General features: G+C 48.9%; 1 protein-coding gene across 3 annotated transcripts; it reads left to right on the top strand.

Moving 5' to 3' along the window:
* The first annotated feature begins 14,402 nt into the window (after positions 1-14,402).
* On the top strand, positions 14,403-63,463 carry XKR7 (XK related 7). Of its 3 annotated transcripts, none has more exons than XM_081917193.1 (3): positions 14,403-14,494; positions 57,391-57,590; positions 60,979-63,463. In XM_081917193.1, the coding sequence occupies exons 2-3, from the start codon at positions 57,467-57,469 to the stop codon at positions 61,938-61,940; spliced, it is 1,086 nt and encodes a 361-aa protein (XP_081773319.1). In that variant the 5' UTR covers positions 14,403-14,494; positions 57,391-57,466; the 3' UTR covers positions 61,941-63,463. The 3 variants fall into 3 exon arrangements, with proteins under 3 accessions (XP_081773319.1, XP_081773320.1, XP_081773321.1); XM_081917194.1 differs by lacking the exon at positions 14,403-14,494 and adding an exon at positions 16,570-16,711; XM_081917195.1 differs by lacking the exon at positions 14,403-14,494 and adding an exon at positions 56,632-56,652.
* Positions 63,464-71,314: the final 7,851 nt, after the last annotated feature.

Below are 71,314 nucleotides of genomic sequence, written 5' to 3'. Positions count from 1 at the left end.
TTTGGGGGAAGGCACGGGTTAGGGGGCGAAAATCCATTGGTTAGGGGGCGCAAATTATTTGCCTTGCCCCGGGTGCTGATAACCCACGCTACGCCACTGCGCCATGCTCCCAGGCGGTCTGCTAAAGCTCCCAGCCCTTCCCTGATAACTTGCAACTTCATTGTTTCTTATCTGGGCCTTTTACTGATGAGGGTGAGTCAGCTTCCTCGTATGGGGTTACTGTGTTATTGGTGGTTTAAATATTTCAGCAGATGCATTGGGAAGTCATGAATAGGAAATGAGGGTCCTTATTCAAAACCAGCTCGGTGCTGCCACAGTTCAATGGCGGCTGCAGGTCCAGAGGCCAAAGGAAATGCAACGCACCCTCCCCACTCCGCAAGAATCCCTCACAGCATTGCAGGAGATGTTGGGTGGGTAGAGGCTGCAGCTGTCAGATCGCATGCAAGCAGGGGATGATGGGAGTTGTAGTCCAAAGCATCTGGAGGGCACCAGATTGGGGAAGGCTGGCGTGGCCACTGCTTCTCTTCTGCAAAACAGCCATGGGAAGGTGCTTCTGGAAAACCTTGAATCTATTCCTACTTCACATGCTCCAAGATTAAGCCAAGTCGTGGGAAACATAGACAGTGGCTCAGCCTTGCTGCAGATTAAGCCTTGAACCCATCACCAAAGACAAACCATTATCTCTCCATTGGTGTCCCGCCCATTTCATGTGGGGACCTACCTCACAGGGCTGTTGCATGGATTGTTGAGATATTGTACATAAATCACTTTGCAAATGGCACCATATATATTCTAAGGATTATTATAGAATTGTAGTTGAAAGGGACCCATGGGTTATCTACCCCCTGCAATTGAGGAATCTCATCTAAAGCATCCCTGACAGATCACCTTCCAACCTCTGCTTAAAAACCTCCAAGGAATGAGAGTCCACAACCTCCCGAGGGAGACCGTTCCACAGTCAAACAGTTCTTGCCATCAGAAAGTTTTTCCATATGTTTAGTCGGAATCTTCTTTCTTGTAACTTGAAGCCATTGGTTCGAGTTCTACCCTGCAGAGAAGGAGAAAACAAGCTTGCCCCATCTCCCATGTGTCAGCCCTTGAGATATTTGAAGAGGGCTATAATATCCCCTCTCAGGCTCCTCTTATCCAGGCTAAATATGCCCAGCTTCTTCAACCGTTCCTTTTAAGGCTTGGTTTTGTTGTAGACAAAAATCTTCCCTTGTTCCCTTATGGGGTATCCAAGAGCCCATACAGAGTCCATACGTAGGTTCCTTATTGGTAGGAGAAAATAATAGAGGCCAACCAGAGAATATTGAGAAGCAAAGCAGCTAGTAAGCCTGATCTTTATTGATCTGTTGCAACAGGGTGCTCCCCTCACACGCAGGAAAGGAGGAGGAACCTAAAACCCAGGTGTGTCTGCCCTTATATAGACATTTTAAATTGCCCGCCCTGCAGTTTAAGACCACCCCCATAAACATCATACATATATCACAGAAGGGGTGTAGCTCAAGACCACCCCCCAGACACATCATACCTACATTACAGAAAGGGCGGTCTACAGCAGAAATCTGAGTGCGTTGTTTATCTCGTCTGACAGGTTACCTGTTAATGCTCCCTTGATTGGATACCCTGGGGAGCCTGGCCAGTCTTTTGTAATGATAAATACATAGTTCCTGAGCCAGGTCACAGGCTCACCCTATTCAAACACAGACAGACATACCCTTAAGACAGGATTTGTGAAGGAAAAGACAACGGGGAGGCTTTTCCATTTACCTTTGACCTTGCAGAGAAAACATTTGGTCAGTTGGGGAATAAAAAATGGTTTCAGGTTGGTCTTCCTGTGCTGATCTATGTACGTGCTCGGTTGGTACACTTATGAACATTTATTATATATCTAAGACTTTAAAATTCTTATCACAGTTTCCAGCCCCTTGATCATCTTGGTCACCCTCCTTTGTACACCTTCCAGCTTCTCAACATCCTTCTTAAATTGTGGTGCCCAAAATTGGACATGGTATTCCAGATGTGGTCTGACACTGCACGCACACCTAATACACACTACCTAATACACAACAACTCATGAAAATTGGAGACTGCTTGTGGTTGTGGAGGAAGAAGTGGCACTCTTCTCATGCTTAGTGGCACTCTTACCTTTATATTATCAGGTAACCCTTCTTAGCAAGCCCTGCAACCACCTAGCAAGCAAGCAAGGAATACCCACCTCTCTAGCTGGTTTGAGAAGGAAATTGCTTGCCAAATGATGGATGTGGAGCAGGATGTATGCTAGAGAGGCCTCAGAGGACTTCAAATGAAGGTTGTCAACTCCATTCCTTTAACAAGTTTTATCCAGCCTCCAGGAATCCTCAGAAAACAGCCGTAACTCAGTGGCAGAGCATCTTCTTTGCATCTGAAGGTCCCAGGTTCAGAGAGACCTCTGCCTGAAACCAATGGCTTAACTCAATAGGCGGCTCCTTATAATACCTGGGTCCAGGTGGTCCTAGTCAAAGGACTTTTTGGCCTTGTCTCTACCTGGATGAATCACAGACTTACAGGGAGGGTTTTTGCATCCTGCAGAGTGCTTGCCATGGACTTCCACTGCTATCAAACTCATCTTCTTCCTTCAATCTTTCTCTGCTTCGAAACTTCTGCCTCTCCATAGGTTTCCAAGGAACTCCGCTGAGCTGACTGGCCAAATGTATTTGAAGGGTGAACTTGAAAGCACCCATTAATCAGTGGCTGTGCCTTCTTGCCAAGACCCACTGAGATAATTGAGTATTAATTGGTGGCAAGGCTTTGCCCAGGAAGCTTCTCACTAAGAGCCTGGGGCCTTCAGCACACAAGATGCAGTTTCCACTGCTGAGCTGAGAGACCTCCACTTTGGGCAGCAAAGCGACTTGTGTCAGCTCTGCTTACCATTCCTTCTCATACCCTACGTCTGTTTTGTTCTTTAAATGGATTGTGTGGCAGGTTAATCATGGGGGAAGCTCTTACACAGAGACGGCTGCCTTCTCATCCCTTCAGGCCTTGGAGTCAGTGTGGGAAAAAACACCCATCACTCTGTAAGATGCCATGGTTGCTTCTAGGATGAGCTGTTTACCGAATATTCCAGCTGATTTGTTTGCAAGGAGGTGATAGAGGTGGCTGTTTATTGGATGTTAGTTCTGACTTGTTAGTGGGGAGAATAATAATAATAATAATAATAATAATAAATAAATAAATAAATAAATAAAAATTATTTATATCCCACCCTCCCCAGCCGAAGCCGGGCTCAGGGTGGCTAACAACAATAAAATAGTACAACATTCTAAAATCATTTCATTATAAAATTAATTCAACTCAAATTGATGGCAACCATTAGGCTAAAGTTCTGTGAAGATTGCCAAGGCCTGGTGGAACAGCTCTATCTTGCAGGCCCTGCGGAAATATGTCAAATCCCGCAGGGCCCTAGTGTCTTGTGACAGAGCGTTTCACCAGGTTGGAGCCACAGCCGAAAAAGCCCTGGCTCTAGTTGAGGCCAGCCTAATGTCTCTGTGGCCTGGGACCTTCAGGATGTTTTTATTTGAAGACTGTAAGTTTCTCTGTGGGACATACCAGGAGAGGCGATCCCGTAGGTACGAGGGTCCTAGGCCATATAGGGCTTTGCAGGTGTTGTGCCAAGCAATTGTCAGCCCACACTTCCCAATCCGTTTCCCCCCTCACTTTCCTTCTTGCAAGACGTCTGATTTTTCTTTCCTTACTTTGTATCTTTATATCTTTATATATAAAGTATATACTTTATATACTTTATACTTAATATTAAGGCAATTGCTGAGCAGTTTACAAAATAACAAATATCACAGAGAGAGAGAGAGAGAGAGAGAGAGAGAGAGAGAGAGAGAGAGAGAGAGAGAGAGAGAGAGGCAGCATATAAAACAATAAAACAATAAAATCCTCCCACCTGCACAACAAAGCAAAAATACAGCAGCTCAATTTTGAAGTGAGTTCATTTCCCCTGAGTGCCAATACCACTTTAACTGCCCGATCTGAATGTGCTGGTATGCAACTGAATCTCACCTGTGAAACCGTGACAGTCTGAAAGTGGCCAAGCGCAGCCTTCGCCAACTTGCATGTTTCAGGCTGCCATTCCCATCAGCCCCAAAGCCGGCATGCTTGGCTGGTAAAGGCTGTCCAAGAGCATTTGCAACCTGAGGAACCTGCTTTCTGCCCACTTGGGAAGAAAGGGAACAGAATTGCCACACTTTGTACAGAAAGAGCAGCCAAGACACACAAGGCTCCTTACACTGAGTCAAACCAGGGTTTCATATCCCCTGGCAGTGCCTACTCCGACTAGTGGCAGTTCCCAAAGGGCCTCTATTATTATTATTATTATTATTATTATTATTATTATTACACTTATTAAATTTGTAGATCACAGTGCAGTTCACAGCATTAAAATACAAAACGAGGACACAAAAGACATGACAAAAAACAAACCTGTAACCTTCTCCAACAAACTATTATTATTAGTAGTAGTAGTAGTAGTAATAATAATAAATTATTTATATCCCGCCCTCCCCAGCCAAAGCTGGGCTCAGCATTCTAAAATCAATTCATTATAAAATCAGTTCAATAGTATTATTATTATTATTATTATTATTATTATTATTATTATTATTATTATTATTATTTCCCAAGCCTCTCTGCTGCTCCCTGAAATTCTTGAACTAAAATGACTGCAGATGAAATCTGGGTCCTTCTAGATAATGTACAAAGCATGCGCTCCAAAGCAAAAGTCTTCTGCACACCTCCTCCTGTGACATTCCATGTGCTCTTTTAGCACATAGGTGTTCAGAATCAGGGGTGGGGAATCTTTGTATAGCTGCAGCTCATCTCTTCTCCCTTTTCTTATGGCGGCAGCTAGCTCTTTCTTCTCCCATAAGTCTCTTTGCTCCCTGATCCTCTACCAGCTCCTGGCACCAGCTCCCAAGCTTGGCACTGCTGCCCGGGCTGAACGTTGGCCAAGAGAGCAACTCATCATGAGTCAGACAAGCGCGCCTGCCTGCGAGCGCCTGATCTGACCGTTTCTGACAAAGTGCACCACCGGCGTCAGTGAAGCATTTCCATGAAAGGAAAACAACAAACAGGCAGGCAGGCAGGCAAACCCCAAAGTGCTAAATATAGACTTTGAAGCTGGCTCTTGACCTGTCTGTCCCCTCACCTATGACTCCCACTGTGCACTGAGCAAATCAGAGAACTGTAGAGTTGGAAGGGACACCCCAGGGTCATCTAGTCCAACCCCCTGCAATGCAGGAATCTCAGCTAAAGCATCCATGACAGATGGCCATCCAAACTCTGCTCGAAAACCTCCAAGGAAGGCGGTTCCACTGTCGAACGGCTCTTACTGTCAGAAAGTTTTCCCTGGTGTTTAGTTGGAATCTCCTGTCTCGTAACTTGAAGTCATGGGTTCGAGTCCTACCTTCCGTGGGGTCTAGGAGGAACAGAGGGGCCATGTGCCACGGGCAGCAAGTGCAGGGGGCGCAACAAGCAAAAGAGCTTTGGAGGTGGAAGAACTGTGTGAGAAGGAGAGAGAACCAAGAGAGGCAAAGAAGACAAAGAGGCAGTGGCGTAGCGTGGGTTGTCAGCACCCGGGGCAAGGCAAGTACCGTAATTTGCACTCCCTAACCCGTGGATTTGCACCCCCTAACCCAACCCCCATATGTTGCGCCCGGTGCAGCCGGCCCCCCCTGCACCCCCCACGCTACGCCACTGCAAAGAGGTATAGGGCAGAGAGGGTTCTCTCTCTCTCTCTCTCTCTCTCTCTCTCTCTCTCTCTCTCTGTGCGTGCGTGCCTGCATGCCTGCAATTCACACACTGATCACCAGTAAGCATTCATAATACAGTGGTACCTTGGATTAAGAACTTAATTCCTTCCAGAGGTCTTTTCTTAACCTGAAACTGTTCTTAACCTGAAGCACCACTTTAGCTAATGGGGCCTCCCACTGCCGCCGCACCGCCAGAGCACGATTTCTGTTCACATCCTGAAGCAAAGTTCTTAACCCGAGGTACTATTTCTGGGTTAGCGGAGTCTGTAACTTGAATCGTCTGTAACCTGAAGCATATGTAACCTGAGGTACCACTGTATTTCTGGGTTAGCAGAGTCTGTAACTTGAATCGTCTGTAACCTGAAGCATATGTAACCCAAGGTACCACTGAATTTCTGGGTTAGCAGAGTCTGTAACCTGAAGTGTCTGTAACCTGAAGCATCTGTAACCCGAGGTACCACTGTATTTCTGGGTTAGCAGAGTCCGTAACTTGAATCGTCTGTAATCTGAAGCATATGTAACCCAAGGTACCACTGTATTTCTGCGTTAGCAGAGTCTGTAACCTGAAGCATCTGTAACCCGAGGTACCACTGTATTTCTGGGTTAGCAGAGTCTGTAACCTGAAGTGTCTGTAACCTGAAGCATCTGTAACCCGAGGTACCACTGTATTTCTGGGTTAGCAGAGTCTGTAACCTGAAGTGTCTGTAACCTGAAGCGTCTGTAAGCCGAGGTACCACAGTACTGGATTGCAGCTCTCAAATTCTTCATCACTTCTTAGTTCAAACTGTTCCACTCCCCTTTTCTGAGGTTTCAGTGCCAGCGCTGGTCAATAAGCAACCAATCTTGTGGAATATGGAATGAACATTTCGGACTGTAGCCCTGGGGCAGATGACACAGTAAGGGACCAGTTAAAAAGCAGATTGCACGGTGGGTGTTTAACTACGCTTATTAGGCATGTGGGGGTGGGGCTATTATTGTGATCACATTATTTATTTTGTGTTTTTATGCTGTAAACAGTCCTATTATCTTTGGCTGAAGGGCAGTATATAAATGTCATACAACAACTATAATGGCGGTACCATTTAATGTGCGCTTAGGTCTCTGAGCCACGAGAGATTTCAGGGGTTCCTGCAGATACCTTTTGAATGAAGTCACAGAAGACTTAAAGCATTCTGTGATATATTTATTTAGACATATCCATTGGTTGCGCATAGGTGGAAATTCGCGGCATTAATGGCACATCAGATTTCTAAGAGGGCCCTTGGGTAGCAGTGTACACAACCTAGCACCACAATCCATAGCTATCCAGTCATTCATTTATTTTTAGAAAAAGCTGGCTTTTGGTGTGCTTCCCAAAAAACTAGCATTGATCCAAACTGAGGGAAAGAATGACCTAGCTGCGTTTTAAGCCTCAGTGCAGATCCACCCTCCAAAGTCCTGGGAACTGTAGTTCCCACCTCACAGTACTATAATTCCCAACCGCCTTAACAAGATACAGCTGCTGGGATTCTCTGGGAGAGGTTATTGAGGAGATTTCACCCCTCCCATACCCAAGATGATGATCTCCTGATGGTCTCTGCTGACTCTCCAGAGAGGAGGAGGCGTGTTCTGCTATCTACTTATTCTGCCCCAGCACCACATCTGTGTGTGAGTGAGAGAGTCAGTCAGTCAGTGTATCGGAGAGAGAGAGAGCGTTAGAGATCGTGTCTAGAGATAAGGTTGCTGCTAAGAGCAGCTGCAGACTCTCAGTGTAGCATTGATTTATGCTTAGAATATTCAGCTCTGTATATAGTTTTGTATCATAGTTGTAGTTACAGAATAAAGGGAAGATATCCTACAGAGCTGCACTCCGAGTGGTTTATACTCTGCAAGACTCTGCAAAACTCTGCTGCGCAACGACTGTATTATTGAGACAGTGAATCCGGTGCTCTCAGCTCTAAGCTGTGAGTCCACAGCACTGTGACCTGTTCCTGTGAGAAAGGAGGTCTCTGGCAGTGCTACCCAGCTCGCCTAGCCCAGTCGGGGTTGAGGTGCATGAGTCCAGTTGGTGCACTGGCTCAAGGGCGATGCTGACATCTATGTCCTTTAAATGTGTGTTGGGTGTGCCTTAAATGTCTGGGGTCAATCTGCTGCCATTCTGCACATTGCACAGAAGGTCGCCCCCCTTCCCCAAAGGCCCTGGCCAGGGACTGACCACAGGGGGCTCCAGTCTTCAGTCTTCTCTGGCCTCATCGAGGCTGAATGTAAACAGGGTCTGGCTGGAAATGTTCGCCTCAGTTGCTACCAGGACAGGGATGGGAGCATCCGCCCCTCCCTTATCACTGTATAAACTGTCAAACAAACAGTGAACAATATACAGAGCAGCTGGAAGCATGGGAGGAAGGCTAAACTAAGTATTTAGGAATTTGGGAGAGAAGTCAGGCAGAGGCTGTGTGTGGAGGAGGGAGGGAGAAAGTACACTTAAGAGAACATCAACGAGGTGGAAAAACATTATTTGGAACATGTGTTCCTTGGGTTGAGTCTGGGACAAAAAGAAATAGAACTTTTAGTGTCATTGGCCTGCTCCTGTGGAACTCTCTGTCACTAGGGAAACAGCTCAGGACTGCAGTATCCCCAAGGACCACCTCTCTCCATATGAACCTACCTGGACCATCATCTGAGGCCATGTGCCTCCTCCACGTGAGGTCCAGAGGGAGCAACATGAGAATGGGCCTTTTCTGGAATGGCTCCCCATTTGTGCGATGCTCCCCCCACGGAGGGTCACCTGTCACCTTGGTTATACACTTTTGGGCACCAGGTGAAAATATTCCTCTTCTGCCAGGCTTTTGGCTGATAAACACCCAATACACTTTAAAAAGTGGCGTGGGTGGGGGGTTATTAGTTTGTTTTTTCTTCCTGTTTTCATTACGTATTTTGTGTTCTTACCTGTGCATCTCCTCCTTGCTGCCAGACCACCACCCCTTTTGGTAGCCCCAGATAGACCTGACCCGGCCCAAAGTGACCAGGGGCTGCCTCAGCTTGACCCAGCCACATCCCAGGCAGACCCGAATTGATCCAGATGGATTCTGGTACACAACGTTACTGCAAACCTTGATGTTTCCCTCTCATCTGCTGCCCCCCACTTTATGCTCTGGGGTGCCAATTTGGCTTCACAAACATCAGCAGTCACACCTGAACATCGGCTATAGAGTGGACGTTGCAAGCTAGCAGGTCGAAAAAATAAGTCCAGTTGTGTACGACTCTGGGGTTGCAGCACTCATCTCGCATTACTGGCCGAGGGAGCCAACTTTTGTCTGCAGACAGTTTTTCTGGGTCATGTGGCAAGCATGACTGAGCCTCTTCTGGTGAAACCAGAGGAGCACATGGTAACGCCGTTTATCTTCCCACTGGAGCGGTACCTATTTATCTACTTGCACTTTGACGTGCTTTCGAACTGCTAGAAGAAGAAGAAGAGGAGGAGGAGGAGGAGTTTGGATTTGATATCCCGCCTTTCACTCCCTTTAAGGAGTCTCAAAGCGGCTAACATTCTCCTTTCCCTTCCTCCCCCACAACAAACACTCTGTGAGGCGAGTGAGGCTGAGAGACTTCAGAGAAGTGTGACTAGCACAAGGTCACCCAGCAGCTGCATGTGGAGGAGTGGAGACGCGAACCCGGTTCACCAGATTACGAGACTACCGCTCTTAACCACTACACCACACTGGTCGGAGCTGGGACCGAACAACAGGAGCTCACCCCATTGCTGGGATTTGAACCGCTGACCTTCCAGTCAGGAAGCCCTAGGCTCAGTGGTTTAGACCACAGCGTACAAGTAATGAATTATTATTATTAGGAAGTTAGAAGTCTGTGGGGTGGGGGTGTGGAACGGAGATGTCTTCTCCAGCCTACTCTCTTTGTACCCATAACAGATCTTGGCAGGCAGGAATGAGCAGGGGATGGTGTGTTGTTGTTTTTTGCAGCATGGAATAAAAGCATGATCACCAGCAAATGCCTGCACATTGGACGTAAGTGTTCATCGAGGGACCATAACTCCATGGCAGAGCACATGCTCTGAATACAGAAGCGCAGTCCCTGGCAGCAGGTGGAGTGCATAGCCACCACCAGTGACAACAGACAATAGTGGCCTGGCTGGACCAATAGTCTGACCCGATGTAAAGCACCACTGCAATGCCCAGTGGGAAGCCCTCCTACTTCCCGACCCATCCCTTCAAAGGTTTTTAGCATGTTCAGCTCTGCATTACTTTATAAAGGTAAAGGCACCCCTGACCATTAGGTCCAGTTGTGGCGAACTCGGGGGTTGCGGTGCTCATCTCGCTTTACTGGCCGAGGGAGCTGGCGTACAGCTTCCAGGTCATGTGGCCAGCATGACTAAGCTGCTTCTGGCAAACCAGAGCAATGCATGGAAATGACGTTTACTTTCCCACGGGAGCGGTACCTATTTATCTACTTGCACTTTGACATGCTTTCCAACTTCTAGGTTGGCAGGAGCAGGGACCGAGCAACGGAAGCTCACCCCGTCATGGGGATTCGAACCACCGACCTTCTGATCGGCAAGCCCTAGGCTCTGTGGTTTAACCCACAGTGCCACCTGCGTCCCACATTACTCTGTAGTCTCATATGATAATATAAGAACATGCAAAGAGGCTGCTGGGTCAGGCCAGCAGCCCATCTAGTCCACCAGATGCCTGTGCAAAGCCCACAAGCAGGATCTGAGTGCAAGAGCAGCTCTCCCCTCCTGGGGTTTCCAACAACAGGTATTCAGAAGCATTGCTGCTTCCAATTGCGGAGGCAGACTCACAGGGGTGCCTGTTTGAATAAAATATTGGGGGGGGGAATAAGCCCCACCCCACATAATTGATCCCACGACACCATTTGAATGGCAATGCCCATCAACTTTGGACCCACTGTCCCCCTCAAATATTTTATTGGGGAGGGTGAAGGGGCCTCGGCCCCTTGGAGTTAGCTCCTATGAGGCAGGGCCTAGCCATCATGGCTGGAAGCTATCATCAGCCCTCCCAAGCATGAATTTGTCCAATTTTAAGCCATCTCGGTCTGTGGCTGCTTCTGCCTCTTGTGGGAGTGAGTGGACATAGTTTAGCTATATGTCCGCTTTTCGAAATATACAGAATTGAGGGTGAGGTTGAAAAACACGTCCTCCCTGCTCCATTGACTTGCTCTGCTGTAAGCGCAACACAAAGGCTAGCTGGGTGGAAAGGGTCCTTGATAAGCGATGCCCCATGGCTGTCAGGGGCTAATTAACCACGATGGGCACAGTCCATGCTCTTGCGCAACACCTGTTCCTTTCAGTGGGGCTTGAAGGGCCATAGCATGCAGAATGTCCCAGGTTCAGTCCCTGAAGGCATCTCCAGGTACAGCTGGGACAGACTCCAGAAAGCCTCTGCCAGTCTGTGTAGACAGTACTGAGGCAGACGGACCGATGATCTGACTCGCTATCAGGCAGCTTCTGACCTTCCTTGTGTAGGAGAACCCCACCCCATCAGGGATGGTGTCCTGAGAATTGCCCAGGGCCCTAGAACACCTGGTTAAGCTAGAAGAGCCTCTTTTCCTTGGCCTTAGCAATGTGCTGATCCAGGCCAAATATTTGTGAGCATTCACAACACCTGCGGCGCCATTCATGCGCTGCAGCTGTGACACAATCTCGAAACCGCGAGTTGCTGGTGCCATTCCATAGCCCGCTCTCCCATCCTGCTGAAGAAGACACGACATCCTGCAGATCCAGTTTTTGCTTGAGAGCGAGAATGACAGACAGTTAATCAAATGCCCAATCTCATTCAAGCTGCTTCCCTTTAGCCCTTATCTCTCCTGTTCGGAGGCTTCAAGGCTTGCCCTTTTGCTAGGTTTTCTTCCTCTGGTTAGCAGAGAAAAAGCGTCTTTTTCTCCCTGCTTACGCTTAATTTCTTTTACATCCTGCAGGAAACTTGTAGAACCTATTGCCTACTGCATCCTTTCAGTTTCAGCTCAGGGGATCTGGGCAGCCTCTGGAGAGGACTAAAGATTACTGGGAAATTATTTTCCCATCATTTCTGCAAGTCCCCTGGAGAATCCCCTTTGAAACCTTCACTTCACGGTCCCTGAGAAGCAGAAGTGACATGACGAGGGAGGCCCCATTTGGGTTAGGGGGTCACACAGGCCTGCAATGATGACAAAGAAGAAAACAAAGGCAGATGAGGAAAGTAAAAGGAGGCAATATTCTGTTCTCCTTTTATTTGATTTCTTGCTCTGCACTTTCCTAAGGCTCCGAGTAGGTTACAAAACGGCAGCATAACAAAGGCTGAAAATGCATCTTGTGTGTGTTTTAAAACACATCATCTTTATTAAGACACTGGGAGGACTGATCATCTGTCTCCTTGGTGTGCCAGAATTATTAAGGCTGCAATCCCATGCACATTTAACCTGGGAGTAAATTCTATTGAATACAATGGGATTTATTTCTGTACAGAGAACACCCTGTAAGGGGCATATGTATGAGTTTGAAATCTGGCATTTGGTGGGCACATAAGGCAAGGCAGTCTAATTGCTGGTATTATTTTTTTCAAAGGACATTTATGTATCTGTCGCTTGAAAAAGAAGGGGCATGAAATGTTCCCACAAATGTTTAAAGACCTTTCACACTAGCTAGGCAGCTGAAACACTGGGGGATTGGGAGGGATGGGATTCAAGCATAAGAACCTAAGAGGAGCTCTGCGGGATCAAATCAATGGCCCATCTACACCAGTATCCTGATCTCACAGTGGCCAACTAGATGTCTCTTTTGGGAAACCCACAAGCAGGACTGGAGCACCAGAGCATTCTCCCCTCCTGCGATTGGGCACTCAGTAGCCTTAGAGCACATCCATCATGAACTGTTGCCAACGATAGCCCTATCATCCCTGGACGGGTCCAATTCTCTTTTAAGGCAACATGGAGGCAGGGTGGAAGTGGCTTGAGAAGATCGGTAGTCACCAATCAACAGAAATACCTGACATTAGCCAGGACAGGGAGGTCTCCTCAGAAAGAGTCATCGTGCAAGTCACAGGAACCCTAGACTGGAGGAAGTCCAATCTCCCAACTCCAAGCATTCTCTGTAACATTGGCAAGAACCTACCTACCTACCTACCCTCCCTGTGTGTTGCAGCGCAATCATTGGGGTTGGCGGTGATGACTCCAGACACCCTGCTGGCTCCCCAGTTTAAATGGCTAAATCCCCAGTAACCTTCTTACCTCCAAGGAAAAACTGGTGTGATTTGCACAGCGCCGAGCACATGTGTGGCCAGGGCTACAGCAATCTGAACTGAACGGACAAGGCAGCGGCAGGAGCCCCACCCAGGAGACTCTTAGCCTTTGTCAAGCCCCCCACCCTCCACACCTGCACGGGGAGATAGACCCCCCCCCATGAAAGAAGAGTCTCCGAACCGGCATGAGGTGGGAGGGGCAGCCAGCAGCATTCTTCCCAACATCATGCATGCTCTAGATTGGGGCGGTGGGGGGAGATCCGTGGCCCGTTGCCTCCCACCTTTGAAGAGGGGAGCAGGGAGTCTCCGGCAGGATTAGGCGAGGGGAGCAGGGAGGCGTGGCAGGCCGGCGGTGGGGAAGAGGAGGGAGAGCAGGGGCCGGTCTGGGACCCCTGCAAGGCGGCGAGGGAGAGGGTGGAGAGGGCGCCGCCCGAAGCAGCTCCGGAGGGAGCGCGTGAATGAGCCGTTAGAGGAATGAATGGGGGGCGGAGGGAGGCGGCTCTCGTGCTCCTCCAGACGCCCCCTTCTCCTGATCTAGGGAGGTGATCGAGAGAGGAGGGAGAAAGAGGGCGCTGCCTGCCTGCCTGCCTCCCTCCTTCCCTCCCCCACCTCCTCTCCTCCATCACCTCCTCCCCTTCCTCCCCCCCACCCCAATCTGGCCACTCTCCTCCCTCTTTCCTCCCTCCCTCTCTCTCTCTCTCTCTCTCTCTCTCCATCCCTCTCTCCCTCCATCCGGAAGTCTCCGTCTCTCCCTCCTTTCTCCCTCCGCCTCTCCTCCAACATGGCCGCGAAGTCGGATGGAGGAGCGGCAGGCGCCGCCGCCGCCGCCTCCGCCTCGTCGTCGCTCGTGCGCCGGGAGGGATCCGGCGGCGGCGGCGGTGGCGGTGGAGGGAGCGGCGGCGGCGGAGGCAGCGGCGGCGGCGGGAGCTGCAGCTCGAGCTTGGCCCGGGGGTCCCGTCGAGGAGGGCCGCCGCCCCCTCCGCTGCCCAACCCGGGCAGCCCCGCCGCCTCGGGCTCGGCCGCCGCCCCGTCGTCGCTGCTGCTGCCGGGCCGCGAGTACAGCCTGCTGGACTGCTGCTGGGTGCTGGGCGCCCTGCTCGTCTTCTTCTCGGACGGCGCCAGCGACCTGTGGCTGGCCGCGCACTACTACCTGCGCGGCGAGTACTCCTTCTTCGGGCTCACGCTGCTCTTCGTGCTGCTGCCCTCGCTGGTCGTGCAGCTGCTCAGCTTCAGGTGGTTCGTCTACGACTTCTCCGCGCCCAGCCGAGCCTCGCCGGGGCCGCCCGCCGCCGCCTTCAGCACCAAGGACAGCGCCAGCACCAAGGACAGCGCCCGAGCCGGCCTCCAGACGCAGCCGCCGCCGCCTCCTTCTCCGCGGGCTTCCTCCGGCGGTGGCTGCTGCCGCCTCTGCGTCTGGATCCTCCAGTCGCTCATCCACCTCCTGCAACTCGGCCAGGTCTGGAGGTGAGCAAGGCGAGCCCGGGGGGCTGCGAGGGGCTGGAGGAGGGGGCTGCGAGCACAAAAGGCAGGCCGAGCGGTGGGCTCCCTCCATGTGCGCACCGGGGGAGCGGGGCGGGGGGCGGAGGCAGATCGGGCTGGGGTGGGTGGGTGGGAAGCCCTCCGGCTTATTCCCCCGGGCGCTGCTCCCCATCAGGGGAAGTTTTAGGGTGGTGGGGGTCCGCGCCTCGTGAACCTCGGGGAGCAGAGGAGACGCGGCCGGCCTGGAGGGGGGCGGGGGCTCCGAGCCAGAGGGAGGGGGGAACCGTCCCCATGGCAGGAGGGAAAGAGAGCAGCCATGCAGCCCCCTGGCACGCCGGCAGTTCCTGGGCAAGCCGGCCGCCGCCTCCCTGCCTCTTTTCCCTTGCCCTGCCCAGCAGCACCCCCACCTCCTTCCCTTCTCCCCCAAAGGGCCTGATTCAGGCCAGGGAACCTCGGTGCTCCGTCTGCCCATTCTCTTGTTCAAACCAGGTAGTAGCAAATGAGCCTGTGCTTTCTTTAAGCTACACTCCCTAAAAGGTGGGCTAGAAATCTAATGCATAATTCACTTTATTCTGCCAGGCCTCCCAGCTCTAATTTGTAGCCTGAGGCTTTAAGGGCTCCTGGACATAGAGAGACTTATCAGCCCTTTAGCCCTGCAAGGCAACAAATCTGAGGCATTTGCTGAACCATCTGGCTCCGAGCAGGGGCGGGGAGGTTAGCAGCACCTGGCTGGTCCCTATTATGTGTCTGAGGGACAAATCCCACTTCCAAGACCAGCTTCAAGGATGCTTAAAGGGGACTTGGCACCCTCTTTCTCTTCAGGGCCAAGTCTTGGCTTGGTATCGGAGAGCAGCATCGATTTTGTTAAACGAATTCTCACCAATGGGGAAAGGAAGGCGACAGTGGAGTCACTCTGATTTGGTGCTCTGTGTGGAGATGTTTTAAGTGCTGTACTAAATATGATTTATCTAAGGTACTGCAATGTGTGGTGGGGGGGGGGAGGGGAGAGAGAAGGAGAGGAGAGAGAAGGATTGCCATGACATAACTGGGTGTCTCTGCTGTTAAACTGTATCCGTGCATCTCATTGACCAGAGGGAACGGGACCCATGAAATGAAAGGTTAGAGGGCAAGGCAATCACGGGTTCTTTCAAGGGGAGAAGGTGTCAGAAATAGAATTAGATTCTTCACCCCCAGGAGACACGCGCGGGAGGGGGTGAGGAGAAGGTTAGAAGGTGCATCCCAGTCATATTTCACCGTCAATGACAGCCCTGTTAGGCAGGCATGGCAGAGAGAGGGAGGGGGCCAATGCAGCGTCCACCGTCCCATTCTGCTCCCCAGAGAAACCCGAGAAGCGCTGCCTCCTCCTTTACTCCAGCCTCCGACTTTCTAAGAATCCACCAGAGTGTGCTGAGCTGTCCTGTTCATAACATCGTCCCCAACCCCGTCGGCTGCAGCCCTGGACGTTTGGAGGGCACCAGGCTGAGGAAGGCTGATCCGAGACGTTGTTTGCTTCCTTTTGCTGGCACTGGTGGTGGGGGGGAGTGGCATGCCTAACCCGCCCCCCCCCCAACAACTGAGGCTAGCAGATCATTGCTACATGGGAGCTGCTCGCAGACAACCGCTGCCTGGTTTGTCACAGTGCCTGTGATTCCATTGAAATGAAAGGCCCTCTCCAGTTGGAGACGAGGGCAGAAGCTGTGCGCGTGTTTCCCAGCCAGAGCTCTCCTCTTCACCCCGTCCCGCCCTCCTCTTCTTCCCTGCCTTTTATCCACAGCCCCACTCCCCGAGACCACCTTCAAAGGATCTGAGACCGGGGAGGAGCCAAGTAGGCCCCTGGGAGCCGGCTTGAGAGGGAGAGCGCAGATGGAGTAGGTGCGCTGAATGCCTCTCTAGCAACCACCTCCACTCCAGGGCTCTTAGATGATCATTTCCTGGCAGGTCTATTTCCTCAGGCCAGACTATTGAGCTGACCTTTCGCTCCCCCCACCCTCCCGCCCACTCCAGACAGCTCTCCTTTTCCTGAGCCTCACAGCTCCCTCCCTCCACACGGCCCAACCGGTCTGTAATGGATCTTCCTGCAAGGGAAGTTGGAGCTGAGCTGGAGACAATGGTGAATTTCTGAAAGAGCCTGCTTAGCTATTCATCGATCGCTGCAAATTGGAGCTGCAGAAGGGAGTTCTCGCCCTTACGCTCCAGTGTAAGGTGAGGTCTCGTCTGGCTCCCAGGGATGCCATGTGGTGGGTGTTTTCCCCGCTCCTGCTGCCCGTGGCCTTGCTCAGGAGAAGGGAGGAACGCAGAGCGCACATCCTTCATACGGTACAGAGCTCTGCCTCCTTGGCCGCTCCTCTCCCCATTCAAAAGAAGGCGAGCCACGTCCCCTCCCATTCATGATTCCAGCCCATTCTCATCGCAGCTGTTGACACGGGGAATTGACAAGGGAAAGCGGCAGAATGTGCTCTTCATGGAGAAATGCAGCCTCAGTGGATTTCATCGGTTTGCAACATCGCGCCAGTCTGAATTTTCCCTGACACTGGGGATTGCCACGTGTGGAGCTTGCAAAAGGCTCTGGCAGATTTCCTTTTGTGCAGCTCACCATTGAAAGCTTTTTGTGGTTTTGCTCTGTGCTGCTTGGACGTTGAGGAGCCCCCCCACCCCCACCCCCTCACCATTATTCAGCTGCTCTAAGGACGGGCTCAAGTTGTTGCAGATTCATGAAGTACAGCTTGTCGGTTATGAATGGAGGAAATTGCTGATTGCTAGCTGAAGAAAATTACTGGGGGAAGGGGAGCATGATGATTCAGTTTGGGCATGGAGATGTAGCTGGGCCTTGACTTGAGCTGCAGGTCTTAACCCTGAGACCCCAAAGCATTTGTGACGCATTTGAGTGAGTTGCAATGAAGGTTGCTACAAGTGGTTTCAGCACAGAGTACCAGATATTTATTGGGAGGGGGCTGGAGAAGGGAAGGGAAACACCCAGGGGCTGAAATCTCCTGAATTTCTTCTCTTGTGACTTAGTGGGTTCAGTCTGCATACAATGTACTGGGTTCAGATAATCGTGTTGGTGCCCTTAGTCCCAGCTACTTCACACAGCCTGCCCTGGCCCCCCTAATCTGTTTTACTGCCACACCTGTGGTGCAGGATGCGACCCCCCTCCAAAGTATCAATGGCAGCCCAGTTGGCTTCCATACATGGAATAGCGAGTGGGAGGAATCTGGTCCTTTGCTCCAAGCAACAAAATGCCTTGGGCTGGTCCTGTGTGTGCCCTGGTGCAGGATCCACTCAGACCACTGCTTTGGCATGGGAGCGCTGGTCAGAAAATAAACAGAACAGTGTGTACCCTGACCATCTGCAGGGCACAGCATGTGATATTGGACACTGGATTCAGCTTCCTATCTCCACTGTATGTCCAAAATATCTTAGTGGCCGCAGAGCTATGCTAGAAAGTGGGCGAGCAATACCCACCGAAACCTCAAAAGCCAAAGGAGTGGCTGGATGAGACTCCCGTTTGCCGGGGGGCAGAGCTTCAGTGCCTTTCTACAGCCCTTGGCCCTTCCTACAAACTATCAAAGCTGGTTTGAATCAGGCCAAAGAAAACAAACTGGACAAATCTACTCACTATGTGCAGGTTGCATAATTCAGCTTGTCTTGTATTGCCCAGGCACAGGGCAATGTATTGTTTGTGTGGGTGACACTCAGCCCAGTCATGAATTGGTTTTAAGCCACTTGGGTTGATTATGTGGCATATTTACAATGCAGTCAAAGCAAGAATGCATGCTTGCTAGACAGGCACATGGTAGGAGCTGAAGCTCAGGGACCTGTAAATTTCTGAGAGACTCCCACTGTGCCCTGTTAGGGGGAAGGCATAGCCATACATCTACTGTAATCTCGTCACCTGGCCAGGCTGCTTCCTCTTTGCTCTTTGACCCCATTCCAGCAATCTGCATGTGCTCAGACACCATCTTAAGCTAGACTAAAGTATGTCTTTGTAACTGGGTTACCATTTTAAGCCTGCCTGAACAAAGCTGCTGTTCTCTGTTACTCTTCAACAAGTATTTTGAGAGAGTAAATGTTATTTTTACCTGTCTGTGTGATTATTGTTTTAAAGGGGGGGGGTGGAAATACCAGGAGAATCCCTTCTGCTTTATTGCATCCTGGATTACTTAAACTAAAAGGCTAAAATTAGCCTATCAAAGCTTTCCTTTTAAACTGCAAAGGGATGAGACTCAGCTGAACTCAGGGTGAGGAAGGAAGGATAATATCAAATAAATATATCCTCTCCTAGCATCTATACACATCTCTGCAAATAAACCCGCTGAACTGCTGGATTATAAACAGGCATGGCAATTGGTACAGAAGTTCCCCTATTCTATTCTTCAGCCTGGCCCTCTCCCCTCCCTGATCTGCTCCACCAGGCAGGGCATTAAGCCAATTAAAGCTGTCCCTCTCAGAGAGGCCCTCCTGGCCACTGATGCTCTTGAGCTGTGTATCAGTCTCTTCCTAATCTTGGGATTTGTGGCACTTGCTCCACTGACCAGTTAAATGCGGTTTGCTAAACCCATTAGCAAGGCTGGATTTGGTGCAGGAAGTAGACAGTTGTTTCTAAGAAGTGATGAATTATTGCTAGATGAACTGTGCCCGGGAAGAGGCGAATGGGAGCCTGGACTTCCTCCCGACCGCCTCCCCCTCCCCTTGCATCTCATAAGCTCCTTTATAAAATGGTTCTGGAGACGGCGCCTGTTGTGCGCAGCAGATATTAGGGCTGGTGCCACAGTTCTGTGACGAAAGGCATCCCTTGCACACCAGAGGTCCCGGGTTCAATATCTGGCATCTGATCATAGGAACTTTGGCTTGCAAGGCTGTTGCCTGCTAGCATGTACCGTGCTTGGCTAGATGGACTCGTGCTTTGACTTGGTAGGAGGTGGCTTTGCTCAAACTCTCCCCAATTTCATCTCTGCAATTGCATGTGTGCGTGTGTACCTATGTGCACCTGTGTGCAAGGCCTGGCATCTTGCCCCTGAGCATAATTTTGCACCAAAACATTTTTCCTTCTTCAAAAAAAATCGCATAATCTGTTTCCATGCAAAACCAGCTATAGTGCTTGTGGTTTACCTGGTTGCTGAGAGGCTGCATTTGTGAGGAGCCTGCAATTCTGAAATGAATTTTCTTAGAGGCTAATGTTGAGCCTCCCTGGGCCAAGTCACGCCTTGCACAATTCCTCCATGCAGTCATTGTAGACCAGTAGTTCCCAAAGTGGTCAATGTTGCCCCCTGGTGGGAAGTGGAATTACCTAGTGGGGTGCTAAGAGAGAAAGGGGTTCTGGAGGTGCAAAGGACTATCAGAGTTTGAGAAGCTGGTATCACTGGATCAAGTTCATAAATTACTTTGAATTAGCTAAACTAGTTTCAATTGGGTTTTGAATAAATGTGCAATTAATTGTCACGCTTTTGAATATTATTGTGTTGCTATTTTCCTTAGTGGGTCATGAAAACTGATGTTCTGAGTAATGCTTTTTATAGGGTAGGCGACCAAGGGGGCAGTTGCCCCTTTACACTGGTGTAAAGACGATACTGAGCTAGATGGGCTGACTCACTTCAAGGCAGTTCCCTATGTTCCTATATAGCTTGGTTCATGTGGGACCTTCTGTGCAGACTGATCACGGAACAGGCAGGTTTTCTGTCCATGGTACCGCCTTGGAATAAAAAGTGATGTTGAGCCATTGTCACATGCAATGATCCTCATAGAAGCTGCATGGAAATTCCTACAGGAAAGTGCCTTTCATGAAAGGAGGTGGTCTGCCTGCCTTGCCTTGCGTTCAGAAGCCTCTGTAGCACCAACGGGATGTGCTTGTGAAGATATAATTAACCACCTTAACATGATGAGCCCGTCAGCATCTGTCTGGGGCTGATAAGATTTCCAAGGTGGGGAGATCCCCTGTGCCTTGTTACAAGAGGTCAAAGCCCTGTTCTCATCATGTACATTGTAGAACTGTCAAGAGGGAAACAAAGATCCTCCAGGCATAGTCGGATGTTGGGGGACAATTTTTGCACAGGTTTTCAGGTGCTTTTCACCTGTCACGTATCCCCAGTACACACACACCCCTCCGACAATACTCAGTTGCTCAGGGAACTAGCCAGTTTGTAATCCAACTTCTGTGAGGGAAGCAAACATTGTCATCCTAGCTGGAATTAGATCTCACACTGGGCTTGGCCAAGGGGTGGGAATAGGTTAATGTTACAGAAGCCCCCCCCCCCCAGAGAGAGAGAGAGAGAGAGAGAGAGAGAGAGAGCGCAATTTGAATTAGAAACAGGGTCCCATTTAGAGGAACAGGAGCTTTCTTTGTAAGCCAAATTGCTGTGCAAGGGTGATTTGAAGGGGAAACGTCAGCATGCAAGGAGCATTATCCTTCTCTAGGTGTCACCAGCCCCCAAACTGCACGCTCCTGCAGCAATTAGGCTGGAGGGGGGAAGCTCACACTTGCATGAATGGGAGCTAAGCCTAATTGCTGTGTGTGAGCAGGGCTAAAGAGGGGAGGCCCCGCCAGAACTAGACACATCATGGTCCCTTCATTGCCACTCCAAATTTAAATAGATGGGGGGAGAAAATTTCCCCAGGGGGAACTTTCTTGGCAACATAAAATAAAGCAGAGAGCTATAATTTTGGGTATCTTATTAAACAGTGAAGGTGCCTGCGTTATGTCAATAGGCAGGGAGTTCCAGAGTATAGGTGCTGCCCCACTAAAAGATCCAGTTTTTTTACAAATGCAGAATAGCTGTTATGTGGCAGTATTGACTCTGGATTCGGATGAGTGCTATTGCTCTGATATTTTGTGGGTTTGTATGTATTGACCTTTTTGATTGTGACCGCGAGTTTAGATTGCATATGTATCATTTTAGAACGACACCTATCTTGTAAGGGCATTGCCAGGAAGCAGAGCGTACCTTGAAATAATACAGAAAGGAGAGTAGATCCAGGTTGCAGCCGTACGGTAGTCTCTATCCAGTTCAAGAGCTCTTGAAACTTTGCGGGCCCAGCTGGAACAAATGGGCCATGAGCAAGAATCCACCGTGGGCCATTCGAAGCAACTACAGAGGTCCCCTGGGCAGATCTGCAGCCCTGAGCAAATCGGAAGGGTTGGTCAATCTGCGTGCAGTTGCACAGATCAAGCGCTTCTGAACTGTTTCCCCCAGACATGCATTTCATGGTGGGAACAAGCACTCCCTGTCCACATACACGAGAGATCCGTGTGAGAGTTCATAAGGGTTGCTTTGAGCTGTAGCCCTTGGTTGTCAAAGACTTGGAAACTTAATGGGGGCTTGCAGGCTGCAGTCCTGTGCACACTTCCTAGGGGGTGAGGCCCAATGAGATCAGTCAACCTGCCTAGGACTGGGCTGTAGGAAGAGCTTCCACAAAATAAATAAATGAGTATTTTGCACAGCTTGCTACCTTTTCCTTCCAGTCCTTATCTGCTTTTTCATGCTATCCTTTGCACACAAACACACACACACCCCTCCCTCTCCTTCCTTCCTTCCTTCCTTCCTTCCTTCCTTCCTTCCTTCCTTCCTTCCTTCCTTCCTTCCTTCTTTCCTTCCTTCCTAGTTTACATTTCTGCAAAACCCAAACAGTACACTCTAAGCACATCTTGCAAATAATGATGCACATTTATGCAGCAAAGGATGGCTGCACAGCTAATTGTGACTTCACGTGGCTACTAAGAGTGTATTAACTTATGGTCTCTGTGTGTGGTTTGGGAGCTGCACGGTCAGGGAAAAAACAATACTGTCCAGGGTAAAGACGGCGGGGAGAATAATTGGGTGCACTCTTCCCACCTTGGATCAAATCTATGCTTCCAGGTGCCATAAGAAAGCTGCAGAGATAGTGCAGGATAGTGCGCACCCTGGAAATGATCTCTTTCAGCTTCTGCCTTCTGGAAGAAGGTCCAGGGTTATTAAGACTAGGACTACCCACCTGAGAAACAGTTTCTACCCAAATGCGATTTTGGTTTTAAACGCTTTGTAAGGAGTCTGTATGGGAGTATATTGTATTTAAAAATGGGGCATCAGAGTTTTTAGGGGGCTAACCAGGTTGGGATAGCTGGGATAGCAGGCTTGTTGGGTTTTGAATGTCTTATGTAGATTTTTTCAATTCCGTTGTTCTGTATGGGACAATGACAATAAAGATTATCGTATTGTAAGATAAAATCATGGAATTGTACAGTTGGAAGGGACCCTGAGGATCAAACCTGCAACCTTGGCGTCATCAGCACCACACTCTAGCCAACTGAGCTATCCAGGCCGATAGCCACAATGGCTACCATCTCCCTCCACAGCTGGAGGCAATATACCACTGAATACCAATTGCAAGGGAGGCTGCTGCTGCAGTGCCCAGATCTTGCTTGTGGGATCCCCACTGGGGCCTCAGGGTGGTCCTTGTGAGAATAAGACGCTGGACTAGATAGGTCCTTGGTGTGATCCGGTAGGATCTTCTTCCTCTCTTCTGTCCATAAGGTGCCAAGATGCAAAAGAGGACAGGACTCCCCACGGTTGTTCTGTACAGAAGAGGAAATTTCATTTTGTGTGGCTTACAATGCAAGTTGCACCTGCTGAGAGTCCCTCTTCTGCTCAGCTGTTAAAGGTCCAGACGTCCTGTTGTCTTCTGCATGTGTGGCAACTCTTTGGTGTTCAGGGTCTGATTGTAGTGGTGCAGGAGCTAAACTCCTGCCAGTGTGAGAGCCAGTGTGGTGTAGTGGTTAAGAGCGGTGGACTCGTAATCTGGGGAACCGGGTTCGCGTCTCCGCTCCTCCACATGCAGCTGCTGGGTGACCTTGGGCCAGTCACACTTCTCTGAAGTCTCTCAGCCCCACTCGCCTCACAGAGAGTTTGTTGTGGGGGAGGAAGGGAAAGGAGAATGTTAGCCACTTTGAGACTCCTGAAGGGGAGTGAAAGGCAGGATATCAAATCCAAACTCTTCTTCTTCTTCTTCAGTGCTTTGACCACCTGCTGTGCCTCTGCCTCTCACCTGGGTAGGGCAAGAGTAGAACTGAGCAGAACTCGTCCTATATAGCAGGTGGGAGTGAGCAGAACAGTTGTGGAATGAGGCAGCAGCTGAATATGTACACTACTATCTGGGATTATTTTAAAAGGCAACAAGGAACTCCAGGTGAGGATCTGGCAAACCTAAGCACTTTTACTTTCCAACGACTTTGTATACCCAAGGCAGCCAATTTTGTGCACCACAAAGGGCAGCAAATTGTGAGTTATTTAAAGTATAATAATAATAATAATAATAATAATAATAATAATAATAATAATAATTTATTTGTGGGATGCGGGTGGCGCTGTGGGTAAAACCTTAGTGCCTAGGACTTGCCGATCGCATGGTCGGCAGTTCGAATCCCCGTGGTGGGGTGAGCTCCCGTCTTTCGGTCCCAGCTCCTGCACACCTAGCAGTTCGAAAGCACCCTTAAGTGCAAGTAGATAAATAGGTACCGCTTTATAGCGGGAAGGTAAACGGCGTTTCCGTGTGCTGCTTTGGTGCCGGTTCGCTAGAGCAGCTTCGTCACGCTGGCCATGTGACCCGGAAGTGTCTCCGGACAGCACTGGCTCCCGGCCTCTAGAGTGAGATGAGTGCACAACCCTAGAGTCGGACACGACTGGCCCGTACGGGCAGGGGTACCTTTACCTTTACCTTTAATTTATTTGTACCCTGCCCATCTGGCTGAGTTCCCCAGCCACTCTGGGCGGTTTCCAACAAAGATTAAAAATACAGTGGTACCTCTGGATGTGAACGGGATCCGTTCCAGAGCCCCGTTCGCATCCTGAGTAGAACATAACACATGACTGTGCATCTGTGCATGGGCAGGTCGTGTTTTGCTGCTTCCACGCATGCGTGTGACGTCATTTTGAGCATCTGCGCATGCGCAAGTGGCAAAACCCAGAAGTAACGTGTTCTGTTACTTCCGGGTCGCCGCGGAGTGTAACCTGAAAACGCTCAACCTGAAGCATATTTAACCCGAGGTATGACTGTACATTAAAATGTCACACATTGTGTTATTGTTGGGTGAGGACAATTTGGGTTTTCTATCTCATCTCCCAAGGGGGCCATATGCAAATCGTCCAAATTTCTATCTCCTACTCCAGGCTTCCTCAGCCTCGGCCCTCCAGATGTTTTTGGCCTACAACTCCCATGATCCCTAGCTAGCAGGACCAGTGGTCAGGGATGATGGGAATTGATGTCTCAAAACATCTGGAGGGCCAAGACTGAGGAAGCCTGTCCCACTCAGTTCACAATTTCTCAAGTGAGAGGTGTCGGGACTTAGACCTGTTCGCGGATCAGACCTTGCGTTTCCACAGGCCCCGTGCCTTTAAGAAGCTGTGCAGCAGGCAGAAATTTAACAGGTGCAGTCTAGCTTCCCGCAGCCCCTCCAAATTGGGAAAGGCTCAACCTGTTGTATTTCTGCCTGATGTGCAGTTGTTAAAGGCAGGACAGGAAACCTGCTAGATGGGGAAATGGTGGCAACCTCAGTCATGCCATGGAAGCATTTATCTCTAACCCCTTGACATTTGGCAGACTGGTTGTGATCACAGGGTGGTAAGGGAAAAGCTCTCTGCGCATGCACTGATGACGCCCTATGCCTGCTCCTTTACACTGCAAAAAAGAGGGCAAATTGCGGGGCACGTGTGAAAGAGGACAAAGCTCTTGCATCCTTAACAGCTGTGCAGAAGAGGGCATTTCAGAAGGCATGGGTTGGCAAACAAGCCTTTTGGCAGACAGGTGGCATAGAAATAAACTACATAATCATAAGCATCCTGGTGATATCCTGGCTCAGATTAAGCTCTGCCACTGCTGCCATCTGAAAGAAAGTGCCACTTTCTTGCTTTTGCAAGGAAATTGTACTGCTAGCCTGTTATTATGCTTGCCCTGAGTTTCCCACAAGGTGAGAAGTTGGAGGCTGCCCAGACGCAGCGCTTGTGTGGGTTTGTTTTCTTTTCCCAGATCCCTGGAAGCTCATGGTGTTTTGTAATGTTTTATTAGCAAGCGTTACATGCAGGCAAAAGGTGAAGTTGCAGCTTAATTCGCCAACAGATAGCTGACTTCATTGTTGCACATCAGATCTCCAGAGCGAGACACAACCCTATATCTCCCGATCCTCTCTTTCTCCCCCAAACTACAGCTGCCTGTCTCCTTTTCCCCCCTTTCAGCTGTATCACAGACTGAGGTCACTTCCGAACGAACTGTTTATTGAACATTCATCCTGACTTGTTGCACAAAGTTTGCAGGGAGGTCGTATAATGCCTGCTGTTGACTGCTAATTCATTTTGATTGGGTTGCAAAGAGGTTATGTACACACCCTCACATCAATTGCTATCTCATATTTGCATTGCATTTCCTCTTTGCTTACAGCAAAATCCCCCCCTTTTTTTAGGGAAGCAGGCTTGAGGCATAAGAGTGTCAGATCCGCTGTGTAACCTGAATTTGTCATTATGCAATTGAATCCCATCTGCAAAATAGTGGGAATCTGGAAGCAGTCTACAGATTACATCATTCTTAGCTGGGATGAGGGGAAGAAGACTGCGTAAGACCCTTTAGGGCCTCCAGGGATTTCTTAGCCATTTAGAAAGCACCCACTCCCTGTTTAAAGCTAGCAGTCTCCCGAACAAAAGGTGCTCTGCAACTTTGCCACCATCTAGTAAGGAAGTTTCAGCAATGCCTCTGGCCCCATTAACCTTCTCCTGTACAATGGCCCCATCTCCAACACAATACACTGGTTTGAAAGCCTGTAAATTATAGTATTTGGAAGGCAGATCTGTATGGTGCACAGGAAAATATAAAGATTTGGGGCAACTAAAATGTTTAAAAATGCATTTGCTAGGTGGGTAGTAAGGAGACCCTTACCCTCTAACCATACGTGCCGAATGGCTAAAGTGCCTATTTTCTCACAGGGTGCTGGAGTGAACTGAATTTGTTCCGAAAAATGGGACTCACCTGCCAAGCGTTGCTATTTGATCTCAGATACGTATCATTCTGTATTGAGCTGAAATACAGTCATACCTCATGTTACGTTTGCTTCATGTTACATTTTTTCAGGTTGCATCCTATGGCGACCCAGAAGTACTGGAAAGGGTTACTTCCGGGTTTCGCCACTCGCGCATGCGCAGAAGTGCTAAATCATGCTGCGTGCATGCGCACAAGTGCCAAATCACGCCATGCACTTGTGCAGATATGGCGCTTCAGGTTGCGGACTTTTCATGTTGCAAACGGGCCTCCGGAACGGATCCAGTTCACAACCAGAGGTACCACTGTACTGAAAAGTGTAGCATTTGGGAATCATGGAATCATGGAATTATAGAGTTGGAAGTGACCCCAAGGGTCATCTAGTCCAACCCCCTAAACTGCAAGAATCTCAGCTAAAGTATCCCTGGCAGATGGCCGTTCAACCTCCGCTTAAAAACCTCCCAGGAAGGAGATTCCACCACCTCCCAAGGCAGACCGTTTCACTGTTGAACAGCTCTGTCAGAAAGTTTTTCCTGATGTTTCGTTGGAAGTGAGATATTGCAGTATATGAAGCTTAGCTGACTTGCACGACTCCACTCAGGCTGCCATTTTCATTGTGTATTGAGAATGATTTGTGCACATGACGGTTTCAGGACGGAATAGGTTTGACCCGGCTTTCAGTACAGTCGTACCTTCGAAGGCGAACGGAATCCGTTCCGGAAGTCTGTTAGACTTCCAAAACATTTGGAAACCAAAGCACAGAACCCACAGACCCTGCATCGGACGTTCGGGTTCCAAAAGAACGTTAAAAAATCGGGAAACTCACTTCCGGGTTTTGATCGTTCAGTAGCTGACTTCTTTGGGAGCCAAGGCATTTGAAATCCAAGGTACAACTGAACTGTTTTGCTCCTGCAAAGGTTTTAGGGAGGGCATAGTACTTCATTTCCACATAGCTCACGTCCCACAACTTCCTGTTTGTAACTTTTCCTACCACAAATATTCTGGGTTTTGCTTCTTGCACTATAACAGAGGTGGATTTGTTGTTGTTGTTTAGTCGTTTAGTCGTGTCTGCCTCTTCGTGACCCCCTGGACCAGAGCACGCCAGGCACTCCTGTCTTCTACTGCCTCCCGAAGTTTGGCCAAACTCATGCTGGTAGCTTCGAGAACACTGTCCCACCATCTCGTCCTCTGTCGTCCCCTTCTCCTTGTGCCCTCCATCTTTCCCAACAGCAGGGTCTTTTCCAGGGAGTCTTCTCTTCTCATGAGTATGGAGCCTCAACTTCAGGATCTGTCCTTACAGTGAGCACTCAGGGCTGATTTCCTTCAGAATGGATAGGTTGGATCTTCTTGCAGTCCATGGGACTCTCAAGAGTCTCCTCCAGCACCAGAATTCAAAAGCATCCATTCTTCGGCGATCTGCCTTCTTTATGGTCCAGCTCTCACTTCCATACATCACTACTGGGAAAAGCATAGCTTTAACTATACGGACCTTTGTTGGCAAGGTGATGTCTCTGCTTTTTAAGATGCTGTCTAGGTTTGTCATTGCTTTTCTCCCAAAAAGCAGGCGTCTTTTAATTTGGTGACTGCTGTCACCATCTGCAGTGATCATGGAGCCCAAGAAAGTAAAATCTCCATTCTTCCCCTTCTATTTGCCAGGAGTTGATGGGACCAGTGGCCATGATCTTAGATTTTTTGATGTTGAGCTTCAGACCATATTTTGCACTCTCCTCTTTCACCCTCATTAAGATGTTCTTTAGGTGGATTTAGGGCAGTGCAACTGTTTCCCCCGCACTAGGTGCCAAGCTAAGTGGGAGATACCCCAGGGTGCTGCATCTATGACACAGCATGAGCGGAACAGAAGATGAGAAGCTGGGGCATGTCAGATTTTGGCCTTGTGCAGGGCACTGCTGAAATTTGAAAAACCAAAGTCTGCCCCTGCACCATAGCACAAGGCAATAGCAAACCATAGCAAATGGCGATAATGTGGTAACGTTGGGGAAGCATTGCAGAACAATTGCCAAAATGGAATGCTGTGTAGACGGTCCAGTACAAATCCACCACTATTATTGTGTGCAGAATGTCGTTTTGCAGAATACACCCACACAAAAATGGGCAACTGCTTGTGAGCTGAGGATTTATTTTCTTTTCACAAGTTTGGCAAACTTAACATCTCTGTATTCTGCTCTAATGTATCTGGAATGAAGAAGTGAGATGTTACGGGATAATGCACATGGCTGTCTAAAGTGTGTGTGTAGCTAAGACCGTGAAGTCCAGGGCCCATAATTACCCAGCTGGACCATGGCTGGCTGAGGCTGAGAGAAATGTCGTCTGAAGCACGTGAAGGGCACCAGGTTGGGGGAGGCTGTTTTAACATCTGCACATTATGCTTCCACATGATGGGCTCGCCCACATTTCTGCTTGTCCTGGTCCTAGGAAGCATGGGTCTGAGCGGTTTTCCACTTCCCCTGTGTTTTCTAGGCACGGGTCCAGGCTGTTTTCTGTTTGCCTCACTGCTTCCCCAGGGAAAACCTGCTCTTTACTGCTGAATCGGAGCAAACATCAGTCCGTGGAAAACCCGATAGACATTGGCTCCGATCCAGCGGTAAAGATCAGGTTTTCCTGGGGGAAAGTGGTGGGACTGGCAGAAGTCAAGATGAGCCCTAAGAACTGTAATACAAGCTGCCGCTCGTCTCCGGTCAGAGACGGACAGTAATTTTGGTTTTGTCATCGTGCCAGGGAATAACCGTCAACCAGCTCAGCAGTGGGACTTCCGAGAATGATTAGAGGTTATAGTGGACAGCAAACTGAAACTGAGTCAACCGTGTGGCTTTAAAGAAGGGGTGAGACAACCTCGGGGAGAGGGCTGGGAGTTTGTTAACTCTTCCTAGCCATGACAGCTAAATTGAACCTGTATGGTCAGAGACAATGTAGCTCTCTCTGTGTACCAGATGCTGGGGAGAAAGAAGAGATTCACATTCATCACAGTCAGGCCTTCTTGAGAGATTGCAGAGGCATCTGGTTGGCTGACCTTGGAAATAGAAGGGTGGACTAGATGGGCCTTTGATCTGCTCCATCAGGACCCTCCTCCTGCCTTAGTTTTCACATTCAAATAATGGGAAAGGCGAACCCAGTACAAAGTATAATGCCTGCAGGTTCCGTAGAGTCCTTGCCCACTCACTCCTTGCTTGGACACCTCTAAACAACCTGTCTTCCTGATTTGTTTGCAGGGAGATTAGACATTGCCGGCTATTCAATTAGCATTCACTCTGATTTGTTTGCAGAGAGCCTGCATGGCCATTTCATCATAGTAAGGGCTATCTCGTACTTCCCCGTCGCTTTCCTAATTGCAAAAGGGCTGATCCTTTGAGGAAGTGGGCGTGTTGCGCAAACTATAAATTGTGGAGCCTAAACTTGCTGGCATGTGACAGATTCCCACCCTGAAGTCTGCAAGTGTGCCTCTTGGCTGTTGACACTTTGCTCCCACAAGATATAAAGGGAAAGGTAAAGGACCATTAGGTCCAGTCGTGGACGACTCTGGGGTTGCGGCGCTCATCTCGCTTTATTTGCCAAGGGAGCCGGCGTACGTACAGCTTCCTGGTCATGTGGCCAGCATGACTGAGCCGCTTCTGGCAAACCAGAGCAGCGCACAGAAACGCCGTTTATCTTCCCGCAGGAGCAGTGCCTATTTATCTACTTGCACTTTGTGCTTTTGAACTGCTAGGTAGACAGGAGCAGGGACCGAGCAACGGGAGCTCACTCCGTCACAGGGATTCGAACCGCCGACCTTCTGATCAGCAAGTCCTAGGCTCTGTGGTTTAACCTCCACGAGGAGGAGACAAATTCATGGGGGAGGAAGCGGCTGTTACAAGCTGCATAGAGCTGCTTGAAGTTGATGGAAGTTGTAGTCTAAAACATCTGGAGGGCACCAAGTTGGCAAAGACTGCTTTCACCCTCCTCATCTGCCTTTTGAAAGAGTAACGCTCCCAACCGTGTGCAGTGACATTTCAGGTGCCTGAGCCTTTTGCCGCCTCTCCACAGTTCAGAACGGTATTGCTGTTTTCTTTCTACGAATATAGCGTGCTGAAGCTCATTGTCACTTGTCTGTCCCTGCAGCCATGTGGTGTTCAGCAGTGTGGACAGAACACAAGAGGGATGAGCATGTTTAAAAAAAATGCCGTGCCCCATGAAGTGTGTGAAAAGAACCTGCAATTCCTCACGTAGCTTGCAGTGGTAGAGCAAGGAGCGTGTCTGCAAGGGAGGCGTTCAAAGCTACGAGGCTGGAAGCATCATGAGCAAAAAAAGAAGAGCTTGCAGAATTAGGAAAAAGGACCATTTTGTCCAGCACCTTATCCTTACCAGGTGCCTAAGTGAAGCCTAGAATCAGGCCCTGAGTGCAACAGATCTTTCCCTGCTTATGATTCCCTGTTATAATAATAATAATAATTTATTATTTATACCCCGCCCATCTGGCTGGGCTTCCCCAGACACTCTTGGCGGCTTCCATCAAAATATTTAAATACCATAATGCATCAAACATTAAAAACTTTCCTAAACAGGGCTGCCTTCAGATGTCTTCTAAAAGTCTGGTAGTTGTTTATCTCTTTGACATCTTGTGGGAGGGTGTTCCACAGGGCAGGCACCACCACCGAGAAGGCCCTCTGCCTGGTTCCCTGTAATTTGGCTTCTCACCATGAAGGAACCACCAGAAGGTCCTCGGAGCTGGATCTCAGTGTCTGGGCAGAACGATGGGGGTGGAGACGCTCCTTCAGGTATACTGGACCGAGGCCGTTTGGGGCTTTCAAGGTCAGCGCCAACACTTTGAATTGTGCTCGGAAACACTTCAACCACATGCTGCCTCCAACCTTGGACATAGTCTTTGTGGCTGGTAGCCTTTGATAGCCTCATCCAACTTCAGGGCTGTCCCATGGAAGAGGGAGCAATCTTGTTTTCTACCACTCTGGAGGGTAGGACTTAAACCCATGGCTTCAAGTTACGAGAAAGGAGATTCCGACTAAACATCAGGGAAAACTTTTCTGGCGGTAAGAGCTGTTTGACAGTGGAACAGTCTCGGGAGGTTGTGGACTCTCCTTCCATGGAGGTTTTTAAACAGAGGCTGGATGGTTTTACAACAATGGCCATTTGTCATGGGTGCTTTAGTTGAGCATTGCAAGGGACTGGACTAGATGGCACTTGGGAGCCCCTTCCAGCTCTACAATTCTACAATTCCATGTTTCTATGAATTTTTCCAATCCTTTATTAAAACCATCTTAGCTCCATCACAGTTGGAGGCAGCAATGCTTCTGAAAGCCAGTGAAATAAATAAATTAAGGTCTTATATATACCACACAAACACGTACATAAATATGTGAACCACATGTCTGAAGGAGCACAGGAGGGCAGTCCTGAAGCCATTTTGGCTCCCAAACTGACCAAATGTTTTCTCTGCAAGGTCAAAGGGAAATGGAAAAGGCTCCCCATTGTCTTTTCCTTCACAAATCCTGTCTAAAGGGTATGTCTGTGTATGAATAGGGTGAGCCTATTCAGGAACTGGGTATTTGTCACTACAAAAGACTGGCCAGGCTCCCCAGGGTATCCAATCAAGTGAGCATTAACAGATAGCCTGCCAGACAGGAGATAAACCAGGACAGGAGATAAACAACGCACTCAGATTTCTGCTGTAGACCGCCCTTTCTGTGATGTAGGTATGATGTGTCTGGGGGTGGTCTTGTACTCCAGGGTGGGCAATTTAAAATGTCTATTTCACACCTTTGTTCTGGGTTCCTCCTCCCTCCTGCGTGTGAGGGGAGCACCCTGTTGCAACAGTTCAATAAAGATCAGGCTTATGAGTTGCTTTGCTTCTCAATATTCTCTGGTTGGCCTCTGTTTTTTTCTCCGACCGATGGAGAACCTACAAAGGACTCTACAAGGGATCTTGTGTCCCCCATAAGGGAATCAGGGCAGATTTTCGTTTATTACACCAGTTGCTGGAAACCACAGGAGGCGGGAGTTGCTCTTGTGCTCAGGTCCTGATTGCAGGTTTCCCATAATGGGCATCTGGTTGGTCCTGTGAGAACAGGATGCTGAGATGGGCCATTGGCCTGATCCAGAACTGTTATTGGTATAATCTTAATCTGAATGAATAACCATCTCTTCCAAAGTGAAAGCTGCCGCAACACCCTCTGTTTACCACAAAGCAATCATGGGCTTTGAATGTGTGTGGGGGTTTTTTTACATATATTTTGCCACAAGCACTTCTCACTTTACCCCAAGTGCCATTTTAAACGTTGCATTCCAGAATAGACCTGTTGAAAAAACAAAAACGTTTCGTATTCCAGCCACTGCCTGGAGATGAGCTGCACAGCGAGTGGCCAGTTAAAGACCCTCATTATTAACCTTCTTCAGAGCGATATAAATAATCCAAACCAATCCAGGCATCTCTCTCTCCCCAGCCAGCCACGCTCTTAAGTTGTTCCAATTACAACCACCCATTTCTGAGTGTCGGGAAGAAGAAAAGCAAGCCCCCGTTGTAACTAAATTCATTAATCATCATCTAGGATTCCCTCCCCCCCCCCCCCGACTTCTTCTGCTAAAAAAAAAAGAGAGAGACAGAGAAAAGGTGGTGGAGGGAGAGATAAAAACCTGCAGATCTAAACCTAATTGATACGGAGTAGAATTTTTCCTAAAAAGTAATTTGGCGATATTAGTCTATAATCCTTTATTTAGAACAAGGAGAGGAAAAATGGCCTTTGGGAGGGGGTGGGCTGCAGCCGTTTAAATCCATTATGGATCGTGCGAAGTCAGATAATTAGACAGGCCTCCGAGTGGCAAGTCAGTCTGAATGATGTCACGTCAAAGAGCATTGATTAAAGGCTTAGAGACCCCCCCCCCCACTAGTCTCTCCCCCACCAACACCATCATAAAACAGGCAGCTGTGGGTTTGTTAGATCACACTTGTCAGCATGCAGACCAGAAGGGAAGGTGATGGCTTCAGCGCTAGATTTAGGGTGGTGCAGGTGGTTCCCCCTCCCTCAGGGCTTTGAGCAAAATAATATTATTTATGGTGAAAATAATAAATATTTGGCGGTTCCAAATTTTGTGTAAAGTACCAAACTCCACCCCTAAGGGGCTGCTGGGGTGAGGAGAGCAGGATTAAGTGGCCAAATCCTTGGAGGGTCTTGTTTTGTTATTTTACTGTTATTTATTTCCTTTTTGCTTTGATGTCCAACCTTTCCTTCAAAAAAACTCAGCATGGCACAGATGGGTCTCTTCTACCGATTCCATCACCACAACCTTGTAAATTAGGTTCAGCTAAGGGAGACAGCATCTTCAAAAGCAGAGACATCACCTTGCCAACAAAGGTCCGTATTGTTAAAGCCATGGTTTTCCCAGTAGTGATGTATGGAAGTGAGAGCTGGACCATAAAGAAGGCTGATCACCAGAGAACGGATGCTTTTGAATTCTGGTGCTGGAGGAGACTCTTGAGAGTCCCATGGACTGCAAGAAGATCAAACCTCTCCATTCTGAAGGAAATCAGCCCTGAGTGCTCACTGGAAGGACAGATCGTGAAGCTGAGGCTCCAATACTTTGGCCATCTCATGAGAAGAGAAGACTCCCTGGAAAAGACCCTGATGTTGGGAAAGATGGAGGGCAGAGTTTTTCTAGGTCATGTGGCTAGCATGACTAAGCCGCTTCTGGAAACCAGAGCAGTGCATGGAAACACAGTTTACCTTCCTGCCAGAGCGGTACCTCTTTATCTACTTGCACTTTGACGTGCTTTTGAACTGCTAGGTTGGCAGGAGCAGGGACCGAGAAACGGGAGCTCACCCCGTCACGGGGATTCGAACCGCTGACCTTCTGATCGGCAAGCCCTAAGCCAGGGGTCCGCAATTTTTTTCAGCCGGGAGCTGGTCCACTGTACCTCAGACCTTGTGGGGGGACGGACTATATTTTTTGGGGGAAAATGAACAAATTCCTATGCCCCACAAATAACCCAGAGATGCATTTGAAATAAAAGCACACATTCTACTCATGTAAAAACACGCTGATTCCTGGACTGTCTGCGGGCCGGATTTAGAAGGCGATTGGGCCGGATCCGGCCCCCGGCCTTAGTTTGCCTACCCATGCCCTGGGCTCAGTGGTTTAGACCACAGCACCACCCACGTCCAGGGAGATATAATAGCCATCTTCAAATTTTGTTGTGAACTGCCCTGTGATCTACTGAGGAAAAGCATAATAATAATAATAATAATAATAATAATAATAATAATAATATCTAAAGAGCTGCCACATGGAAGATGGAGCAAGTTTATATATACACCCACAAACCCCCACACACATATATAGACATTTTTATTACATTTTTAAACATATCATTTCCAACAATCATATAACATAACTTCTTATCTTATACAATATTTTAGACTTCCGTCAGCACGGAAGATTTTTCGTTCTTTATCACTTATTCTGCATTTCTTAATTTCTCTATTACTCTTAATTATCATTAACTAATAATTCTCCTCATAGTCTTTCTTGCAATATTTCAAATAGTCCTCCTTACAGAACGTCTTGCAGTCCTACTAGCGTAATCTGTTCATCACAATTACTTTTCAAATAGTTCATATATTTACTCCAGTCTTCTAAGAATCTCTGGTCCCGCAGGTTTCAAATCCTTCCAGTTAATTTATCCAATTCTGCATAGTCCATTAATTTCTTCCGCCATTCTTCTTTCGTCCATTTTTGTGCCAATAATATTCTTGCTGCCATCATTGCATATAAAAACAACTTACAATCCTGTCTATTAATGTCATCTCCTACAATGCCAAGTAAAAATCCTTCTGGTTTCTTAATAAACGTATATTTCAACATCTTTTTCATCTCCTTATATATCATTTCCCAGAAGTTTTTCCACTTTTTTACATTCCCACCACATGTGATAGAAAGTCCCTTCCTTTTCTTTACATTCCCAACATTTATTACTTATTTTATACATTTTAGCAAGTTTGTTTTCTCCTGCTCTCGAGGTTAAAACCCGAACCAATGGACTCAACTTACAAGAAAGGAGATTGTGACAGAACATCATGAAGGACTTTCTGATGGCCAGAGCAGTTTGACGGTGGAAGAGATGCCCTCAGAAAATGGAGGCCTACCCTTCCTTGGAGGTTTTTAAGCAGAGCTTGGATGGCCATTTGTCTTGGACTATCCTGAGCCTCCTGCATTGCACAGAGTTGGACTAGATGACCCTTGGGTTCCCTTCCAGCTCTGACCAAGGCAGAATAGAGAGCAGCTTTTACTTCCCTCACAGCAGTTCAGTTTTAAATTCAGAAGCATTGCACCAACAAAGAAGTCATAAGCCTGCTAAGACCGTAGTGGCTAAGCCAACAAGCAACAGTGGTCACCAGCGCTGCAATTTTTTTTTAAAAGAACCAGCGTCTGATGACCCCACTGTTTATTCCAGGGAAAGCGCTCGCCATATCTGTATTACACCTTCAGCCTTTATGTTAATTGTTCTAATTAAGCTCCTTAGCCTCTGCCACCCCAACCACCATCCTTAATATGGAGGCAGCAATTAGCGGCAAGGGTCTTCTCTGTGGGATTCTGTTTGATCATCAGCTTTGGAGAATTAAATACTTTTTAAAGGGTTACTTTTTGTTTGTTTTTGAGAGAGAGAGAGAATGCATTTGATTCCTTATTGTTCATGGAGCTGAAGAGGCCTTCATCATCCCGCACAATATACTGTTGCCCTGTCAGCTTATTATTATTATTATTTAGGGAAGCTTTTAATATTTGATGCATTACTGTATTTTAATAGTTTGTTGGAAGCTGCCCAGAGTGGCTGGGGAAGCCCAGCCAGATGGGCGGGGTATTAATAATAATAATAATAATAATAATAATAATAATAATAATAATAAATTATTATTATTATTATTATTATTATTATTATTATTATTATTATTGCTGGTGGGGGGGTGGCAGTATTATTTTGGATTGAAACGCAAACCGTGGAATCAAACACATAGCAAAATAGGGATCCGCTTCCCTTTCTGGTGAGCTGATGGGCGATGAAATCTTCTTCAGATGCAAGCTGGGCACCTGAAAGAGAGAAAATTTGTTCCCTGCAATGAAAACAGAATTGGGGTGGGGAAAGAGAGAGAGAGACAGGGAGCTAGCTACCTGTTAGATCTGTGATGTGTCAGAGACCGAACTGAGAGACCACGTGCAGATTTTCCCTAGGGGCTCCTTTTATGATTTCTCTCCTTCCCAACTTTCTTGTTGGAACATTCAGGATGAATCAAATAAAGTCCTTCTTCATAAACTGTGGAACTCACCTCCACAGGAGGCAGGGATGGTCTCCAACATTAAAAGATTAGCTAAATTCATTGAGAGATGGCTATTGGTGGCTACTAGCTAGCATGCCTGTTGTCTTTGTCCATGGAGTTTTCTTGGCAGGGATACTGGAGCGGCTTTCCGGTTCCTGCTCCAGGTGGATCATGTTTGGTCAAAACTCTCCACTATGACCTGTTCATCTTGGGTGGCCCTGCACGGCATAGCTCACAGCTTCTCTGAGTTGTTCAAGCCCCTTTGCCACAACAAGGCAGTGATCCATGAAGGATCACCATGAAGCCTAGACAGCATCTTAAAGCAGAGACATCACCTTGCCGACAAAGGTCCGTATAGTTAAAGCTATGGTTTTCCCAGTAGTGATGTATGGAAGTGAGAGCTGGACCATAAAGAAGGCTGATTGCCGAAGAATGGATGCTTTTGAATTCTGGTGCTGGAGGAGACTCTTGAGAGTCCCATGGACTGCAAGAAGATCCAGCCTATCCATTCTGAAGGAAATCAGCCCTGAGGGCTCACTGGAAGGACAGATCATGAAGCCGAGGCTCCAAGACTTTGGCCACCTCATGAGAAGAGAAGACTCCCTGGAAAAGACCCTGATGTTGGGAAAGATGGAGAGCACAAGGAGAACAGGACGCTAGAGGACAAGATTGTTAGACAGTGTTCTCAAAGCTACGAACATGAGTTTGACCAAACTGTGGGAGGCAGTGGAAGACAGAAGGGCCTGGCGTGCTCTGGTCCAGGGGGTCACAAAGAATTGAACATGACTAAACTAAAAACAACAAAGCTAGCATGATTAAGCTCTGCCTCCACAACTGGAAACCTGTGCTGGAAACTACAGGAGGGGAGAAGACTCTTGAGCTTAGACCTTCTTGAGGGGCTACCACAGGCACCTGGAGGGCGCCAGGTTGGCAAAGGCTGGTCTAGGGTCCAGATACTTTCCCTTGTAGGCTATCTGATCCTGTAAGACGCTGGCAAGTCAGTGCGGTGAAACAGTTAGGGGATCGGACTAGGACCTGGGAGAGACCAGGGTTTGAATCCACACTGGGCCTTGACGTTTCTCTGCAGGGCCCTGGCCAGTCACAGTCTCACAGTCTAACCTACCTCACAGGGTTGTTGTGAAGGTGAAAGGGAGGGCAAGCCCATCTTAAGCTTCTGTCTTGCAAAATGCAAAATGGTTCTTTTAAAATTAGATTCAGAAGCAATACAAACACAAGTGGGTGAGATTACAGATTTTATTCTGAACAGCAAGTAAAATATACATTACCAAGCAGCACTTCAATCTGCCACTGAGGAGCCCTGAAGAAGTGACCCCCAGGTAGCCTTCGATGCACAACACTGCGGCCAACTTCTGACTGCAGTGCCCCCAAACTAGATATTTTATAGATCTGTGTCGTTAGGGCCAGTACAGGTTCAGCTACGAGCGGCCATACATCAAAGGCTTTTACTGACCAATGCTATTTACCAACAGACCACACATCAAAGACCTTTTTACAAGGGACATAGAAAGTAATAAAACACAGATCCAGGAAGAGTTAGGTAGATAACCTTCTGTCTGGAAAGTGTGGTCTGTGCCCCTGTTCTGCATGCACACACACAATGCAAACCTATCCCAGTTTTAAGACTCTTTCCACCACCTGCTGTATCACTGGGTCCACTTAATCTGCAAGAACCGAACTTGCGCTGGCTTCTGAAAGCAGCTGTGTCGACAAAGGGACCATCCTCCCTTTTTTGAATGAAAAAAGTCCACTCTTAAGAATGTTTCATCTCGTAGCAGACATTGTTGTCCTTCTTACTGAATAGCCATGACTCATGAGCTGACTCGGCAACATTTATTATCTGAATAGGCACTTATGAAGTAGTATGGAAGCCAGGGCAGAAACCTTGCGCATTCACAAAATGGGCTTTGTATACATGAAGGAATGGGTTTCCCAAACCCAAAACTGACTGTGCAGGCAGTTTGAAACTGCACCAAAATCCCTCTTTTCCCTTAGCTAAAATCCATTAACTTGAGCTCTGAGTCAATGTATAAACAAAAACCCGGCTGTGCTCAGAGCCATCTCCTTTATCAGTTTGAGACAGCAGGGATGACCCTGGCTGTACCAGTAGAACAGAGAAGACACGTCAGTGCCTTATCTTATGTCCTGACCACAAAAGATGCACAGACCTAAGTCCGGGAACAACGCCAGAAGCGTGTTCTCGGAGATGATGACCTCTTCCTTCAAGATAAGAGTAGGAAGAGGAAGACCCTTTTATGGTCAGAAGTACAGGAAGGAATTCCCTTTTATGGTTAAGAATACCAGAGCAAGAACATATGTGATGTCAACCTGCGTACATAGGCTGACGTGGTTGGATTTATATGGGAAGGAGGGAGAGGGTTCCTGGAGGATATATATATTGCATGAAACTTCTCATTTCTTTGGACTTGCTGTGGACTCACCACGCAGGTGCCTTCTGCTATCCGGAGAGCAGAATAAACTCTTTCTTGGAATCAATCTCGGTGTCATTTGACTTCCTTCCTCCTGTCCCGGAGCAACGCAGACCCAATCGGTGAACTCTAATAAGGCTACAGTCCCTTTCCACTCTCCCCTGAGTGGTGGAATGACAGCCATCTTCAAATATCTCAAGGGCTGGTGATCTTTGCTTCGTCCAGTACACTGATATGAGTTCGCATGTCTTCCCAAGTGATGTGTAAGATTTTTCGGAGACACCGTTGATGAAATCTTTCGAGAAGTTGGAGATGGCATTTGTAAGTGGAGACTCAGCCTGATCCACTCCATACCTGAGCAGCATCACCTTTAAAAAAACACTTCTGTGTCATTTGGACTCTCACTGCAGTCTCGGTGATCTTAGGTCAGCATTCTCCAACCTGATGCCCGCCAGATTTTTTGAACCAACAACTGTCCGCAAGTGACCAAATCGAGGGCTGCCATACGTCCAGATTTTCCCAGACCTTACCAGGATTTCAAAGGCGGAATTAACATCCAGGGGGAATTTTCCAGAAGGCGGCATTTTGTCCTGGATCAATCCAAAAAAAGCTGGAAAACTTTCAGCTTTTCCAAACAAAAACCCTCAACAAATGCTACCCGAAAATCACAACAGTCTGGAAGTGGCCTAGATAGGAGAAGCTTCCTGTGGTTAGGAAGATGTGCTCTGTGCATGATTCCAGGCACTTTATTAATATTTCACATGCTCCAGGGCATAGCTTGGGCATTGAAAGGTCACATGAAGCTGCAGGTTACGCCAGCTGCTAAATTTAGCAGCTTGAGCCAAACTCTGTATTAAATCTTAAGAGTTGGTTCCCCCACCCGCTACAACCTATCTGCTGAAGCCAGAGAAACTGGCCACTGGGTTTCCAGACCTCCACATGGCAGTAATTGGGACATAATGACGCTGGAAATGTGACTATTAAAATCACATTATTTGCTGACAAGACGGGCCCTGTTCACTTGTCAACACTCGCTGGGCCCTTTCGCGACTCACAGCAGGAGAGACTTGAAACCATCTCAGGAAAAGAGAGAAAGGGGTGGGGGGTGACTGAAAGTTGGCTTATTAAAGCAGGGAGGGGGAAGTCAAAGGGGTTATTATGGGCTGCTTGCAAGGCGCCCCTTTTGTGCTTGGGGAGAAAACACCTTTCGCTTGCTGCACGAATCTCTTGCTAAAAGCCATCCCAAAGCCGGAAGAAAAGGCTGGAGTCGTGTGTGAGCAAGAGCTGGAGAGGGAGAAATATTTGGCAGAATTTGCACAGAATACTCTGCAGTTAGCACATGCCATTATACGGCTCTACAGATCGCAGTCCAGTGTCATAGTTTCCCTTAAGGACATGCCTCTTCTTTTTCAATTTGTTCCTGGGTTTTCCGGACCATGTTTTCCTGTTCATTCTTCCTATAATCAATAGGACGGCACTTTTCTTGCTGTCTCCACCTTCAGTCCTGCTCACTCAGAACAGGGAGCCAGAGAATCAGAAAACCGGATAATCAGAAAACTGGATGAACAGACAATCGTTTGACAAATACAAAAGGAGCTGGGACCTTTCCAACGCGTATTATTAAAGGCAGAAAATAAAGCTGTGATTGGAGCCATCACAACCAATCAAAACAAATGAGTGAGACACACACACACACATTTAGCTCATATATCGTTGAATTGTAATTTTTATACGAGTGCCAAACGGAAGAAAACAAAATAAGCACACAGAGAAAACCGGAAGCGCACTGCTTGGAGCTGGAGAGCCAACTGGGAAAATGATTATGCAGGGGTAGGTAAGCAAAGGAACAAAAGAAGTTTGAGAGGACCATCCACAACACAGTTCCTGGGAAAGCAAATCCTGTTCGGGAGCTATTTTAGGACTGGTTCGGAAGGGGGACAAATTTTCCTTTCGGTTTTCTATGGATTGACATTTGTTCCAATTAAGCAGTAAGCAGTCGGATCCCACCTGCAGGCCTGTGTCCAGTTCTGGGCAGCGCAATTTAAGAAGGATACTGATAACCTTGAAGGTGCGCAGAGGAGGGCGACCAAGATGATCAAGAGTCTGGAAACCAAGCCTGATGAGGAGCAGTTGAGGGAGTTGGGGATGTTTAGCCTGGAGAAGAGGAGGCTGGGAGGAGATAATGTTGTTGTTGTTGTTATTTAGTCGTTTATTCGTGTCCTACTCTTCGTAACCCCCTGGAACAGAGCACACCAGGCAGTCCTGTCTTCCACTGCCTCCTGCAGTTTGGTCAGACTCATGTTTGTAGCTTCGAGAACACTGCCCCACCATCTTGCCCTCTGTCGCCCCCTTCTTCTTGTGCCCTCCATCTTTCCCAACATCAGGGTCTTTTCCAGGGAGTCGTCTCTTCTCATGAGTTGGCCAAAGTCTTGGAGCCTCAGCTTCAGGATCTGTCCTTCCAGTGAGCCCTCAGGGCTGATTTCCTTCAGAATGGAGAGGTTGGATCTTCTTGCAGTCCATGGGACCAACACCAGAATTCAAAAGCATCAATTCTTTGGCCATCAGCCTTCTTGATGGTCTAACTCTCACTTCATACATCACTACTGGGAAAACCATATCTTTAAATATACAGACCTTTTGTTGGCTAGGTGATGTCTCTGCTTTTAAGATAATGAAAGCCATCTTCAAATATCTAAAGGGTTGTCACGTGGAATATGCAGCAGACTTGTTTTCTGCTGATCTGAAGGAGAAGACCGAAACCAATGGCTTCAAGTTACAAGAAATGAGATTCCGACTAAACATCAGGAAGAACTTTCTGACGGCAAGAGCTGTTTGACAGTGGAACGGACTCCTTCAAGAGGTGGTGGTCTCTACAAAGATCTGCCACCAACAGAAATTGGGGATCATGTCGGAGTTGCTCCAGCCGGCAGCTCCCATTGCCTCTGTCCTTTATGTATCCCTGACCTCCTGGTTAGATTACCACCATGACCTCTACACAGGGCAGCCCTTGAAGACTGTTCATGGCATATTGTGCATTATGCTGCAGCCACCCTCTTAGCTAGAGCCAGCTGCAGAGCGCAAGTTACAGGCAGTGCTGTTTCTCTGGAAAAAGAGGTGCTGGAATTCACCCTGAACACCTCCCTTGTTCTCTTGTAGTAGCAATGGCTCCCTCCTGAGAGGTGCCAGAACTGAGTTCCGGCGAGTTCCTGCTGAAGGAAAGGTCAAGCTGCAGCTATTTTGCTCCTCAGCACTGAGTTCCAGTTAGCTTTGTTGTTGTTGGTCGTGGTGGTGTTCTTGTTCTTATTTAGTCATTTAGTCATGTCCGACTCTTTGTGACCCCCTGGACCAGAGCACGCCAGGCACTCCTGTCTTCCACTGCCTCCCACAGTTTGGTCAAACTCATGCTGGTAGCCTTGAGAACACTGTCCAGCCATCTCGTCCTCTGTCCTCCCCTTCTCCTTGTGCCCTCCATCTTTCACAACATCAGGGTCTTTTCCAGGGAGTCTTCTCTTCTCATGAGGTGGCCAAAGTACTGGAGCCTCAGCTTCAGGATCTGTCCTTCCAGTGAACACTGAGGGCTGATTTCCTTCAGAATGGAGAGGTTTGATCTTCTTGCAGTCCATGGGACTCTCAAGAGTCTCCTCCAGCACCAGAATTCAAAAGCATCAATTCTTCGGCGATCAGCCTTCTTTATGGTCCAGCTCTCACTTCCGTACTTCACTACTGGGAAAACCATAGCTTTAACTATACGGACCTTTGTCGGCAAGGTGATGTCTCTGCTTTTTAAGATGCTGTCTAGGTTTGTCATTGCTTTTCTCCCAAGAAGCAGGCGTCTTTTAATTTCATGGCTGCTGTCACCATCTGCAGTGATCTTGGAGCCCAAGAAAGTAAAATCTCTCACTGCCTCCATTTCTACTGAGCCCAAATCAAAGGGATGACGAATGCCTGGAAAGTCCTGTCTGGTCTGAACTTTGCAGTCCAGCAGGAACATCTCCTGCCACCTCTTCCTCTGAGGTTTGGTAGCAGAGGTCCTTCCTGCCGTTGTGGGGGTTATTGCCTTTATGGGGGTGAGATGGGGAGCTTAAAAGGGGGGCTCGGCCTTTATAGGACTCAGCAGCAGCTCCTTGCAGACCAGAAGGCCCGCCTGGGATGGAGGAAGGCTCCTCCTCCCCAAGCCATTACCTCTCTTGCTTCCCCAACGTAACCTGCGCCTTGAAAAGCAGCTGTTGAGCTTGGCATCTTCCTTGGTGGCGACGGGCATGCCCTTGGCGCATCTCATCCAGCTGCTTCCTAGAGCACTGTGCCGCTGCAGCGTTCTGGACATATTTGAATGCCTGGGAAACTGTCCAAAGCCCATTAAATCCTCAATCTCCCCCCCCACCTTTTCTCTGAATATTTGAAGTCTGGGATTAACAGTGTCTGTCACATGTCAGTGTCCTTGGTAATGCAGCCATCCAGGGCGCCAGCTGACAGCTCAAGAGCAGGGCTTGCAGGCTGCCTCGGCCGCTCTTGACCCCGCGGCGGTTTTGAACCTGCCTTGCTGGTCCTTTTCTGTGCCCTGACTCTAGGGGGGAGGCTCCCCCCCCTCTGCCTTTTGCTGCCTCCCCTTTCCACTCCACATCCCCCTGCTGCTATGGGGCTATTCTGTTGCTGAGATGTATCATCTGGGTGAGATGTCCTCAGTTGGGTGAGATGTCATGCAAGGACATCCGCTGCGGACCATTTTTCTATCAGATGCTCAGGAGTCACAATGGGAAGTAGCTGATTGTCAGGAAAGAGAAAAGGACCTAGCAGTACAGTGAAAGGCAGTGTGGTATAATGGTTAGAGTGTTGGGCTAGGAGCTGGGAGATCAGGGTTCAAATCCCAACTCACTGGGGGTGACCTTGAGGGCCAGTCAGAGCCTTTCAGCCTAACCAACCTCACGGGGTTGTTTTGCAGGTTAAATGGGAAGAGAACCACACACACACCCTTGAGCTTGTTGGAGGGGAAAAGGCAGGATATAATTTCCATAAATAGCACAAGTCTTTTTTTTAGCATTCCTGACATCGATTCTGATTCTATCGCCCTTTGCCAACCTGATACCCTCAGTTCTATTACCCTTGACAGTGATGTAGAGTGGGTAGAGCTCTGTTGGAGCAGAGTGTGCAAAAGTACCTGTTCCGAAACTCCACCTTAAACGTGCTTTGGGATCTCGTAGGTTCCAATGTAAAATAGGAGTGGAAATGGACCAAGAGGAGTTTGAAAGGATTTCTTTGAAAGGTAATATAGGTGATCTGGGGGTCTTCAGGGGCCTCCCTTCTGTCTCCTGTGAAAGGTGCAAAATATGTTCATCCGTGGGAGAATGGTGGGAGAATAGGCATTTTTTTACCATGTCAGTCATTAGATCGTCAACTCGTACCTCTGTTGGCTTGAAGAAGACGCGTCCTTAAAGGGGGAGAAAATGATGGATTTTGTGCCCTTTCTTATTGGGGGGTCAGTTATCTCTGGAGCCAGGATGTCAGCTCTTAGGTTCCCAGAGTCACAAGTGATTTCAAGGTTACAGGGGGACTGTTTCCCACAATGCAACACGAGCAAGTCCACTCTCATGAACCAGAGAAAAAAGTCAGGTCACTACACCATGCTGAGGACAGGGGGAAACCAGTCTTTAAAAATGTAGCAGCAGCAGCTGTTATACTAGGAACATGGCCTCATCTGTGGTGGCACCCTTGCAGGTGAAATGCTCTCCTGCAGAGAGGCCTGCCTGACACCTTACCTGGGTGCTACTTGGGTGCCACATGAAGATAATTTTAGCCTATTACTCCTTTTAATCTAAGCAGTTTTGTCGCCATGAGATATTTACAGGGTTTTTTTTAAAAGATTCTTTTAATCTATACTAGTGTTTTCATTGTTCCTGGGACACCCTGAGAATGTATTTGAAGGGTGGGGTATAAATCCCTGCATTTAATTAGTTGTATGGGAGGAAATGACTGGTACAACAATGGCAGATAGCTTTCCTTCAAGCCTTCCTCCTCTAGTTCTTATTTCAGTTCTAGTTCCTAACAGGCACTCACACACAAAAAAACTAGCAGCAAATTAAGCCTCTCTGTTTATCGCCTTGTTTCTTTGATCCTTTTGGATACACAGATTACGATATGCATCTTTACACATTAAAATTTGCAACTCAAGTTTGTGACTGCTTTCTTGGAAGAAAGTATCACTTACTCTCTGGTAGGGTTGCAGATCTGTGCTTATGCCATAAAAAAAGTAAAGGACCCCTGAAAGTTAAGTCCAGTCACAAATGACTCTGGGGTTGCGGCGCTCATCTCGTTTTACTGGCCGAGGGAGCTGGCGTTTGTCCGCAGACAGTTTTTCCAGGTCATGTGGCCAGCATGACTCAGTCGCTTCTGGTGAACCAGAGCAGCGGACGGAAACACCGTTTACCTTCCTGCCGGAGCGGTACCTATTTATCTACTTGCACTTTGATGTGCTTTCGAACTGCTAGGTGGGCAGGAGTTGGGACCGAGCAACGGGAGCTCACCCTGTCATGGGGATTCGAACCGCCGACCTTCCGATCAGCAAGCCCTAGTCTGAGTAAAATAAAAATGTGTTGGTCAGCCAAATGCAGCCAAAACCAAACTTTAGTCGTGTGTGAGATGAATCCCACATGTAGATTGTTGTGTGCGACAACCCTCCATGCGTGTAAAATTGCTGCATAAACACGCAGCAATTTATATGCATAATTGCTACTTAATTTCCCTCGGGGGTAACTCTGGCGGAGGGGATTTGTCATGCTCGGGATCTGTCTGCTTATTTAAGGTACTTATATCCCACCTTTTATTGTATAAGCCTCACAAGGCAGCTTATAGCAAGTAATAAATACTATGTTTATTGAACGCTCAAAACAAACAGATGAATTAAAAACTAAAATAAGAAAGTAGCATAAAACCATCAGTCAATCCCTGGCGACGTTTAAAAAACAGTTTTTTAAATGCACATGCCACACAAATTGCATGAGAGTCATGTGTGAGACATGTCAGCATGTTGTACGACGCCGGCCTCCTCAATCGTGGGAACAAGCTGTTGTGCCTGGACCAATAGGGGAGAGACAAGTTTTGTTGCAGCTGGGGCACGTGAAGCTGTCCAGTTGTTCTGATGCAGATGCACTTTGGCGTTTCTTTTCTCTGTGGTCATTCCCAGTGGTCATCCCTCCTCAGGTCACTGCTATGGATGCACGACCTGCCTGTCTCCAGGCACTGCAGTCTTCTGACGTTCTTATGTTACATTAAAAGCGATTATGACAAACCTAGACTGCATCTTAAAAAACATCACCTTGCCAACAAAGGGCCATATAGTTAAAGCTCTGGTTTTCCCAGTAGTGATGTATGGAAGTGAGAGCTGGACCATAAAGAAGGCTGATCGCCGAAGAATTGATGCTTTTGAATTCTGGTGCTGGAGGAGACTCTTGAGAGTCCCATGGACTGCAAGAAGATCAAACCGATCCATTCTGAAGGAAATCAGCCCTGAGTGCTCACTGGAAGGACAGATCCTGAAGCTGAGACTCCAAGACTTTGGCCACCTCATGAGAAGAGAAGACTCCCTGGAAAAGACCCTGATGCTGGGAAAGACGGAGGGCACAAGGAGAAGGGGAACGACAGAGGACAAGATGGTTGGATAGTGTTCTCGAAGCTACCAGCATGAGTTTGACCAAACTGCGGGAGGCAGTGGAAGACAGGAGTGCCTGGCATGCTCTGATCCATGGGGTCACAAAGAGTCGGACACGACTAAACAACAACAACAAAAGCGAATATATGAATATATAAATCTGACAAGACTCACAGCATTCATAAGGGGACAATCAGACCAGAAAATATTAAAAGAATGGGGATGTGCTAAAGAGTATATGAAGAAACATTGTTCTGGAGTAAGCATATTGATATGTAATGAATGATGCTTTGCAGGGTTAAAGAAAAAGAAAAACAGTGTAAAAAGTATAAAGATAGAAGTAATCTATATTAGACACAACAATTTAGAAAGAGTAAAATTTTTGAGGACTTAGAACAAAGGAAGGAAGTCAATATGTGTATATGTACGTAATGACTAGATTAGAATGAAGATATGGTTTTATTTAAGGGACGCGAGTAGCGCTGTGGGTTAACCCACAGAGCCTAGGGCTTGCCGATTGGAAGGTCGGCGGTTCAAATCCCCGCGACAGGGTGAGCTCCCGTTGTTCGGTCCCTGCTCCTGCCCACCTAGCAGTTCTAAAGCACATCAAAGTGCAAGTAGATAAATAGGTACCACTCCGGCAGGAAGGTAAACGGTGTTTTCATGTGCTGCTCTGGTTCGCCAGAAGCGGCTTAGTCATGCTGGCCACATGACCCGGAAGCTGTACGCCGGCTCCCTCGGCCAGTAAAGCGAGATGAGCGCCGCAACCCCAGAGTCGGCCACAACTGGACCTAACAATCAGGGGTCCCTTTACCTTTACCTATGGTTTTATTTGTAGATGTGTGCTTTTTTTTGTTTTCTTTCTTTTGTGTTCTGTTTTTCCTTCTTGTTTGTATAGTTTTATTTTGGATTCAATTTTTGTAATTTTTGCTGCATTGAAAATAATTTTTTTACATATATAAAAAAAGCGAACAGATGGTCAGGTCAGCTGACTGCTTCCAAAGATTCCCCTTTTGTCCAGTGACAGACGGACCACGTTCCCAGTCCCTGGGGGGTGCTATCTGACCATCCCCTCGTGCCCCCCACAACAAGCCTTACTGAAGACTGTCTCAGACTCCATTCAAGCCTTCCATTGAGCGAGTCAGGCTTACCACCCCATGTCACACCGACTAAGGAGCCTTGACTTATGGTGGCAGGCGGGAAAATGATCCCGGCTGACTCCTGTCTTGCCGGAGGCATCCAGACCCTCTTGCGGAGAAGGCCGTTTGGCAGGTCCCCTTGGTGTCTTGGAGCTGTGGGGCTGACAAGCTCCTGCAGCCCTCTTTAGAGCTGATGTATGGGGCGAAAGTGCTGGAATAAGGTTTTTCTCCTGGCCCTGGGTGGCTAATGGAGTCGACCGGGAGCGTTTTATGGATCCGATATAAAAGCCATCCGTTTGGGTGACAGGTTTACTAGGTCAGGAGGGAGCTTTATAGCCCCTGTACCTCTTGCTTAATCCTTCTCCTTTCGCAGTCATCATCTCTCCCCTTTCACAAAGGCAGGAATCCCTTTCGGTACAGAAGGGGCGCAGGAAATGAGGCTCTCTTTCCCTCTCCTCCTCCCCTTTCTCTCTCTGCTTCACAAAGTGCACAGTGAAACAATTTAGCTCACCCCCAAGAGGCAGTGAAGGCTACCAACCTGGGTGGCTTTAAAAGAGGAGGAGACAAATTCATGGAGGAGGAGAGGGCGATCAATGGCTTCGGCCTCAAAGGCCCAGTATACCTGAAGGAGCATCTCCACATCCATTGTTCTGCCCGACACTGAGGTCCAGCTCCAAGGCCCTTCTGGCGGTTCCCTCACTGCAAGAAGCCAAGTTACAGGGAACCAGGCAGAGGGCCTTCTCGGTGGTGGCACCCGCCCTGTGGAACGCCCTCCCACCAGATGTCAAAGAGAAGAACAACTACCAGACTTTTAGAAGATATCTGAAGGCAGCTCTGTTTAGGGAAGCTTTTAATGTTTGATGCATTACTGTATTTTAATATTTTGTTGGAGGCCGCCCAGAGTGGCTAGGGAGACCTGGCCAGATGGGTGGGGTATAAGTAATAAATTATTATTATTATTATTATTATTATTATTATTATTATTATTATTATTATTACATGGAACCTTCCTTACACCAAGAAAGAGAGGTGGGGGGAGAGAGAGACTGTTTGTATGTACAATAGCACCTTGGGTTACAGATGCTTCAGGTTACAGACTCCGATAACCCAGAAATAGTACCTCGGGTTAAGAACTTTGCTTCAGGATGAGAACAGAAATCGGACGGTGGTGGTGCAGCAGGGGGAGACCCCATTAGCTAAAGTGGTGCTTCAGGTTAAGAACAGTTTCAGGTTAAGAACGGACCTCCAGAACGAATTAAGTTCTTAACCTGAGGTACCACTGTATTATATGATGCTGGACTGTGCAAACATAGGATTGGGTTCTTAGTGGCTTCAGGGGGTAGCTAAAAGTTCCCAGGCCAGAGGCATTCAAATTTATATGCATATGTGCAAATTTACAAAGAATCGGTAGAATATATATTTCACAGCGTGCGAACACATTGATTTCCCCTCCAAATCACACTAGATACATTTTCCGATTCATTTGCACCGCTTCCCAGATCACGCAGAATCAGTTCAATTTATTTAACCATTACTCCCAATTAATTCCCCATGTGGACGATCTGGATCCTGCTCCGCAATCAATTTCTCTTCATTTGCCCCCCGTTTGTGGATATTGCATCATTACCCCTCCCCCTAATTAAATTAAAGTCACAACAAATAGGGTGCTCACTGAGATTCCCTGCAAGTGGTGGAGGGGTTTTGTTTTATTATTATTTTACTCTGAGACAAGGTGGCCGGTGGTGGCCTTTCTTCTTTGATAATAAAAATGACTTAAACCAGAGAGGGAAAGCCAGGACACCACCATTGCTTTTCCCATGTACTTGCGGTTTTAGCGCTGCAAAGCACACGACAACGACAGCTCAGCAGCGCACTTGCCTTTGCTAAAGAGTTTAAAAGAAGAAGAAGAAGAGGTGTTTTCATCGCACAGCTGATGTGTGCTGCTAGCACTTGGCTCACACACACAGAGAGAGTCACTGACAACAGGATTTAGGCAAGAGACCCAAAAGACCCAGGGCATAGATTCCAAGGAAGTTGCCTTGTTGTTTGGTTGGTTAGTTGCATTTATATATCACCTTGCTGTGGGTTAAACCACAGAGCCTAGGGCTTGTCGATCAGAAGGTCAGCGGTTTGAATCCCCGCAAAGGGTTGAGCTCCCGTTCCTCAGTCCCTGCTCCTGCCCACCTAGCAGTTCGAAAGCACATCAAAGTGCAAGTAGATAAATAGGTACCACTCCAGCGGGAAGGGAAACGGTGTTTCCGTGAGCTGCTCTGGTTCGCCAGAAGTGCCTTAGTCCTGCTGGCCACATGACCCAGAAGCTGTACGCCGACTCCCTCGGCCAGTAAAGCGAGATGAGCGCCGCAACCCCTGAGTCAGCCGTGACTGGACCTTTATCTTCCAAGGATTTCAAGGTGGTCATTCTCCTCCTCCCCATCTCATCCTCACCACAAGCCTGTGAGGTAGGACAGGCTGAGAGATGGTGACTGGACCAAGGTCACCCTGTGAGCTTCATTGCTGAGTGGGGATTTGAACCCTGCATCACACTCAATATTGTCTACACCGATCGGCAGTGGAAATTCAGGATTTCTGGCAGGAGTCCTACCTGGAGGCGTCATCAGCGATTGAATCTGGGGCCTTTTGCTTGCAGGAATCATTGTCTACCACTAAGCAATGGCGCCCAGTGTTCCTTTTGTAACACCCTTGCACTAAGTCCTTGCTCATGCACACCTCTCCTTTTTGTAGCCAGACAAGTTTAGTGTCAACTGAATAATTCAAGAGCTGCTGTTTGCTTGGAGCTCCTTGGTTATCCAGAATGGAGAGCCAGAATGGAAATTCTAGCTGGGATTGCCCCAAAGAGAGGGAATGAGGACTCTGTTGGCCACAACACCCCATTGGGTTGAGTGACCTTGGGTCAAGCTTTAAAAAGCCTCTCTTTCATAGCTATGAGACGACAGACTGGAGAGGAATGGAATATGGTGGTACCTCGGGTTAAGAACTTAATTCGTTCCAGAGGTCCGTTCTTAACCTGAAACTGTTCTTAACCTGAAGCACCATGGGGCCTCCCGCTGCTGCCGTGCCAGTGCCGCACGATTTCTGTTCTAATCCTGAAAAAAAATTCTTAACCCGAGGTACTATTTCTGGGTTAGCAGTGACTGTAACCTGAAGCGTCTGTAACCTGAAGTGTCTGTAACCCGAGGTACCACTGTATAGTGGATGCTCGGGTTGCGAACATGATCCATGTGGGATGTACATTCGCAACCCACAGCGTTCGCAACCTGCATCTGTGCACGCACGGGTTGCGATTCAGCACTTCCGCGCATGAGCAAAGCATGATTTAGCACTTCTGCGCATGCGCAACCACCAAAACCTGGAAGTAACCTGTTCCAGTACTTCCAGGTTTCGACGGTCCGCAACCCGAAAAAACGCAACCTGAAGCTACTGTAACCCGAGGTATGACTGTAAAGTCCTTCTTAAAGTATGGGACTCCATTGTTAGACTGTGGAACTCCCTTCTGGATGGCTTTAAAAGAGGATTAGACAAATTCATGGAGAAGGAAAGGACTATTGATGGCTCCTAGCCAGGATGTCTATGCTCTGCCACCACAGTTGAAGGCAGGAGTGCCAACCTGGCCCTGCGACTGTGGGTACCATTGCATTGTGGAGAGCGTATTAACTTATGGTCTGTGCGTGTGGTTTGGGAGCTGCATGGCCAGGGGGAAAAACAATGCTATCCAGGGTTGTAAAGACTGCAGAGAGAATAATTGGGTGCATTCTTCCCGCCTTAGATCAAATCCATGCTGCCAGGTGCCATAAGAAAGCGGCAGAGATAGCGCAGGATAGTGCGCACCCCGGAAATGATCTCTTTCAGCTTCTGCCTTCTGGAAGACGGTTCAGGGTTATAAAGACCAGGACTAGCCGCCTGAGAAACAGTTTCTACCCAAATGCAATTCTGGTTCTAAATGCAGCATAAGGGGTCTCTGTAGTATAGTGTATTTTAAAATGGGGTTTCAGAGTTTTTAGGGGGGGTTTGAATGTTTTATGTAGTTCTCTAGTAGTTTTATGTAGTTTTTCAATTTCATTGTTCTGCATGGGAAAATGACAATAAAGATATTGTATATCGTATCGTATGTCTTATACCCAGGGCCATGGGGGCCATGCAGCGTGCACGGCCCTGGCACCAAATATTTGTGGGTGCCTGGCCCCTTCATGGGGAATGTTGTGGGTGCTTTGGCCGCAGGGAGTTGGCACCTATGGTTGGAGGCAGTGATGCTTCTGAATGCCAGTTGATGGAAACCACAAGAGGGGAGAGTTGTTCTTGTGCTCGGATCCTGCTCGGATCCTCCTTTCCCACAGGCAGCTGGTTGGCCATTGTGAGAACAGAATGCTGGACTCGATGAGCAATTGGCCTCATCCAGCAGGCCCTTCTTATGTTCTTAGTTCATGTACAGCCTTGGTGTTTTATGGCAAGAATAGGGGAGTCAGGGGTCCTGCTAAACTGGTGAAGCAACATGGAGAAGTCAGCTCTCTCCGGCAGAAAAACTGTTAAGAGGATGAGGCTATCAGGGGGAAAAACAAAACTTGAATCCGTTCCAAACATGCCCTGGAACAAAATCCCCCCCAGTGCTCTCATTTGGAAATGTACCTTAGCTCAATCAAAACATGGTTTAATATTCACAGGACGAAAATAGTTCCTTGCTGGAGCGTAAATAGAAAGTTCAACCTGTTTGAAAATGCCCCCCCCTCCCCCTTCGTATGTGCTGTAATCTACGCTTCGCTGAAGTCAAGAGCAAAACCCACACTGATTTTTAATTACAGTTTTCTGACGGCTTTTGTTTGTTTGTCTGTCCGTCGTCCCCCCGTCCTGCAGTCTGAAATGTTCCATTGTGTGTCCATCATGACAATTTAGAAAATCTGCCCACCCCACACTCTTCTCCTCCCCAGTCCTTCCTCTTTTCTCTTATGCTGGCAGAGAATTCAGATTAATTTTTTGGAGAGAGAGAGAGAGAGTCTTCTAGTGGCACCTTAAAAACTTTCAAAGTTATTATGGGATGAGCCTTTGTGGATTAGAGCCTGCTTCATCAAAAGCATTCAGTGCTGTCCTGCAGTACAAATATCTGTGTCTGGGTGGGGCAGAGGATGATAAACCATGAGGTCGAGGGGGGGGCGCCAAAAAGTACAAGCCGGGATAGAATTTAATGCATCTGGTCAAGTGGACTGCAGTCCCTGAAGTCTTATGCCATTATCATAGAATCGTAGAGTTGGAAGGGATCAACAAGGCTGTCTGATTCAACCCCCTGCAAGGCAGGAATCTCAACTAGATCATACATGATAGATGGCTGTCCAACCTCTGCTTAAGAATCACAACCTCCCAAGATAGTCCTTTCCACTATCAAACAGCTCTTACTCTCAGAAATTTCTTCCTGGTGTTTAGTCGGAATCTCCTTTCTGGTCACTTGAATCTGTTGATTTGGGTCCTACCATGCAGAGTAGGAGAAAACAAGCTTTCTCCATCTTCCACATGACGATCCTTTTGATAGCTGAAGATGGCTATCATATCTCTGAAGAATTGATGCTTTTGAATTCTGGTGCTGGAGGAGACTCTTGAGAGTCCCATGGACTGCAAGAAGATCAAACCTCTCCATTCTGAAGGAAATCAGCCCTGAGTGCTCACTGGAAGGACAGATCCTGAAGCTGAGGCTTCATTACTTTGGCCACCTCATGAGAAGAGAAGACTCCCTGGAAAAGACCCTGATGTTGGGAAAGATGGAGGGCACAAGGAGAAGGGGACGACAGAGGACGAGGTGGTTGGACAGTGTTCCTGAAGCTACCAGCATGAGTTTGACCAAACTGCGGGAGGCAGTGGAAGACAGGGGTGCCTGGCGTGCTCTGGTCCAGGGGGTCACGAAGAGTCGGACTCCTTCTCCTTGTGCCCTCCATCTTTCCCAACATCAGGGTCTTTTCCAGGGAGTCTTCTGGGCCTAACCCGTACATACATGAAATGGTGTTCACCCCATCAGCTGTCACAGCGCCCCAAACAGTGACTTGCGACATGCAGATGGAGCAATATGTCGCTTGCAGAGAGCATGCGGCTGAACGCGGCCTGGAATCTTTAGCACTGTGACGACGACAACAGAATATTTGCACTTGACTCTGTGGAACCTTTTCGGGTTTGGGGAACCTTTCAGAAAGATGGGGTGCAGGGAAAGCATGGCAGCAGAGGTGCGGTGGAAGCAGGGATGAGTGTGTCAGCATTTGCAATAAACACCTAAAAGAAAAGCCTTTTTTGGGTAGCAGCAGAACTACGTCTCCCCCAAACACCTACACGAAGTGCAGATTGACGGGCAGATGGTCGACACAGTCGTCGGCAGCAGGAGCCAAGGATCTTGTCGTCATCCGGCCCTGCGAGGAGTACAGTGCTACAGCTCCATGTGGCTCTGGGAGACCAGCTGTTCCTGCCTCCTTCTCTGGCACATTTGATCAGTGCAATGAGCTGTCTATAAAATCTCCTCCCCATCACAGCACCCATTCGATGGGCGTTTCACTAGAAGTCGGGTGAAGGTTGGTTCTGGAGCTGGCAGATCTAGAGGGAGACAGGCAAACGTTCTACAGACGTCCTTCCTTCTCCACGCAAACTAATTTTCCGCCTACAGCTGGCCTGAGGGAGGATCTACCTGCAACAGGTATGAGTGCCCCCTGGAGGACAGGAGACAGCAGTGCAAAGGAAGTGCAGGGTGACCAACAGACACAAGCCTGATCTGTTGGTAACAAGTGGTCGGAGCTGCCTCTTTCGCCACCGCCTGGAATGGCTCTTGTGCTTTTAAAGATGGCGGACTCTCCTTCACTCGAGGTTTGTAAACAGAGGCCGGATGGTCACCTGGCAGGGAACCTTTAGCCACGATTCCTGCATTACATTGGGCTAGATGACCTTTGGGGACATTTCCAACTCTATAATTTTATGATTCTAAGAGTGAAAGAGATGGTGAAAAAAACACTCCTGCTTGTTGATTCTCTTAAGGAGAAACGGAAACTGTCTCCCTGCCCTTCTGCCACCACTGCTGAAGCATCCTTTACCTAGGTTGTGCTGCTGTGGTGGGAAGTGGTGGCAGTTTGGGGTGAGATCTTGTGAGATTTCGGGGCGAGCTCGTGAGATCTCACTGGAAATGATGGGAGTAAACTCCTAGGAGCCAAAGTTCCTTCACGCCCCCCCCAAAAAAAACCCCACAAGGTTTACTCACATCAAAAGTCTTGCTAGGATGCATATACATATACAGTGATGAAAATCAGGCGGGCAATAATCCTAAAAATGTTACAAATATCCATAGTCCAGTTCAAAATGGCAATTGCTCTCTGGAGGAGAACAGAGATACTGTCTTCACCCATCGCAAATAGGAAAAAGTGAGTGGCAGGTAGGGATTAACGCATTGTATTTCCCACCACCACCAGGTTTGGAAGTATGATGTCATAGAGTCCCCTGAAATAGCAGGCTACCTTTGTCCCGGTTTGCGATTGTCTAGCAATCATGCCTTTGTGATTTTGTCTGCAAATCCTCCCACAGGGAGTTCGAGTCGGTGTCAGCAGTACGGAGCTAGACAAATCAGTGTTCTGTCTCATCATAAGGCACCTCTGTTGGTGCTGCTTCTTGTGGGGATGTTCAGGGATGCGGGAGAGGATATACTGATTATAGCCTTTCCAACTTGTGTTAACAAGTTCACAATTTAGCAGAGTAACATTCCCCCTTTTAAACTTACAGCGGATGCGTTGGCTTAGACTCGCTAAAGCCTCTATAATAACTGTTCTGGTATTTCCCCCTTATTCCCTCATAAAAGGTAAGACACAACACAGTCTTCTACAAAAGTATAAAAAGAGTTTACTCACACATCATTCTGTTCACAATAGGATCCCAGAAGGCAGACTTAGCTTAGAAAAGTAACATACACCTGGGAACTATCTCATAAGGAGACAGTCCCTTTGTCCTCCCTTGGCTGGAGCCCAAGAGAGCATCTTTGGCTAAGCAGATGTTGCTTCTTCAGCGCATGTAGTCACAGATAGAGAGATGGCTGCCCTGTCCTGTGCTTTTGTCGTTACCTGCACAGGTGAGGCCACGCCCACCTCTAGTCACATGCAGAGGAAGTCTGTCCCAGCCCAGAAGGAAACAGGAAGTTTACCTGCTGGCTGGACAAACATTCCTCCCCATGTGTAAACATGTTCACTCTAGGAATGTTGTACTTGACTGCTCTTGTGTTTCACATCCCAGGGCCCGCCCAATCATCCAACTCAACCAGGATGCAGCTTCAGTACCTGAGAAGGCATTGGCTCACATTAACCCTTTGTTCCCTGGGCACTTCCCATTCCTCTTCTCTTACTCCTAGTAAACTCCTAGGGCAGGGACCCGGTCTACTTGCTTATGGGATTCGCATAGTGGTGCTGTCTGAACAATTGTGCAATAATTATCCAGAGTATAAATTGTTGCTATCTTGTGAGGGCTTTGTGTGACCGTGGAATGGCAGGATGTCCATTTACTTATTTATTTGAACCAAGCTGAGCAGAAACGTGACCCCACCCACTTAGAAGCCAAGCTGGAGGTTCTCAGACAGCCTGGTAGAGCACAGGTGAGGAACCTGAGACCCTGCTGGACTACAACACCAATCATCCCTGACCATTGTCCCATGTTGACTGCAGGGGCTGATGGGAGCTGGAGTCCAATGACACCTGAGTGTAACAGGTCCCCCACTTTTGCAGCAGACTTTCAAGGAGGGCTCCAACTAGACGGATGAGAGCTTCTTGCTCAGATTGAGCAACCAAACAGCAGTGGTAGAGGAAACCTCTCTGGCACCTGGGGCGGGGCAAACCTCCTGGCGGCGCATGCGCAATGCCCATACAGACGGCACACGTGCGGTGCCCAAATGGACGATGCTTGAGCTGCATGTTCATGCAGCAGCAGCCCGTATGGGCACTGCGCACCCTCTGTTGCTCTAGAGCTGGGGGGGCAGCGGTCCATCTTGTAACACACACCCGGGTGGCACCCGGGGCGGACTGCCCCCCCCCCCGCCCTCCTTCATACGCCCCTGCCAAGCAGGAGCCAGCAGTTATCCGAGGCCAAATGCAACCATATTGGCTTAGTGCGATCACCCGATCCTTGCTGGGATGGAAACCGCGCTACACTTTCCAGCCAGCCGCCGCGGTGGCGCTCTGTGTCCCTGGACATCAGGCCAGCATCTCCCTCTAGAGGTGCAAGGAATAAGACTCCCAATCCCATTGCAATAATTCGCAGTTTGGCCCCCTCCAGGCTTTCTGTTCTCCAGTCTTCACCTGCTGTCTTCCGCATGCCCCCTCTCTCTTCTGCGCAGGTACCTGCGGACCCTGTACCTGGGTCTCCAGAGCCGCTGGCAGTCGGAGCATCGCCGGCGGCACTTCTACTGGAGGATGATGTTCGAAAGCGCCGACATCAGCATGCTGCGGCTCCTGGAGACCTTCCTCAAGAGCGCCCCGCAGCTGGTGCTGCAGCTCAGCATCATGGTGCAGCAGAACAGGATTGATCCTTTGCAGGGTGAGTGTAGCCTTCGGAGAAGCCCCCTCAAAGCCCATCTGAGGGCAGCAGCCCTCACCCAACCAGTGGTGATTTAAGTGGATTGCACCTAAGTACAGGGATGCCTGCAAAGCTGATTTGGAGGCCTTGTACTACAAGCCCACTTCTCCCAAAGATGCAGTGTTTTTTTTGTTTTTTGTTTTGTGATAAGGAAATTGCGCTAGGAAAATGAAATATACTCGGAGTCGAGAGTGGATTTCATGCTCTTTATTCAGCTCAGAGTGGTGAGGAGGAATGGAAGTTCCCCCAGAATGTCTGCTTTATATACATTATTTAGACAATGAGCCCCACGTGATTGGCTAATTCCGGGATTCACTGTAGGCCAATCAGGTTGCGGATTCACTTCCACCTGGAGCTGGATTGGGTGGCTCCTGTGGACCAATCAGACTGCTGCATTCTGGACCCTATTGTTCTAGGACCAATCAGACTTCCGCATTCTGGACCCTATTGCTCTAGGACCAGACTGCTGCATTTTGGATCCTATTCAACCCAGTACATAACAGAAAGTTTGGGATGATGCTGGCTTTGATGCAATCTCATCTAATCTCCCTAAAAACAAATCAGAACCAACACTCTGTGAGCAACTTGTCTATTGCTCCCGTTAATAGATTCACGACCAAGTGATGGGAGGAGAATTTGATTCAGTAACTGGGGAGCAGAGCATCACTTTTGCCCAGGGACGCGGACTTATAAAAAATATTGGGGGGGCCCGGGAAAGCTCATGAATAATAAATAAGCTCATGAATATGCAAATAAAGTGGCGCCGCCTCCTCGTGAGCGAATAGGGGAGAGCGTGCTGCGCCTATTAATCAGCTCCAAAGGAAATTGGGTGGAGCTTTTGCTCGGGAGGGAGGGCAGGAGGCATGCAGCCCGCCCCTCCCTGTGCATTTTGGGCTGGGGGAGGGGCGGCGATGGCGCTCTGCTGGAGGGGCGCCGGAGATTATTGGGGGGGCGGAGCCCCCCCAAACGAATTTTTGAGGGGGCTCGGGCCCCCTCAAGCCCCATGGAGTCGGCGCCTATGCTTTTGCCTTCCCCTAACTATGATAAGAACTGCGTGTGCTGAGGCTTATTTCTGAGCAAACATGGCTAGAATTCCACTCTTTCCCCCAGAGCCCTTTGCACAAATCCAGCTATCGTTTTTGGGCAGGTGATGCGTGACTGTAACAGCATTTGCACCTGAGATTGATATTAACAATCAAGTCAATGCTGCGATTATTTCATTTCACCCCAAGCATTTCCGTATTTTTTTAAAAAAAGAAAGAGAGAGGTAAAAAATGTTATATATTCCACACCTTCAAAATTTTCAGAAATGTTGTATCTCTTCCTGTCCCTTGATCCTTTACCCTGTAGTGCTCACTTTCTCCACCTTGCTGTTGTACCTGCAATTGTACACCTGCAATTTTACCTCTTTCTTTCCATTTTCAGGCTGTCACCTTCTTTCTTTTCTCTCTCCATCTTCCCTGCACCCTCTTTGCTTCCTGTTTCCACACAAAAAATGACTATGCTGGGCCAGAGCATAGAATAATAGAAATGTAGGTTTGGAAGGGGTCCCCCAAAGGCCATCTAGTCCAGCCCCTGCAATGCAGGAATCTCAGCCGAAGCATCCATGACAAATGGCCATCCAACCTCTGCTTAAAAACCTCCAAGGAAGGAGAGTCTAATAATAATAATAATAATAATAATAATAATAATAATAATAATAATAATAATAATAATAATTTATATCCCGCCCTCCCCAGCCAAGACCGGGCTCAGGGCGGCTAACACCAAATATAAAAACAATTGATTAAAATACAACTTAAAAACAAGATTAAGTACAACATTAAAATGCAGCCTCATTTCAGTAGAAACTCAAATCAAAAACTTTTGGGGGATGAAAACGTTAAGTCTTCAACAAGGCCAACTATCCAGACTGGTCCACGTGGGCCAGAAAAACAAAAGCCAGGGAAGTCCCCAAATAGGAGTTCCATCACAGAAGGAGAAAGGAAAAAGGAAAGAGGGGGAGGGGATCAAGTTGATTCCAAGCCAAAGGCCAGGCAGAACAACTCTGTCTTACAGGCCCTGCGGAAAGAAATCAGATCCTGCAGAGCCCTGGTCTCATGAGGCAGAGCATTCAACCAGGCCGGGGCCAGTATTGAAAAGGCCCTGGCTCTGGTTGAGGCTAGTCTGACTTCCTTAGGGACCTCTAGGGTGTTGCTATTTATGGTCCTCCGCGGGGCATACCGGGAGAGGTGGTCCCGTAAGTCTCCGAGGGAGACTGTTCCACTGTAGAACAGCTCTTACTCTCAGAAAGTTCATCCTGATGTTTAGTCAGAATCTCCTTCTTGTCATTTGACTCCATTGGTTTGGGTTCTACTCCCTGGAGCCGTGGAAAACAACTGTCTCCATCAGCAGTTACCAGTCTCTTTCGTTTTAGGAAATGGGAAGTCCGGTGCAGTGCAAATGCACCTCTAGTGGGTTTTTTTAAGAGGAGGCAAAACACAATGCTCTCCCCATACTTTCACAAATCTCTCCTGTGCTCCTCAGCTCCTCCACCCCTCGCCCTAAGCAGGTCAAATGCTTCCTAAAGAACAGATTCCTTCTCCCAGCAGTGGTCCGTCACAGGGAGAGAGGGACATGATGCTGAAGGTGAAAAAAGAGGATCTCCTGCCAGCATGTTTGCACCGCACTGGCTTCCTGATCATTACAGGGTGTCCCCCCTCTTTTCTTTCCAAACTGCTCCACCCTCCTACAGCTCGTCTCTCTCTTTGTGTGCTATAGATTTCCCTTGAGGTGAGCATGATCAGCGTTACAGACGCAGCCACAAAGTTGTGACCCAATCCCCTCTTATCTATTGATTTCCCTGTATCCCATGTTTTCTCAAAGGAGCTCAGGGTGCGCACACACAATTCTCTCCCTCTCCATTTGATCCTCACAACAACAATGTGAGGCAGGTTAGGCTGGGGAGCAAGGACTGGCATCCAAGGTCACTCCCAGTGAGTTTCATGGCCAGCAAATGGGGATCTGAACCCCAGCCTCCCCCAAACCCTAGTCCAATGCTCTAACCACCACACCACGATTGGCTCCTGTTCTTGGGATTTCCTCAACCACGACTCCGTTCTTCCTGCCTGTGTGCCTTTCTCACATGCACACAGGCTCAGGCTAGTACCAGCATCCTCCTGCTCATCCTTCCATCGCTCCAGTCTCTCTCCATGACCTCTGTCTCCTGTCCTCCTCTTAGATCCACCCCTTTTCTCCTCCTGCCTCCACCTCCCTCCCTCTCTCCCCCTGCCATCCCTCAGTAAGACCGGTTCTCTTCCCCCTAATTCCCGGCTTTCCCTTTCTCTCTCTCTCTCTCTTACCTGGGCAGGTCTCTCGGCTTCCGCCTCACTGGTGTCCCTGGCCTGGACGCTGGCTTCTTACCAAAAGGTACTGCGGGACTCCCGGGAAGACAAGATGCCCATGTCCTACAAGGGGGCGGTGACACAAATCCTCTGGCACCTCTTCACCATCGCCGCCCGGGCCATCGCCTTCGCCCTCTTCGCCTCCGTGTTCCACCTCTACTTTGGGATCTTCATCGTCACCCACTGGTGCATCATGACCTTCTGGATCATCCAAGGCGAGACGGATTTCTGCATGTCCAAGTGGGAGGAGATCATCTACAACATGGTGGTAGGCATCATCTACATCTTCTGCTGGTTCAACGTCAAGGAAGGCCGCAGCCGCTGCCGCATGTCCATCTACTACGTCATCATCCTGTCGGAGAACGCCGCCATGACGGGCCTCTGGTACTGGTTCAGGGACCAGAGCGGGGTCCCCGAGTCCAACGCCTTAATTGTCGTCTGCGTGGTCACCTCCAGTTTCGCCTTAGGGGTCTTCTTCATGTTCATCTACTACTGCCTCTTGCACCCCAACGGAACCATTTTCGGGCCGCACGGCGGGGGCTGTGTGTGCAGCGAGGAGCCCACTGCGGTCCCTTGTGGGGCAGGGCCCCCGGCCGACGTCGTCACCAGCCCACCTCGCTCCTTGCCAAGGACTACAGGGGCCGACAGGGAGGGCGTGCCGGGGGACAGAGACAGCTGCGTGCCGGTCTTCCAGGTGAGGCCCAGTGTTCCCCCCACGCCCGTCGCCCGGGCCCCACGGACAGAGGGGCCCGTCATCCGCATCGACTTGCCCCGCAAGAAATACCCCGCCTGGGATGCCCACTTCATCGACAGGCGCCTCCGAAAGACCATCCTGGCGTTGGAGTACACCTCGCCCGCTACTCCGCGCCTCCAGTACCGCACCGTGGGGGTCTCTCAGGAGCTGCTGGAGTACGAGACCACGGTGTAAAGCGGAGTCCCCCCCTCCCGTGGGGGCCTGGAGCCACACCGCAGGGGCCCTTCCCGACCCCAAGGGCCATGCCTGGCTCCTCAGCAGCCAGAGCTAGCTGGCCTTGTGGTCCTCTCCCCGCCATCTTTAGGCCGAGGTGATGGAGGCCCAGACAGCAGCATCTTGACCTCAATGTCTCGTCAGCAACTTTTATTTGGTCTTTCTTTCTTTCCCCCCAACTTACACACACACAGCACTGACAACTCCTGGCCCCCAACTCCTCCAGAGACAGGGGTGAGCTTGACTGAGGCCAATTGGTGCTATCTCTTCTCCCCAAGCTCGCTGCCCGGCCGTAAGGTTGCTTCTCACCCCCCAATCCCCCTACCCATCCCTCAGGCAGGGTGTGCTGTTTCTCCTCCTGCCTTGAATGGGGGGGATGCCACCCACCCCCTTGATGCGCCCCTGTGAAGGAGGCCCTGTGGTCTCTCCCAAAATACCTCACCTGTTCACCTGAGCCCAGGTAGCTAAGGCCTCTCGAGTCCGTGGATTATTTGCTGACCTCTGGTTGTTGGGCAATGGGGAGAATAGACCGCCTAAGAGTGGCTGAGCAGTGATGATGGGGTCAAAGTTAACCTGTGGGCAGGTGGCGGCGTTGATTCTGGGGATGCTAAGGGGTGCTGGAGAGTCAAAAGATGGGAAGGAGATAGGAGTGGCTCATAGGGACTGAGAATGAGCCTTCAGGGGCTGTGTGATACCTGCTGGCATCCGTGTGGGTTTGATGTGAGGGTCCAGGGCCGCCTTCTCTTTCTGGTGCCCTCCAGAAGTTTTGGGCTACAAATCCCATCAGCCCCAGCATGATGGGAGTTGTAGTCCAAAACACCAGGAGGGTACCAGAGAAGGCTGGTCTGGGGCACATTGGTAATATAAACAGAACATGGGGCTGAAACGAGAGCAGATTTAGCCCTCGAAAACATGACCGCCCGTCTCGTTCCTCGTCGATCTCCATTGGGTGTCAATTTTCTCGCGACACGCGTCCCCTCATTTAAATATATGTAGATTTGACATTGACAAGGAGGGCTTCCTGGAATGAATGGGTCTTCTTCCAAGCCCTGCGGGCATAAAAGGTGGGGCACACGCACCGTGAATACGCCAAGCCAAGGAGCCGGTCTCTAAGGACATGTTACCTACATTGCAGTCCTATCTCGGTTTCTATACCTCTTCTTAGCTTCCCCCTCCCCAAAGATCCCTGGGGATTGTAGTCGGGTCAAGGTCACCCACGGTGTTCTGCTAAAGAGAGCCCCAGCTTCCCCCTCTCGGAACTACAGTTCCCAGGGTTCCTTGGGGGAGGGGGCGTGGCCATCGCACCACTTTAGTCTGTAGTGTAGATATATATGCCTTAAAGGAGATGCTGTGAGTGTTCTAGCCAGGATCAAATGGGCTGTCGTCGTCCCCACTCAGCCCACTGAGGGAAGGGCTTCTCACCTGAGTGGGTTGGTAGCAGCAGCTGCTGCTTCGTGGCTTCCCAGATGATGTATTTTTTCCCAGCTGCCCGACAAAAAGCTCTGTTCAGGCCGATCGCAGCAGTGTTGGCCCCGCGGGTTGAGCGACCCAGAACAGAAGTGTATACATTAGGTGGGTATTCTTCTCCATAGCGCTATCAGTATACATTGGTGCTTTTTTTGGAATGACATGTAGAAAAGAAGAAGCGTCTATCTGTCATGGATGTTTTAGCTGGGGCTCCTGCACTTCAAGGGGTTGGACTAGATGAACCATGGGGTCCCTTCTGACTCTATCATTTCGTGATTCCAAGGGAAAGCTAGCAGCCACATGCTTACAGAATAATGTGTGCACGACTTGATCGGGCTGGATGGCAGATAATGACACAAAGAGTCCCACTGGCCCGTCAAGTCCAGCACCCTGTTTTCAAAGCAGGATTTGAACCCAAGACCCCTCTCCCCTCCTGTGGTTTCCAGCAGCTGGTATGCAGAAGCAATGCCGTCTCCAAGTGTGGAGTCAGAGCAGAGCCATCATGCTTAATAATAATAATAATAATAATAATAATTTTATTTGTACCCCGCCCATCTTGCTGGGTTTCCCCAGCCACTCTGGCCAGCTTCCAACAAAGACCAAAAATACACTAAAATGTCACACATTAAAAACTTCCCTGACCAGGGCTGCCTTCAGATGTCAGGCAGTTGTTTATCTCTTTGGCATCTGATGGGAGGGCATTCCACAGGGTGGGTGCCACCACCAAGAAGGCCCCCTGCCTGGTTCCCTGTAACTTGGCTTCTCACAATGAGGGAACCGCCAGAAGGCCCTCGGAGCTGGACCTCAGTGTCCGGGCAGAACGATGGGAGTGGAGACGCTCCTTCAGGTATACAGGACTGAGGCCGTTTAGGGCTTTAAAGCAGTGTTTCCCAACCTTTTTTGGGCAAAGGCACACTTGTTTCATGAAAAAAATCACGAGGCACACCACCATTAGAAAATGTTTAAAAAATTAACTCTGTGCCTATATTGACTATATATAAAGTAACTCTCTTTAATAGGAATCAAATAAACACAAAGAAAGTATTTTATAATTACTTTATTATGAAATAGTAAGTAAACAGAAATATGAAAAATTATAAAATACTTTATTCAGTGCGCCTTTTGTCCCTCTCCTCGAAATGCTCCAACTCAATGTTCCTCCGCAGGCTGGCCATTGGAGAGCCGTGTCGCCCACACCGCAGCCCAATACAATATGAACCCTCCCCTCGCAAGCGGCAACCCCTCCACACTCCCCACCTTAAGCCTCCACACGCGCCCTGCCCAAAGAGATGCCCGTCCGCGCGCGAGGGGATCCTTTACCTCAGCATCCCGCCAAAAAAAAAAAAAAGGGCGGGAGACTGCGGTCCCTCAGAGGCTGGGCGTTAGGAAGAAGCAGCCGCCTTCATCCAAGCAGGAGCAGCAGCAGCTGTAGCTGTAGTAGCGCCAAGCTGTGCCGGGGACTCCGTGCCCATGAGGGGAGGGAGGGGAGAGAGAGGAGAGGCAGCAGGTCGCCCTCTTAAGTCACACGCGCGCAGGCACCACCACGCATCCCTCGCGCCCTCTCGCAGAGCCCCTGCTCAGCACCTCCCGCCTTGGGGACGCCCGTCATGAGCCGCTGAGAGGCCGCCAAGCCTCCAGGCTGCTCCCATTCAGCCTTAGGCGCGCGCCCACCTCGGGAAAAGCGGTGCTGGTAGGCGGAGAGAGAGAGAGAGAGAGAGAGAGAGAGAGAGGACGCCGCTGGCCGCGTCCCACCCTCAGTCAGTCGGCTCGGAGCTACTGAGGAGAGGGAGGTGGGGACGACGGCGCGTCTGTTCCGCTCGGGGCCAGCGCGCCCCCGCCCCCTCTCCAGAATCCCCAACTAAATACGATGCGCTAAGGGAGGGGGGAGAACCCACCCACAAAGAGGACGCCTTTCTGCAGGGCGCCTAAGGCCTCTCGCCGCCCGACTCGCCCGACTCCCTCCCACGGCACACCAGGCAACGTCTCGCGGCACACTAGTGTGCCGCGGAACACCGGTTGGGAAACACTGCTTTAAAGGTCAGCACCAACACTTTGAATTGTGCTCGGAAACGTACTGGGAGCCAATGTAGGTCTTTCAAGACCAGTGTTATGTGGTCTCGGCTCCCAGTCCCCAGTCTAGCTGCCACAATCTGGATTAATTGCAGTTTCCAAGTCACCCTGAAAGGTAGCCCCACGTAGAGCGCATTGCAGTAGTCCAAGCAGGAGATAACTAGAGCATGCACCACTCTGGCGAGACAGTCTGCGGGCAAGTATCCCTTGATATCCGTTTCCTCCCTGTTTACCCGCTCCTGTCAATGTTTACCATCTAGCCTGATAAAAGAGTTCTGTATTCTTGCAACATGCTGCTGGCCTAGTAAACCAACTGCCCTAATGAAGATTCGATTGTAAGCTGCTCAGGGCAGGGGACTGTCTCTTCCACCTGTTCCAAAATGTCCAACAATGTGCATGGAGGGAGGGGGAAGCAACGGGGGGAAAGAGGGGAGGACAAATAAGCAAAATAGCAAATTGTGATGGTTCCCACATAGTTAAGTTTCATATTTAAGTTGGGGGCATGAGTTTTCTCCAAAGGCTTTTGGGGGGCAGAGGTTTAAATTTGAAACGTGGTGTGAGTCCTAATACTCATGCCCCCAAACCCGGACATACAGTGCAAATAAAGTGATCCCTTTTATTTGACTAAATTTCAATGCAGTCCTCAGCGTGGCCATTCAGCAGTCTGTCCCACTGAGAGCTGTAGCCTCAAGTCTGCAATCCTGAACATCAAGGGTAGAGAACCTTTGCCCCTCCATATGCTGTCAAACTATAACTCCCATCAACCCAGGCTGGCATGGCCAATGGCCGGGGTTGATGGGAAATGTAGTTCAACAACATCTGGAGGGCCAAAGCTTCTCTTTACCTGCAATGCGTACTTTACTGTGAGCAAGCCCTACTGAATCCAGTAAATATGTCAAGGGTGGTTCCAAATACAGCCTTTGAGCTGTACAGCATTCTTTGTCAAGTGTACATACAGTATTTGACAGCAAAAAATGAAATAAAAACAAAAACTAGATGAAAGGACCTGGCCAGACTGATATGTGGGAAAAGAATAAAAAGGTACCGTATTTTTTGCTCTATAAGACGCACCAGGCCACAAGACACACCTAGTTTTTGGAGGAGGAAAACAAGGAAAAAAATATTCTGAATCTCAGAAGCCAGAACAGTAAGAGGGATTGCTGCACAGTGAAAGCAGCAATCCCTCTTGCTGTTCTGGTTTCTGGGATAGCTGCGCAGCCTGCATTCGCTCCATAAGATGCACACACATTTCCCCTTACTTTTTAGGAAGGAAAAAGTGAGTCTTATAGAGCAAAAAATATGGTAAATGTAAAGGGACCCCTGACCATTAGGTCCAGTCATGGCTGACTCTGGGGTTGCGGCGCTCATCTCGCTTTATTGGCCGAGGGAGCCAGCGTACAACTTCCGGGCCATGTGGCCAGCATGACTAAACCACTTCTGGCAAACCAGAGCAGCGCATGGAAACGCCATTTACCTTCCCACCGGAGCGTTACCTATTTATCTACTTGCACTTTGATGTGCTTTCAAACTGCTAGGTGGGCAGGAGCAGGGACCGAGCAACGGGAGCTCACCCCATTGCGGGGATTCGAACCGCCGACCTTCTGATCAGCAAGTCCTAGGCTCTGTAGTTTAACCCACAGCACCACCCGCATCCCGGGAAAAGAATAAGAGATCTTTAAAGGATCTAATTTGATTTGAAGTGCTAACCTTGCTCTTTGGGTTCCTATTGGACCTGTGTCATCCTTGGTACAGGCCAAATACATAATTAAGCATCCTTAGGTCTAGGCAGTGGTGGGACTGGCCTCGAGGGGGAGGGAGGAATGTGGAATGAGGGGCTGTGCTTTTGGGTCAGTAGAGAAGGTGACTTGGATGAAAAGGGTGGGAGGAAGCTATTTTAGCAGGGTCAGGGATGAGGCCTGTCAGCTGGGGGACAGGGATATTACTGTTGACAGGAATATGGCTGGTAAAAGATGGGAAAGGGGCACATTCCGGTTTATTGAGTTGAAAATATTCTGTGCTGCCTTTTTTTGCTGCTGAGGCTTTGGAGGGTGAGTGGGATATTTTTAGAAACTGTCCATCAGTCCTACTGCTGACAAAAGCTCCCACCCAAATTAGTAAGCAATGCGTGCAAAAATTGTGGGTAGGATTTGCTGGTTGTGGAATTTGATTGTCCAGCCCATTTGAATTTGACTCTAAACTTTCCTTAAATGGGTTAGAAAATTAGTCTCCAGCTCTAACTGAGCCTTGTAGATTCAGCGCTCAGTGCTCACGCATCCATATTTCTGTGATGAAGTAGCTTGAATTTTGTGATGTGGGTAGATTATGTAAATAGGAACCACTGGTTCTGATGGAGATATGGAGAGCACTCAAACCCATTCAGCCCCTGAGATGCCACCAGCCATTGTGCAGCCGTTTCTGAGTTTATCTCTGGCTCCTATAAGGGCTAGAAACTTGTTTTGAAGAGCTGACAACCTAGGGCCAATATTAAATTCTGCACTGCCGTGGTTCCAGCGCATGGAATGCACATGACCCTGCCTTTAACTGTGCAAGACCGAAGGGCAGCTACACAGCAGCCGCTTAGAGTTCCCTGGTGCTACGTTTACTGCAAAAATATCTGCAGCTGCGAGGGCAGGGAAGAGAAAAGCAGATTTGTTGCAGAGAGGTCCCTGGCCCCACCTTAAACCTCCCTGCAAGAACGACGGCTGTGCAAAAGGCCCGGATCCGTTCTGCTTCCATTTTCCCCACCTTGTTTCACCAGCTCAGCTGAAAACAGTTGCCCATCGCTTTGCTTCCGCCCGATGTGAAAAACTATCTACCTCAGGCTGTGGTTAGCAGTGTCCATTGAAGCTCTCCCACTACCAGCAGCAACAGGGGGGGGGGGCTTAGGAAGGGGGGCTTGCCTGCATTCTCCCTCCCCTGAACAGCTTGTGCCATCATGCACAGTTCGGACGGTGCAATTAGCAAAGCATTCCCAGCTTCTGTGGCAGATCGCAACCCATGCCATCCGATTCCTGCAGGCTGCAGCCGAGGCCCCCAACTCCTGCCAAGGTGCCGAGACGAGGGGGGTCATTTGAAAGGGACAGTTTTGTCCCTGTTGCTCAACCCCTTGAGTCTCGGCTATCAGGGAGCCTTCCTTGCTGCTAGGGCTATTTCGGGACTGGGAAAGGGTCTGAAAGGCTGGCTCTCAAATCCAGCAGAACGGAGGGTGTGATTGTGGAATAACCTGTGTTGCAACGTCATCCCCAGGCGTGTGTGTTCCCACCTGTTAGGAGAGCAACAGACAAAGTTTGCCCTCTTCTGCATGTGGCAAGCAAGGTGCCTTTGTGGCTACTAGCCAGGAGAGCTAGGCTCAGTTGGCAGCAGCAGTGCTTCTGAATACCAGTTGCTGGAAACCCCAGAAGGGGAGAGGGCTCTTGGATCCTGCTTCCTGGTTTCCCATAATAGGCAACTGTTCAGCCACTGTGAGAACAGGATGTTGGACTAGATGGGCCATTGGCCCTTCTTGTGTTCTCTGGAGATGTAGGCGGTGGGGTTTTGCTTTTCAGCTTAGCAAAATAAGTGATGCTGCAAAGAATATGGGAGCCCCTGTGCACATTGTCGGAAGGGTGGGGTGAAGGCAGGAGCCAGGCATTGAAGGCCCACGATCTTCTCTCCTGTCTCTGTGAATGTATCCTGATTTATTCTCAAAGCAGCCAAACTGGATCAGGACTATAGAAGCAGGGAAAAGTGAGTTGAAAATGGAGAAATGGAGGGATGCCCGGGGGAATAATAATAATAATAATAATAATAATAATAATAATAATAATAATAATAATTTATTAATACCCCGCCCATCTGGCTGGGTTTCCCCAGCCACTATGGGCGCCTTCCAACAAAATATTAAAGTACAGTAATGCATCAAACATTAAACAGGGTTGCCTTCAGATGTCTTCTAAAAGTCTGGTAGTTGTTTTTCTCTTTGACATCTGGTGGGAGGGTGTTCCACAGGGCGGGTGCCACCACCGAGAAGGCCCTCTGCCTGGTTCCCTGTAACTTGGCTTCTCGCAGCGAGGGAACTGCCAGAAGGCCCTCGGTGCTGGACCTCAGTGTCCGGGTAGAACGATGGGGGTGGAGATGCTCCTTCAGATATACTGGACCAAGACCGCAGATATACAGGACCAAAGCCGCAGTGTCACATCTGGAGGCTCAGGGGCGCTGGCATTTGCCAGACCATGCCAGGTGCAGATGTTTGTCCTGATGGAAGATCCAGTTTTCCTCTGGGCCCTGGGCTTTTTGTGCCTGCCTGACTTGCACTGACACCTCCAGTACAGTTGATATAAGCCGCTTAGGAGATCACTCAGCTAAGCTAGGCCAAACAGCACAGCAAAGGCTAAGGGTGAGGCAGGTTCTTTCCTTCTGAGAAAGGATAAGGGCCATAGCTCAGATGCAGAACTTTTGCTTTTCATGCAGGAAGTCCCCAGCATTGCTAGGTAGGTCTGGGAAAGCCCTGCAGAGCCAGCCCAACACTCAGCTGGATGGACCAATGATATGGTTCTGCAGAAGGCAGCTTCCCCTCTCACTGAGGTCCCATGGTGCCATTTGGCAGCATCCTGGAAGGGCTCACATAGCTGGAGGTTTGTGATGGGGCCGCTGGCTTCCTCGCCACCACAGAATCATAGAATGGTCGGGTTGGAAGGGGCCCTCCAAAAGCCATCTAGTCCAACCCCCTGCAATGTAGGAATCACAGAGAAAGGATCCCTGACAGATGCCCACCTGACCTCTGCTTTGACTCTTCCATTGAGGGAAAGCTCACTTCCATCCATGCGAGTGGGACACCACCAAGCAGATGTGGGCATTTAAAAATGACCAAACTGGTTGTCAAAGGGCTTACAGTTTTAACCGAGGTGTGAAGGGAACAAACTGCTGGATGGGGCTGATGTGAGCTGTAGGGCAAAACATCTGGAGGGCACCAGGTTGGCAAAGGAACTTGCTCGGTCGTGTGTTTGGCAACTTGGTGATGGTTTCATTGGCAGCTGACATTGCTTTCTCCAGATGTCCACTAGATGTCTTCTGGGTGCAGCCCATGTGAGCCGACTTCCCCTTGTTCTGTCTGAAGAAGGAAGGCTAAAGTCATTGGCTAATCCTCTTGTGTGTGAAACAAAATTTTAAAAATTCCTTCCAGTAGCACCTTAGAGGCCAACTAAGTTTGTTATTGGTATGAGCTTTCGTGTGCATGCACACTTCTTCAGATACCAAGTGTGCATGCACACGAAAGCTCATACCAACAACAAACTTAGTTGGTCTCTAAGGTGCTCCTGGAAGGAATTTTTTAATTTTGTTTCGACTACGGCAGACCAACACGGCTACCTACCTGTAACTAGAACCTCTTGTGTGTGTTAAGGGCGGCAGGGGGCTGGTTGTGGTTACACAGTTATTGGGAAAGGGATTTGGCGTAGGATTTGGCACAGGATTCTGGGAGCTCTCCAATGCTTTGTCCAAGGGCTGAAACCTAGTGCTGAAAACGAGGTCCAGATCATAGCTCTGAATCAGATCACAGCTGCCTGCCTGCACGTTCCTCAGCAGCTGAGCTTGATTTCGCTCCCTAGGAACCGAGACTCTATGGGGAGAGCAAGAAGGAAGCAATATCGGGCCATGTAGTCATAAAGGCAAATGGGACCTGCAGTATGGGGTGGTCCCTTTCACTGTGCCAGCCAGCCAGCCAGCTGTGCCCTCCTGCAGATGACTCCATTCCATTCCTTTTCCCTCCTGGTTTTCTGTCGCTTCACCCCACCTGCAAGCATCAGTGAGCACTCCATAGC

This window comes from Podarcis melisellensis (genome assembly GCF_964234715.1).
Source record: "Podarcis melisellensis genome assembly, chromosome: 6".
In the NCBI taxonomy this organism is placed as follows: domain Eukaryota; kingdom Metazoa; phylum Chordata; class Lepidosauria; order Squamata; family Lacertidae; genus Podarcis; species Podarcis melisellensis.
Note: the sequence above shows the minus strand (reverse complement) of the source record. Positions and strands in the feature narration are given on the sequence as shown.

Coding starts and splice junctions, on each gene's coding strand:
- XKR7 (XM_081917193.1), top strand. CDS start 57,467: ATGATGTTCGAAAGCGCCGACATCAGCATGCTGCGGCTCCTGGAGACC. Junction 57,591..60,978: donor CAGGATTGATCCTTTGCAGG/GTGAGTGTAGCC, acceptor TTACCTGGGCAG/GTCTCTCGGCTTCCGCCTCA.